This window comes from Salmo salar, chromosome ssa18, assembly GCF_905237065.1.
Source record: "Salmo salar chromosome ssa18, Ssal_v3.1, whole genome shotgun sequence".
NCBI classification, from domain to species: domain Eukaryota; kingdom Metazoa; phylum Chordata; class Actinopteri; order Salmoniformes; family Salmonidae; genus Salmo; species Salmo salar.
Window position 1 is genome coordinate 65,169,264 of NC_059459.1, and position 72,089 is coordinate 65,241,352.

At 41.0% G+C, this 72,089-nt stretch overlaps 3 protein-coding genes, 1 long non-coding RNA gene, 1 other non-coding gene and 3 pseudogenes across 7 annotated transcripts; 5 read left to right on the forward strand and 3 right to left on the reverse strand.

Moving 5' to 3' along the window:
* The first annotated feature begins 3,855 nt into the window (after nt 1–3,855).
* On the forward strand, nt 3,856–5,593 carry LOC106577748 (uncharacterized; annotated as a pseudogene).
* Nucleotides 5,594–8,408: 2,815 nt separating this feature from the next.
* On the forward strand, nt 8,409–10,545 carry LOC106577749 (uncharacterized). Its single transcript, XM_014156067.2, has 6 exons — nt 8,409–8,488; nt 8,637–9,002; nt 9,094–9,438; nt 9,538–9,669; nt 9,808–9,857; nt 9,979–10,545. The coding sequence occupies exons 1-6, from the start codon at nt 8,443–8,445 to the stop codon at nt 10,090–10,092; spliced, it is 1,053 nt and encodes a 350-aa protein (XP_014011542.1). The 5' UTR covers nt 8,409–8,442; the 3' UTR covers nt 10,093–10,545.
* Nucleotides 10,546–18,714: 8,169 nt separating this feature from the next.
* Nucleotides 18,715–20,203, reverse strand: LOC106577726 (uncharacterized; annotated as a pseudogene).
* Nucleotides 20,204–38,545: 18,342 nt separating this feature from the next.
* On the forward strand, nt 38,546–43,718 carry LOC106577751 (uncharacterized). Its single transcript, XR_006760490.1, has 5 exons — nt 38,546–38,663; nt 38,785–39,132; nt 39,734–40,150; nt 42,415–42,470; nt 42,723–43,718. It is a non-coding gene; the product is annotated as an uncharacterized protein (transcript).
* Nucleotides 43,719–49,011: 5,293 nt separating this feature from the next.
* LOC106577685 (RNA-binding protein 4B) lies at nt 49,012–53,634 on the reverse strand. Of its 3 annotated transcripts, none has more exons than XM_014156009.2 (4): nt 53,559–53,634; nt 50,937–51,369; nt 50,791–50,830; nt 49,012–49,707 (listed from the first exon to the last, which is right to left on the reverse strand). In XM_014156009.2, exons 2-4 carry the CDS (start codon nt 51,343–51,345, stop codon nt 49,656–49,658), a joined length of 501 nt encoding a protein of 166 aa, XP_014011484.1. In that variant the 5' UTR covers nt 51,346–51,369; nt 53,559–53,634; the 3' UTR covers nt 49,012–49,655. The 3 variants fall into 3 exon arrangements, with proteins under 3 accessions (XP_014011484.1, XP_014011483.1, XP_014011482.1); XM_014156008.2 differs by having other exon boundaries at nt 50,684–50,830; XM_014156007.2 differs by having other exon boundaries at nt 49,405–49,707; nt 50,169–50,830.
* A 358-nt stretch (nt 53,635–53,992) lies between these two features.
* Nucleotides 53,993–56,240, forward strand: LOC123728741 (uncharacterized). Its single transcript, XR_006760492.1, has 2 exons — nt 53,993–54,248; nt 54,892–56,240. It is a non-coding gene; the product is annotated as an uncharacterized lncRNA (long non-coding RNA).
* Nucleotides 56,241–63,125: 6,885 nt separating this feature from the next.
* LOC106577686 (RNA-binding protein 4B-like) lies at nt 63,126–68,022 on the reverse strand (annotated as a pseudogene).
* On the forward strand, nt 67,979–71,374 carry LOC106577687 (TRAF-interacting protein with FHA domain-containing protein A-like). The gene is made up of 3 exons (XM_014156010.2): nt 67,979–68,087; nt 68,575–68,753; nt 69,344–71,374. The coding sequence occupies exon 3, from the start codon at nt 69,409–69,411 to the stop codon at nt 70,009–70,011; it is 603 nt and encodes a 200-aa protein (XP_014011485.1). The 5' UTR covers nt 67,979–68,087; nt 68,575–68,753; nt 69,344–69,408; the 3' UTR covers nt 70,012–71,374.
* The last annotated feature ends 715 nt before the right edge of the window (nt 71,375–72,089 follow it).

Below are 72,089 nucleotides of genomic sequence, written 5' to 3' on the forward strand. Positions count from 1 at the left end.
GATGTTGCTTCAATATATACACATAATTTTCCTTCCTCATGACCTCATCTATTTTGTGAAGTGCACCAGTCCCTCCTGCAGCAAAGCACCCCCACAACATGATGCTGCCACCCCTGTGCTTCACGGTTGGGATGGTGTTCTTCAGCTTGCAAGCATCCCCCTTTTTCCTCCAAACATAACAATGGTCATTATGGCCAAACAGTTCTATATTTGTTTTATCAAACTAGAGGACATTTCACCAAAAAGTACGATCTTTGTCCCCATGTGCAGTTACAAACCATAGTCTGGCTTTTTTAATGGTGGTTTTGGAGCATTCGCTTCTTCCTTGCTGAGTGGTCTTTCAGGTTATGTTGATATAGGACTCGTTTTAGTGTTGATATAGATACTTTTGTACCTGTTTCCTCCAGCAACTTCATAAGGTCCTTTGCTGTTGTTCTGGGATTGATTTGAACTTCTTGAACTTGTAAGTGATAGGAAGGAGCAGCCCAGTGTTGAGTAAGACCTGCTGAGGTGAACATCACTGGGCCTTTCATGACATTTGTCTCAGAGAGAGTGGATTTTTTATTACATTTTTTAGAATAACTACAGAATAGATTCCCATTACTTTACCATCCTTTTAAATTAAAGATGACATAGTCCTGGGGTAATATATCTAATTATGTGTAAATAAGATTCAAATAAGATTTAGAAAACAAACTGTAACAAAACTACCACAAACTGGGGCCCTTTTAACCAAACTCATAATACTTGTGGTAATGTACTGTACTGTATATTTAAGGGGAAATAACCAATAAATATTTATTTTACTAATTACTTTTTTGTTTGTTTGTGTGTATAATGTTGACTCTCTCTCTCTCTCTCTCTCTCTCTCTGCACATCTAAACCACACTCTAATCTAATCACCAATCAGGCCTCACATCTCTTTCCATCCATACCGCCAGACTATAAATACCTAACCAAAACCAAACCACACTCTCTCTTTCTCTATCTCTCTCTCTGCCGCATCTAAACCATAATACAGACAAATTTAATTGAATGCATGATGTACAATGATGTTGGACACCTGGGGTTTGGGACACCTGCACAATGCCAACTGCTGTTTAGTACAATAACTGTACTTTAGTGGGCTATCTTTCAAAATACCATAAATGTGTTGTATTCAACATATTGAACACTTTGGAGCTCTTGTACGCCTACTTCAGTCATAGTGCATCCATGATGTATTTGAATGCAGAGTGAATTCATCCATAAACAATAGACCTACTGCTCTAATGTTGAGTGTACAAAGGCAGGTGTCAGACTCTCATCTGATGCATTTGCTGCAGATGTTACATCCTCAGCCTGTGGTCAGTTTCACCTCGCTGGTATGAACAGGGATGGAAAACAACACACACCTCATACAAAGATCTCTGTCATCAGAAGTTCCACTCAACAACTAAACAAATAGACATTATGCCTTCACACATTTGGTATAAACTTATATTTCTTAGGTACTTTGAGTTCACACCTCATTTATTTGTGTGACATTAACTTCTTTTGGGATGGGGGGCGGTATTTTGACGTCCGGATGAAAAGCGTGCCCAAAGTAAACTGCCTGCTACTCAAGCCCAGAAGTTGGGATATGCATATTATTGGATATAAAACACTCTAAAGTTTCTAAAACTGTTAAAATAATGTCTGTGAGTATAACAGAACTGAAATGGCAGGCAAAACCCCGAGGTTAAACCATAAAAATAAAAATCAGCATACCATTGCCTGGCACTTTTATAATAGGGCAAAATCGTCCCAGATTGCAGTTCCTAGGTCTTCCACTAGGTGTCAACAGTCTTTAGAAAGAGTTTCAGTTGTAGTTTTTCTAGGTGGCTCCCATTTTGGCTGTAGTGTTTCCAAGCTCGTGACTGAGAGTGCGTTCTTTGGTATTTTTCTCCGGTAAAGACAATAATGATTCTCCGTCTTAAATTTTATTTGCATAATAGGGTACCTAAGGATTGATTATAAACGTTGATTAACTTGTTTGGATAAGTTTATTTGTAACATTTGGGATTGATTTTGTATGCATTTTGAAGGAGGGAAACTGAGTGGATTATTGACTGAAGCGCGCCAGCTAAACTGAGTTTTTATGGATATAAAGAAGGACATTATCGAACAAAAGGACCATTTGTAATGTAACTGAGACCTTTTGGAGTGCCAACAAAAGAAGATCTTCAAAGGGAAGGCCTTTTGTATATCGCTATTTCTGACTTTCGTGTCACAACTCCCTGGTTGAAAATGATTTGTTATGCATTTGTGTGCTGGGCGCTGTCCTCAGATAATCGCATGGATTGCTTTTGTCGTAAAGCCTTTTTGAAATGTGACAACTTGGCTGTATTTACAACAAGTTAAGCTTTATTTTGATGTATTGCACTTGTTATTTCATGTTTCAAGTTTAATATTTATAGTAATTTAATTTGAATTTGGCGCTCTGCCATTTCACCGGAAATTGTCGAAATGGGACGGTAGAGTCCCACTAATCCGCAAGAAGTTAACACAGATTACCGACCATTTTGAATCACACTGTACCTTCTCCGCTATGCAGTCTGGTTTCAGAGCTGCTCATGGGTGCACCTCAGTCACGCTCAAGATCCTAAACGATATCATAACCGCCATCGATAAGAGACATTACTGTGCAGCCGTATTCCGTCAATCACAGCATTCTTATTGGCAGACTTAACAGCCTTGGTTTCTCAAATGACTGCCTCGCCTGGTTCACCAACTACTTCTCTGATAGAGTTCAGTATGTCAAATCGGAGGGCCTGTTGTCCGGACCTCTGGCAGTCTCAATGGGGGTGCCACAGGGTTCAATTCTCGGGCCGACTCTCTTCTCTGTATACATCAATAATGTCGCTCTTGCTGCTGGTGATTCTTTGATCCACCTCTACGCAGACGACACCATTCTGTGACTATCAGGATCTCCAAGTGGTTAAACGATGTCAGTTCCACTTTAAGTTGTGGGGTTGAACAGTTTTTTCTCTTCTCATGCCACTAACACCCCTTCACACACACAGCAACCTATTTACAGGTACTCTATGGTGTGTATTTAAGCTTTGTTAAGGCCTGCTGGCCTATTGCACACAGGACCCTTGTCTCTCTCGCTTAGATTTTTTTCTCCCTCTCTCCCCATCTCTTTATCACTCTCTACCTCTCTCTCTGTCTCTCTCTCTCTCTCTCTGTTTCTCTCTTTCTGTGGTTTTCAGCTGGCTGTCTCAGAGCTGTTACCTCTCTCATACTGAACATAGTCTATACTCCACTTGCTCTTCAAGTTGACCGTTTTAGTAGCCAAAAGTAAACCAACTCTTGACCGTAAACTTAACTTTCGATGAGGCAGCTTTATCTATTCATAGTCAACTGAAATCTGTGAAAATACACAATGAGATATTTATTAGTTAATTTGACCTAGTGATCAGTAGTTCTTAGTCAAATACAAGCACTGATTTTTAGTGTGATGTTAGGCCATGGACCTCCTCAATAATAATATCATAGGAAGGCATTCTATCCATCTATTCTACTGAGTGTAAATCCTGAATGAGAGATCACTAAAAGAAGACTACTGTATTGTGTTTACTGTGTTTTTTCCATAGATGTTTTTAGTGACGTGAAGTGACTTTGTGGTGATAGAAGCCCTCGTGGATGACAGTGTCATTGCATGCATGTTCCAAAAAGGTCACAACTATGACTCTCTTTTACAACAGTAGCTGCAGTGATAAAGAATAAGGGACGCCACAATTCAATAAGAAGTACTTCATTTGTAATAAATCTATAATGATCAGAATCTACCTATAAGACAACTATTCTGAGTCAGAACAAGTTGTGAAGTGGATGACAACTTTAAAGATGATCGAACTGTATCTGATATTTCCACTTCTCGTAGAGATGGGTAAGTCAATCTTTAATATTTCTCTGCTTGCAGTATGTGATGTCCAATTATTGTTGTACATACACTTTGACAATCCAGAGTTGTATTTGGGTAACCTATAACATAGTTACTACATTTTCATGTTCTCTAGTTGATGTGCTAGCTGGAACTGAGTCTTCATCCATACATCAAGAGAGTGAGCTCATGTTAGCCAACGTTGGAGACACAGTGATTTTGCACTGCTTTCATGAAAGTGACATGGCAGTATTGTTCTCTTGGTACAAGCAAACCTCATGAGATAAACTTCAGTTCTTCTCAACTCTCAATAAGTTTGAAAGGAACATAACATTCTACCATGAGTTTCCTACTGGAAAATGGACAACAAAATAATCACCTATGAATCTCAGACATACAGCTGATAGACTCTGGCACATATTACTGTGGGAGCTCTTATAGCAACAATATAGAGTTTGGAGAAGGAGCCATTATCATTGTAAAAGATAAATATAAAGATTGTTTTTTAAATCTGAATATAGAGATTTATGGTGTAAATATGAGGTATTTTCTTAATCAGATGAGATTTTAATTTAACAAACGATCAGTTAGAACACTTGCTGCCGTGATATTCTAGAAATTCTATGGGTTAATTGACCTTTTTGTCCATTTCAGAAACATGACTGTGCTCCAGAAATCTGTGTCTGAGACGGTCTAGCCAGGAGACTCTGTGCCTCTGAAGTATACAATACACACTAAGACCTGTGCAGGAGATCACAGTGTCTATTGGTTGAGACATGGCTCAGGAGAATCCCATCCAGGAATCATTTACACCCATGGAGACAGGAGTGATCAGTGTGAGAAGAGTCCAGAGGCTTGTCCTCCTACAGAGAGTTGTGTCTACAACCTCCCCAAGAGGAACCTCAGCCTCTCTGATGCTGGGACTCACTACTGTGCTGTGGCCTCATGTGGGGAGATACTGCTGGGGAAAGGTACCAAGCTTGACATTGAGGGAAGGTTAAATAGCTTACATTTTTTTGTTTAATCAAAGTTATTTAGGTTGCAGGTGAAGTCTGATTCCAAAGTCTCTTTCAAAAATACTTTCAAATTAGACAATCTATACTTAGTTCCCATTATCACTGTTTTAATCATCACAGGCCATAGAGCAGACCCTCTTCTCTTGGTGTACTGCCAGGGTGTAGCATTGGCTCTTTCGTTCATCCTGATCATTGTCCTTGCTTGCATCATGTACAAGATGAACAAGAGAAAGTACAGAGGTAAATGATTAAAAGTTGCTTTTCTTTGACATCACCATCTCTAAATGTAGCAAATGTGTGTCTTTGTTCTCAGAACTGGTCTCTCAGACAAGAGGTCCTACAGTTTCCCAGTCAGACGCAGGGGTAAGCAGGAATCGTTCTGTGTTGTAATGGAAATAGGACCTCAGTCAGCTCGCAAAAAAACGATTACATTTAATGTTCAAAATGTTGTTCTGTTTCTCACAGGCCCAAGATGGAGACAGTCTCCATTATGTGGCTCTGAATCTGAGCAACAAGAAGAACAGGTGTAGAAGACAGAGAAGCAACATGGAGGAAGAGACAGTGTACTCTGGGATCAGACAGTAGAACTGGATGAATGACACAGTTGTCATTGTATGCAAGATACCTCTTTAAAAACTTGCTCTATATGAATGCTTCAATAAAATGTGATAAACTCTTTCAAGTGTAATATAAAGTACAAATAATTGAATTTATTGCTTCTCTGTCCAACTCATTTTACATCTGATTTGCATGTGTAAAGAAAAATAAAGCATTTCCAACTGTTAAACCAAATTAATGTCAACAAGTTGAGCTCAATGCATTCTGTTCACACACCTCTGTGGTCATATTGGAGGGCATTACAGTGACTTTCCACTATTGGAAACTAACCTTCATAGACTTTTAACACAGGAAGACTGACCTGCACCAACACTCTGCACTACTTTCCCTCTCAAGGCCACCGTACTGTTCACACCCCTTACTGCAACAATGGTCTCTAAACACAGTGCTAACAATGTAAAGGTCAATGTCTTCATTTATTTTGAGTCAGGAAGTCCCTTGCATCATGTTACAGAAAATATCATGCAGTTGTAGTGTAGAAGGTTTTGTTCTTTGTTTTCTCTTTAAGACATAGGCCTACTGATTGCATGCCACACACCCCCTCACATACACAGCAACATATGTACATGTATTCTGCGGTCTGCTGTGAACAATACACAAGGCTGTAGCTATCTACACAGGACCCTTCTGCACAGGACCCTCTCTGTCTTTCTCTCTCTCTGTCTCTCTTTATGTGGTTTCAGCAGGATGTCTCAGTGGTGTCAGTCAGTTGTATGACATAATTTTTTGCTCTTCATGTTGTCCTTTTTAGCAACAATATAACTATATTTTAATGAGGCAGCAAGTTATCTATATATAGTCTACTGAAATCTGTGAAAAACCACAATGAACTATTTATTAGTTAATTGACATAGAGATCTGAAGTCCGTAGCTAAACATACATGCTTTGTTTGTACATTATGTCTCAGTGTTGGAGTGTGCCCATGGCTTCCCGTAAATAAATAAAAAACAAGAAAATGGCACCATCTGGTTTGCTTAATATGGAGAATTTGAAATCATTTGTACTTTTACTTTTTATAGTTAAGTATATTTCAAACTAAATATTTTTTTACTTTTACTCAAGTAGTATTTTACAGGGTGACTTTCACTTTAATCATAATGTATTTATTTTTTTACCCAATTGCTAGTTAGAGTCTTGTCTCATCACTGCAACTCCCGTACGGACTCAGGATATGTAAGGGTCAAGAGCCGTGCATCCTCTGAAACACAACCCAACCAAGCTGCACTGCTTCTTGAAACAATGGCCACTTAACCCAGAAGCCAGCTGCACCAATGTGTCAGAGGAAACCCCTACACCTGGCGACCGTGTCAGTGTGTACTGTGCCCAGCCCGTGATGGGACAAGGACATCCCTACCGGCCAAACACTTCCCTAACAATGCTGGTCCAAATGTGCACTGCCCCATGGGTTACTCAGTTGCGGCCAGCTGCGACAGAGCCTGGACTCGAACTCAGAATCTCTAGTGGCACTGCAATGCAGTGCCTTAGACCACATCGCCACTCGGGAGGCCCTACTTGAGTCATTTTTATTAAGGTATCTTTACTTTTACTCAAGTATGACAATTGGGTAGTTTTTCCACCACTGTCCACAGTGACGATGATGCCTTGAACTACACTGCCCTGAAGTTAGCTGACAAGAAGAGTACCAAGCCCAGGAGACAGAGGATAGAACAGAGAGAGGAAGAAATCATCTACTCTGGTGTGTCATCAAGACAGGATGTGACATGTGAGGGTCATCCAATCAGCATAATTCTAAATTAAGCCCCACCCTTCCTCTGAACTCCACTTTAATCTTGACAGTGTCCGTGTGAACTGGCGATTATATACATTTCTCATTTGCTGTAGGATGCTATTGAAAGGGCCTTGCTTCACCTAATATAAATGTAAAATAACTCAGATGCAGAGCATAAACTACAAATCTACCATTCCAGTGTTTTACTTGCTATACTTTATTTACTTTGCCACCATGGCCTTTTTTGCCTTTACCTCCCTTATCTCACATCATTTGCTCACATTGTATATAGTCTTATTTTTTTCTACTGCATCATTGATTGTACGTTGTTTTACTCCATGTGTAACTCTGTGTTTTTGTAAGTTGTCGAACTGCTTTGCTTTATCTTGGCCAGGTCGCAATTGTAAATGAGAACTTGTTCTCAACTTGCCTACCTGGTTAAATAAAGGTGAAATAAATAAAAAATAACAAATAATTGTCCAGCAACTGTGAAAGCTGATGCTAGGATTGGGTCATGAGTCGCAAATCCTCAGCAATAGTGGCTGAGATTGACTGACTGGATACATCTGTTTTTTTAGAAGTGTACAACAAAATATAATAATTTCGCAAATGTCTGAACTCTTACTTTTTATGATAATGGTTTTAACATGGAAGCTAACTTTGTAACCTAACTTTACGTTGGTGCGATATTTCAATAAGCATATTTTTATTTCCTAGTTTAATGACTTCTTACTTCTTACCACTTATTTGCACCAGGTATCAAAATCACATCTTTATTTTGTCAAAAAGGTGCCAAACTCACCAAGAGTTCACTTCCTCCTGAAAGCTTGAACTGCCTTCTGCAGACATGAAGTGAGAAATACAATGTAAACCCCCTGTGCATGTCAAAGAGGACATATGTACCAGTAGTCTCAGCCACCGACCCAAATTATGAAAAAATATAAACCAGTAACTCTGACTTTACATCATTTGAAGGGCTGCTCTAACTATGGTATGCCATAGGACACATGTTAGATTGTAGTTTTTAATCACGTTTTATGCCTGTTCAGACAGCCAATAATATCCCTCAGTTCAGAGTTTCCACCTACTTCATAATGATTACCCAATGAGTGGCATCATATAAAAGGTGCCCTGTTGTCAGACCCCACACACTATACAGTTCAGAAAGGAAATGATGATTATATATTGGACAATATTTTTGATTAACACCAATTTGGGTAAGTAAGAAATATAAACGTGGATCCTTTTAATTATGTCATAGTCTTTTTTAATCAATTTGAATGACTATGTAGTCTGAATAATGATAATAATGTATAAATCTGTACTATACCTTTGTCTGATTTATTTAGTTTGTTTGCTTCACAGGTTGTGCACTTAACAAGGATGTAATCCAACCAGACCCTGTGATAGTTACACAACTGGGACAAAGTGTATCTCTCACTTGCTTTTGTCAATCTAATTTGATGGTCAGAGTCGCTTGGTTCAAGCAAACTGTTGGACAGAAGCCTCTTCTCATGGCATCATCATATTATCGCACTCAAAAGACTTTTTATTTCAACAATTTTACCAAGGACTTCAATGAGACTAAACGCTTGAGTGTGGAGAGAGGTGTTGGCAGCTCTAACCTGACCATCTCCAAGACAGAGTCAAGGGACACAGCTACATACTACTGTGGTGCTATGGAAGTGGGCACAGTCATATTTGGAGAAGGAACTTCTTTAATTGTCAAAGGTAACTTAATTCTGTACCTAAGTGCATTCATATAATGCTAAATAGCAGGAAAAGAAAATGTACACACCATGATCTTACTCACTCTCTTTAGATTCAGGGTCCAACCACATGTCTGTACTCCAGCAGCCTGTGTCTGAGTCAGTCCAGCCAGGAGACTCTGTGACTCTGAACTGTACAATACACTACAAGACCTGTGCAGGAGAACACAGTGTCTATTGGTTCAGACATGGCTCAGGAGAATCCCATCCAGGAATCATTTACACCCATGGAGACAGGAGTGATCAGTGTGAGAAGAGCCCTGAGGCTGGGTCTCCTACACAGAGCTGTGTCTACAACCTCCCCAAGAGGAACCTCAGCCTCTCTGATGCTGGGACTTACTACTGTGCTGTAGCCTCCTGTGGGGAGATACAGTTTGGGAAAGGGACCAAGCTGGACTGTTAGTGATATTTCTGACATTTCTAAATTGTTCTAACATTTTATGCCTTCTTAAACAAAATGTCCTGAATTTCCTCTTCCACTGTCTGTATTTCCACAGATGGTTGTAAGGAGGACCATGTTCTCTTGGTGTACTGTCTGGGTGTAGCGTTGGCTCTTTGTGTCATCCTCATCATTGTCCTTGGTTGTGTTATGTATAAGATGACCAAGAAAACATCTCTGCTGTGCGGAGGTAAGCGTTATCATTGCCCACAATATATGCTTAAACTGTTGCTGCAGTATATGTTACATGTTATAGTCATGAAACTGGGTTAATTCATTGTATGATGATGATTTTGATGACGATGATTCCTTCATGTTTGTCTAAAAGCAACGCATCCTCAGCCAAGTGGTCCTGCAGTCCCCAGTTCTCCTAACCAGGTATGCAGACCTTATAGTGAACTATTCTGAGTATGCCTTTGACTACCTGTAAACAAATCCTTCTATCAAATTTCAGATCATTTCCTGATGTTGTGGGAATTTGTTTTGCTATTCCTCTTAGGATAAGGAACATGATGACTCACTCACGTCGGTCCATTACGCTGCTCTGAATATCATCCACAAGAAGCCAAAGACCCAGAGACAGAGTATCGCCATGGAGAGAGACACTGTGTAGTCTGGGGTGAGGTTCCAAAACATGGACTGAAACATAGATTTACCTCCTTTAAGACTAGCATTGCTTTTCTGTTACACACTGTGTTTTTATTATTATTATAATTGGGCTACAATTGCTTGTATTCTGTCAAACTCCTTTTAACATTACTGTTGCGATACTGTGATACATTTTAGATCAAATAAAACATTAATTCACTGTAATGTTGATGTTATTGTTTGATTTGCACTCATATTCTTCAAGTTAAACTGGTAAGTTTGCAGGGACATTGCATCCTGATTATTGACTAACACTTTCAGTTGTCTCAAACTCTCTTTTAAAGCTGTATTCTGCATCACATCTCTGTGGTATTCTGACGGCCCTAAATAGATTTTCCACTCAGCTTAACTCATCTCTAACCCCCAGCAATGACCATCAGTCCTCACCACACACTGTCTTCACACACCTCAGTGCATCAAAACCACAAACATCCATGTCACTAAGAGCACAACTCACTCTCTTCATGAGAAAAGCCTGAGTATGTTTTGAAGAGAGTTGATATTGTTGAAATATGAATATGAATATGACAATGTACGCATTGTAATTAAGAAGTTTTCACAAACAATACAAAATGTGAATATGCATATGTAAAGGTTGAAGTACTGCACTTCATTTCTCTTTCAATAAGGTACATGGAAGTCCCCATAACTGCCTGAACATTCGAGTTGGCAGGAACTTTTATAATTGTCAAAATGTTAAAATTGTTCACTAAGAATCATTGAAAATGTATTTTCCTGTGATAGATCATGTGTGTAGTCATAATATCTGTCAAATAATGCCAAACAAAGACAATGTTTGGTTAAGAATCTTTAACGAGGTAATTTATTACATACATATTACACATCTGTATCATGTTATAAATCCTTTTCAGAATCATAGCGTCTCATGCATCAAACAGTCTAGGTAGTCATCATCACTGGATCATTACTACTAACATCAAAAAAGTTATTTTAAAGTGTAGCTTAGTTACCAGGAGGAGCCACACAATCATTCAAAATAAAATGGGTAGCAGAGTGATCTCTATATGATGAAGACAATGACTCGTGTTTGTGTGTAGTTTTGTATTGAGTTCCAGGGAGTAGATGAACAAGAATGGGAGACAACCTATTTATTCAAGTCCTCTCTCCTCTGTAATGTGTTGTCCTCTTTTAGTTGTGTTGATAGCATGTCACTCACACCCACCCCCAAACAGTGAACAAGCTCACAGGTACTCTGCAGTCTGCTGTAAGCCCAAGACGAGGCTGTATCTATGCTTTGGTCATGTGGGTCTGCTGGCTTTGTGCACACAGGACCCTCCTACCTGCTCTCTGTGTCTCTATGTGGTTTTCAGCAGGATGTCTATGTGGTGTCACTGTTGTTCTCACTGTCTTTACTTGCTGTTCATGTTGCCCCTGACAGCTTCCAACCAAAGCAAAACAGTTATTAATAAAACTGACTCTAATATATATTTCAAATCAAATCAAATCAAATGTATTTATATAGCCCTTCGTACATCAGCTGATATCTCAAAGTGCTGTACAGAAACCCAGCCTAAAACCCCAAACAGCAAGCAATGCATGTGAAAGAAGCACAGTGGCTAGGAAAAACTCCCTAGGAAAAACTCCCTAGAAAGGCCAAAAACCTAGGAAGAAACCTAGAGAGGAACCAGGCTATGAGGGGTGGCCAGTCCTCTTCTGGCTGTGCAGGGTGGATATTATAACAGAACAAGGTCAAGATGTTAAAATGTTCATAAATGACCAGCATGGTCAAATAATAATAATCATATTTGTGACCTGTTTCAGGAAACAGGAAGCATTTAAACGTTTATTTATAATTTTATCAAAGTGTGGTTTTAGGCAGAAATGCATTTCCGTTTTGCCACGGAAAAAGACTGGAACCTTCCCGGTAGCCATGAATGGCTGAGATAATGGATGGGCTGGACATGCCGAGAGATGAGTTCAGATTGGTCTGTCATGTAGCATGCTTCTGTCTATAACCTAATCAGGTCCTAATCCAGGCACTTGTCATCTCCCGTCTGGATTACTGCAACTCGCTGTTGGCTGGGCTCCCTGCCTGTGCCATTAAACCCCTACAACTCATCCAGAACGCCGCAGCCCGTCTGGTGTTCAACCTTCCCAAGTTCTCTCACGTCACCCCGCTCCTCCGCTCTCTCCACTGGCTTCCAGTCGAAGCTCGCATCCGCTACAAGACCATGGTGCTTGCCTACGGAGCTGTGAGGGGAACGGCACCTCCGTACCTTCAGGCTCTGATCAGGCCCTACACCCAAACAAGGGCACTCCGTTCATCCACCTCTGGCCTGCTCGCCTCCCTACCTCTGAGGAAGCACAGTTCCCGCTCAGCCCAGTCAAAACTGTTCGCTGCTCTGGCACCCCAATGGTGGAACAAGCTCCCTCACGACGCCAGGACAGCGGAGTCAATCACCACCTTCCGGAGACACCTGAAACCCCACCTCTTCAAGGAATACCTGGGATAGGATAAAGTAATCCTTCTAACCCCCCCCTTAAAAGATTTAGATGCACTATTGTAAAGTGGTTGTTCCACTGGATATTATAAGGTGAATGCACCAATTTGTAAGTCGCTCTGGATAAGAGCGTCTGCTAAATGACTAAAATGTAAATGTAAAAATGTAACCTGAGCTGCTCAGTATGTGTACATAATCCTTGCTACCGCAGATTTTTTGAAAGATATAATGTTAGCCATGGAGAACAGCAAAAGAGTTGCTACTGCTCTCAATAACATTGCTGACGTGAATTTAGCAGGCGCTATCAACAAAGATCAGCGGGGAAAAGTTCTGATGGACTACTTTGTGGACTAGTTCAATGTGGTCAGAGTGACTTGACACAACACGGGCCAAGCACACTGTACAAACAAAATGGAGTTAAAGGGGTTCCAGTCTGCCTTGAAGGGTTCATCCAGTCTAGCTACAATTTCAGATATTATACATTTCTAATTTTATCATAATAGCCGTTTTCACTGCAAATTAAAGCTAGTGAACGTTAGCTTGCTGGATCGCTAGCTAACGTTATGTGTAGTAATATTATTTGATTTTCAGAAATCTATTTGCATTTCTTGTTATAGCCTAATGTTAGCTAGCTAGCTAACTAGCTAGCTAGCTAACATTGAACCTAGTTGGTTAGCTTTAACTACCTGCAGATTCATGCTATAGCATTTCATGCATGGTGGCTAGCAATGACAATGTGTTTGTATTGCCACGGTATGGGTTCGGATTATGGCTAATTGTTAAGCTAGCTAACTATTTACATGTCTAATCAAAAGACTCTACTTCGTAAGATGATTACATGACCCATTAAGTTAGTGAGTTGTGCCTGAGGGTGATTACTACCATTTAATGTATGTCATGAATTTTTTTTAACCGTCATTTAACTAGGCAAGTCAGTTAAGAACAAATTCTTATTTACAATGACGGTGTCACGGGCGTCGTAAGGATTGGACCAAGGTGCAGCAGGAATGTGAATGCTCATCTTCTTTATTAAATTAGAAGAAAACAAAACAAAACACTTAATACAAAAAAAAATACGACGAGAAACAGTCCTGTAAGGAACACACTACACAAGGAACAACTACCCACAAAAACCCATGAAAAAACACCCCTATTAACCTGTTGGGGATAGGGGGCAGTATTGACACGGCTGGAAAAAAACGTACCCGATTTAATCTGGTTACTACTCCTGCCCAGTAACTAGAATATGCATATAATTATTGGCTTTGGATAGAAAACACCCTAAAGTTTCTAGAACTGTTTGAATGGTGTCTGTGAGTATAACAGAACTCATATGGCAGGCAAAAACCTGAGAAGATTTCATGCAGGAAGTGGCCTGTCTGACAAGGTGTCGTTCTTCTTGTCTCTGTTTATTGAAGAGTGAGGATCTTAGCTGTCCCGTGACACTTCCTACGGCTGCCATAGGGTCTCAGAAGGCGGCAAAAAGTTGAATCGTGGCTTTGCAGGCTCTGGCTGAAACAAAGTAGCGCGTTTGGGTAGTGGCTGGTTACAGTACTGTGAGACTCAGGCTCGTGCCCGCGTCGACCGAAAGCTTTGTTTACTTTCCTCTGTTTAGCTAAATGGACATTCCCGGTCGGAATATTATCGCTTTTTACGAGAAAAATGGCATAAAAATGGATTTTAAACAGCGGTTGACATGCTTCGAAGTACGGTAATGGAATATTTAGATTTTTTTTGTCACGAATTGCGCCATGCGCGCGACCCTTATTTACCCTTTCAGATAGTGTCTTGAACGCACGAACAAAACGCCGCTATTCGGATATAACGATGGATTATTTTGGACCAAACCAACATTTGTTATTGAAGTAGCAGTCCTGGGAGTGCATTCTGACGAAGAACAGGAAAGGTAAGACCATTTTTGTTACAGTAAATGGGATTTTGGTGAAGGCTAAACTTGCCGGGTGTCTAAATAGCTAGCCCTGTGATGCCGGGCTATCTACTCAGAATATTGCAAAATGTGCTTCATCCGAAAAGCTATTTTAAAATCGGACATATCGAGTGCATAGAGGAGTTCTGTATCTATAATTCGTAAAATAATTGTTATGCTTTTTGTGAACGTTTATCGTGAATAATTTTGTAAATTGTTAGTAAATTCCCCGGAAGTTTGCGGGGGGTATGCTTTTTCTGAACGTCACATGCTAATGTAAAAAGCTGGTTTTTGATATAAATATGAACTTGATTGAACAAAAAATGCATGTTTTGTATAACATAATGTCCTAGGTGTGTCATCTGATGAAGATCATCAAAGGTTAGTGCTGCATTTAGCTGTCTTCTGGGTTTTTGTGACATTATATGCTAGCTTGAAAAATGGGTGTCTGATTATTTCTGGCTGTGTACTCTGCTGACATAATCTAATGTTTTGCTTTCGTTGTAAAGCCTTTTTGAAATCGGACAGTGTGGTTAGATTAACGAGAGTCTTGTCTTTAAATAGCTGTAAAATAGTCATATGTTTGAGAAATTGAAGTAATAGCATTTCAAAGGTTTTGAAAATCGCACCACAGGATTCAACTGGCTGTTACGTAGGTGGGACGAATTCGTCCCGCCGGTCCCATAGAGGTTAAATAGGACCTTCAATTAGAGGCAACGAGTAACAGCTGCCTCCAATTGAAGGTCAACCCAATAAACTACACATAGAAATATACTAACATAGAACATAAACCACAAACCCCGAAACACATAAAACAAGCACCCCCTGCCACGTCCTGACCAAACTACAATAACAAAATACCCCTTTACTGGTCAGAACGTGACAGATGGCCTAGGAACAGTGGGTTAACTGCCTTGTTCAGGGGCAAAATGACAGATTTATACCTTGTCAGTTCGGGGATTCGATCCACCAACCTTTCGGTTACTGGCCCAATGCTCTAACCACTAGGTTACCTGCCACACCTGCTGACATGTGTACATGTTTAAACAACAGTGACTCAACCACTTAGCTAGATGTGGCTGGGGGGTGGTTATAGCATTTATTTCACATGACCCATCAATTTAGACATCTGTCGTTCTAAGTATCATCTAATAATTATAAACTATTTATAAACTATTTTTATCTGGACACTTTCTATTTTTGATATTGCTACAAATATGCAAGTAACTATTTCATTGTACGTGTACAACATCTGTATCCTGTGCAGGTTACAAATAAACTTAGATTTTCTTTGATATAGAGTGTGTTTACCAGAGACGGTAATGTGAAGAACAACATGGCTTTAATAAAGAATGTCAACAATACTGAATAGATGTAGACAAATGAGAGCTCTCCAGTAGGTGTACCAAAACATTAATTTATCAACTTTCAAAGAACATTTACTTTCCCATTGTTCCCCAACTGCAGTGTATGATATACAATTTTGTAGCTGTGAGTCTTTTATACTTTTATCCAATGTAAAAAACACAATTTCAAATTTTGCAACATAAGACCAAATTGAGGTGGTTGGTTACATTTAGGGACAGATCTAAATTTCCAAATATTTCCCATGACGCTCCTCTGTACTGTAAAATACATTGAAAGCCCACCCCATCACAGAATTAACTCAAAATAATGTTTACGACCACAAATAACAATAGCTGTAGAGACACTGCGTTTAAAAATGTAGATATCAACTTTGCCACTTCAGCATGCTTTTAGGGCACAGTTGATGCCACGCAGGGCTACGGGCCAGAAGGTTGAGGGTTCACCCACCACCATAGACGATCTCACTCTCCCTGCCTGTTTCATTATACTATGCACCTTTTGGGGGGGGGGTACTGTCATGTCCTGACCAGTAAAAGGGGTTATTTGTTATTGTAGTTTGGTCAGGGCGTGGCAGGGGGTGTTTGTTTTGTGTGTTTCGGGGGTTTTGGTTTATGTTCTATGTTATCTATTTCTATGTGTTTATCTAGTTTTCTATTTCTATGTTGGGTTTTTTGGCAATGACCTCCAATTAGAGGCAGCTGGTTGTCGTTGTCTCTAATTGGAGGCCATATTTAGTTGGGTTTGTTTTCTCTTGTGTTTGTGGGTGGTTGTTTCTAGTACAGTCTGTGCACCTTACTGGACTGTTTTTGTCATTTGTTTATTTTGATTAAGTGTTATCTTTAATAAAATAAGAAGATGAGCACTTTACCCGCTGCGTTTTGGTCCCCCTTCAACGACGCTTATGACATCTCCACAGTGGACTTAGTGTTATCCTGGATATGGCTGAAACACACTCCAGGACATGGGCTTGTAACAACCTACTATGAAAAAGTGCAATTTCAAGTTGCAAAAGGATGGAATTAGTTTTAATCTGACTCTTTGGAAAGTTGCCCTCACTGATGTCAGATCGTATCATTGTGGAATATTCTGGTATAATGAATGCTATTTTGGAAATGGTGCATATCTCATGATTCAAGGTCAGTGGAGAAATGGGAAGAGATTGGAAGACAGAAAATTATGTTTCCAATTTCAGATAATTTTTCTACTCAGAATGTCTAAATGTTGTGTGGTTCTCTTTAGCCAATGAATCTACTCAAGTGAAAGGAACCAAGCCTGACATTGAAGGTCAGACATTTGAACAGCTGATCTCTAAAAAAGGCTGCATGAAATGTAAAAATATTCTAAATATTTTATCTCATCCTCACACGGGGCACCAGATGTACATACAGTATTATACATTTTTTGTTTGTGTTTTTCTGGTCAACAATATTAACAATTCCCTCATATGTATGGAATTTTCTCCTATCCAGTGGCGACTTTAGCATACATTTATTTTATGCCAACAAAGCCGCTACACAACACTAAACAATACATAAATTGCAATGTAGCAGTGACAAACTGTGCCCACAAACTGTTAGGGCCTACATGAAGTTGTTCCAACATCAGAGTCCCAACACCTTCCCACTGCTACACCTGGCTATCAGCGGAGCCTTGTCTGGCAGCAAAACAGTTCATTCAGACTAATCTATTGCCTTTTAAAAAGCATAGCTGATATGGCTGATTTGCTTAAACAAATGCTGTTTCTACTGACAATTAAGATGTACAAACTATGGCATTAGGGGATGACGAGTGGATAAGAGGCAATCCGTAATTTCGGTTAAGATATTAATGAGCGAGCTACGATGGACGTAGTCAATATAACTATTTGTTCAGCACTTTTGAAATGTACAGTGACAGAATTCAGAACATGAGCCGTTCTTACAGTATTCTCCCTGTACACCAAGTCAGAACCATAGGATAAATAAAGGGGGCATATAAGCTGCCAATGAAAGCTCTTACAATATTAGATGAGGACATTTCTCTAAAACAGGCAATAGGCTAAATGTGCACAACCAAGTCAGAACAGTAGGGAGAGGCACATGGGCTACTAACAGCTTACTACACAACATACACTTAGTATTACTTTCTTAGCTACACTACACATATCTCCCTGGCATAATACATCATTTATGCAGCAGTATACAATACATTTTTGGACTCACCTTGTTGTGCTGTGTTCACTTGAACAGGAAGGTTGCGCAGCGGTCCTTCGTGGCTAATTTTGTCATCAAACTTTGTCATCAAAGTCTGGCATTCTCTTGATTTATGGTGCTTTCAAGACAACTGGGGACTCTGAAAAAAACAAGGTTGAATCATGCTGTCAGTGATCTTCAGGTCGGAGCTCTAGAAAGAGGCCAGAGTTCCCGACTTGGAATTCCGAGTTGGATGACGTATTTTCAAAACATATTTTCCCAGTCGGAGCTCGTTTTTTTTCAGAATTCCCAGTTGTCTTGAACTCACTGAAGTCTGAGATTTCCCAGTTCCAAGTTTCTAGTTGTTTCGAACGGAGAAGTCATGCTGGATTGACAGCAATATTTGAATCCTCAGCATGTCAAAAGGCTGAAATATGGACATTTTACTTTACATTATGTTACCAAAGCTGACGAGCACTGAAACATTTGAAAAGACAGTAAACCACATTTGTATTTGTAACAGCTGAAGGATTGAGAAACTGAATCATTGAATTTATCTATTTCCTGATGAAGTAAATGATGAAGAAGATGTTCGGACAGCAGAGGAGAAATCCAGTTCTTATGAAGGAGAAGAGGACAAGGATCCTCATATACGCTTCAGTCGCCACTTGAATATCACCCCCTGAAACAATTACATGTTTTCCATTATACAGTAGGGGTTATTACAGTGTAATAGCATGTATTTTATTTTGCTATTATTTGATCAGGTAAGTCAGCACGTAGGGAGGATGGTAGCCTAGTGGTTAAGAGCACTGGGCCAGTATTTGAAAGGTTACTGGTTCGAATCCCCGAACTGTCAATGTGCCCTTTAGCAAAACACTTAACCCTAATTGAGCTGGACAGTTCTGGCAAATTACTAACATGTTAATGAAGTCATTGAGAACACATTTTCTTTTATAATAACCAACTGTGTATGTAAATGTAATGTTTATGTAATTTGAACAAAAGAGCATAAGAAGTTTATCTTGAATGTCCAGCTTGGTCCCGTTCCCAAACAGTATCTCACCACATGAGGCCACAGCAGAGTAGTAAGTCCCAGCATCAGAGAGGCTGAGGTTCCTCATGGGGAGGTTGTAGACACAGCTCTGTGTAGGAGACCCAGCCTCAGGGCTCTTCTCACACTGATCACTCCTGTCTCCATTGGTGTAAATGATTCCTGGATGGGATTCTCCTGAGCCATGTCTGAACCAATAGACAATGTGTTCTCCTGCACAGGTCTCCATGTGTATTGTACAGTTCAGAGTCACAGACTCTCCTGGCTGGACTGACTCAGACACAGACTGAATCTGAAAAGAGGGTTTAAAAATGTCATTAAATCTGTCTTAACTATCTACAACTTTCCTGTTTCAAGTGTTCTTACTCAATAAGAGAATCTTCACAATGTGATAATACCTGATATAAAAAAATTCCTAAAATGGTGTTTGCTTAGGTTAACCCATCACTACTCTTTGTCTACCAATTCAGACTTTCTCTAAAAATATTTTACAGAATATTAAAATAATTTTCTCAGGACTGTACCTTTTACATAGACAATTGTCCAAATTCCAACTCATTTGAGTGAGTGCTCCCAAAGTAGTACGTGACTGAATCCGAGCTGAGATACTGAGTCTGAGATACTGAGGTGATTTATTCCTTGGCCGCTTTGCATTGAAAATTGAGGGTTACCCTTGAACTCACGGTACAATGTAGGACTCTTGTCACATGGTTGAGATAAGCTGAGGTTTTTCTCCAAAGGGTTGCTTGAACCAGGAGAAATGCATGGCCACGTCGCCTTCATAGAAGTGCTGCAAAGTCACTGTGTCCCCAACATTGGTTGATATGAGACCACTCTCCTGTTGTATGGCTGAGGGCTCAGTCCCAGCTCATGCATGAACTACAACAAAAGAAAAGACAACATCTTACACAAATATATTAACTGTTATATATACATAACAATGCAAGATTGGAATGCCTCAAAGTGTCTGTGAGTTTTAATAAAAATGTATTGTACCATTATAGTCCCTGATGAAGGCTATTGCTAAAAGTGACTGAGTAAAAAAATGTATACCTAACATGCCATCATAATAAAATGAAATTAAACATACCCATCTCTCCAAGAAGACAAAACGTGCACAATGGTGCGAACATCCTAACAGCTATCATCTTCTTCAAAACCTGTGTCTTGAGTGGAACAGAACAGTCTACCTCTGTAGAACAACACTTCTCAAATGAAGTTTTTTTGTTCCTGAGATAGATTCTGCGGTATCTCATTCAGCATTTCAGTACATTTTAGGGTTTTCGCAGTGAACAGCGAAGATATGCTGAGGGTAGGCTAAGTGCCCCTGTTGTGACTTGACCTAACCCAGATTCCAAGAGACCGAAAGCCAGAGCTGAACTTCCTGTTGGGCTGACGTTATTGTGTTTATCTTACATGATCTATGCTTTCAAATGTAATGCAGCAAAGGTGAGAATTACACTTTTCGAATCAAATCAAATCAAAATCAAATCAAACTTTATTTGTCACATGCGCCGAATACAACAAGTGTAGACTTTACCGTGAAATGCTTACTTAACCAACAGTGCAGTTCAAGAAGAAGAAAATATTTACCATGTAGACTAAAATAAAAAGTAATAATAAAAAGTAACACAATAAGAATAACAATAATGAGGCTATATACAGGGGGCACCGGTACCAAGTCTGTGGGCAGGGGTACAAGCTAGTTGAGGTAAACTGTACATGTAGCTGGGGGTGAAGTGACTATGCATAGGTAACAAACAAACAGCGAGTAGCAGCAGTGTACAAAAGGGGGGTCAATGTAAATTGTCCGGTGGCGATTTTATGAATTGTTCAGCAGTCTTGTGGCTTGGTGGTAGAAGCTGTTGAGGTACCGCTTGCCATGCAGTAGCAGAGAAAACAGTCTATAACTTGGGTGACTGGAGTCTCTGACAATTTTATGGGCTTTTCTCTGACACCGCCTATTATATAGGTCCTGGATGACAGGAAGCTTGGCCCCAGTGATGTACTGGGCCGTTCGCACTACCCTCTGTAGCGCCTTACGGTCAGATGCCGAGCAGTTGCCATACCAGGCGGTGATGCAACCGGTCAGGATGCTCTCGATGGTGCAGCTGTAGAACCTTTTAAGGATCTAGGGACCCATGCCAAATCTTTTCAGTCTCCTGAGGGGGAAAAGGTTTTGTCGTGCCCTCTTCACCACTGTCTTGGTATGTTTGGACCATTATAGTTCGTTGATGATGTGGACACCAAGGAACTTGAAACTATCGACTACAACCCCCGTCGATGTTAATGGGGGCCTTTTCCTGTAGTACACGATCAGCTCCTTAGGCTTGCTCACATTGAGGGAGATGTTGTTGTCCTGGCACCACACTGCCAGTTCCCTGACCTCCTCCCTACAGGCCGTCTCATCATTGTAGGTGATCAGGCCTACCACTGTTGTGTCGTCAGCAAACTTAATGATGGTGTTGGAGTCATGTTTTTCTACGCAGTCGTGGGTGAACAGGGAATACAGGAGGGGACTAAGTACACACCCCTGGGGGGCTCCCGTATTGAGGATCAGCGTGGCAGATGTGTTGTTGCCTACTCTTACCATCTGGGGGTGGCCCGTCAGGAAGTCTAGGATCCAGTTGCAGAAGGAGGTGTTTAGTCCCAGAGTCCTTTGTTTAGTGATGAGTTTTGAGGGCACTATGGTGTTGAACGCTGAGCTGTAGTCAATGAACAGCATTATCACATAGGTGTTCCTTTTGTCCAGGTGAGAAAGGGCAGTGTGGAGTGCGATTGAGATTGCGTCATCTGTGGATCTTGGAGCGGTATGTGAATTGGAGTGGGTCTAGGGTGTCCAGGAGGATGCTGTTGATGTGAGCCATGACCAGCCTTTCAAAGCACTTCATGGCTACTGACGTGAGTGCCATGGGGTGGTAATCATTCAGGCAGGTTACCTTCGCTTCCTTGGGCACAGGGACTATGGTGGTCTGCTTGAAACATGTAGGTATTACAGACTCTGTCAGGGAGAGGTTGAAAATATCAGTGAAGACACTTGACAGTTGGTCAGCGCATGCTTGAGTACACGTCCTGGTAATCCGTCTGGCCCATCGGCTTTGTGAATGTTGACCTGTTTAAAGGTTTTGTTCACATCGGCTACCGAGAGTGTTATCACACAGTCATCCAGAACAGCTGGTGCTCTCGTGCATGCTTCAGTGTTGCTTGCCTCGAAGCGAGCATAAAAGGCATTTAACATGTCTGATAGGCTCACGTCACTGGGCAGCTCGCGCCTGGGTTTCCCTTTGAAGTCTGTAATAGTATTCAAGCCCTGCCACATGCGATGAGCGTCAGAGCTGGTGTGGTAGGATTCAATCTTAATCCTGTATTGATGCTTTGCTTGTTGGATGGTCCGTCTGAGGGCATAGCGGGATTTCTTATAAGCGTCCAGCTCCTTGAAAGTGGCAGCTCTAGCCTTTAGCTCGATGTGGATGTTGCTTGTATTCCATGGCTTCAAGTTGGGATATGTACGTGCAGTCACTGTGGAGATGACGACATCGATGCACGTATTGATGAAGCCGATGACTGAGGTGGTGGAATCTTCTCAGGTTTTGGCCTGCCATATGAGTTATGTTATACTCACAGACACCATTCAAACAGTTTTAGAAACTTTAGGGTGTTGTCTATCCAAAGCCAATAATTATATGCATATTCTAGTTTCTGGGCAGTAGTAATAACCAGATTAAATCGGGTACGTTTTTTATCCGGCCGTGTAAATACTGCCCCCAAGCCCTAACAGGTTAATTCCATGATGTAAGGCAACAAAATAGGAAAAATGCTTATGGGGTGTATACTTTCGCAAGCCACAGTAATCCAGAGAGAGGTGTTTTATACAACAGCCTTTGTGTGTTCTCTTTTCGACTCCCTCCGCATAATCAAACGTCTGAATTTTCTCCATCTCCTTAGCTATCATACTCTGCTTCCACCAGGCATTCCATTGATTTCACAACTTGTTCCTCCGGAAAGTGGAGAGTGGAGAGCATTAGCAACATTGTCACAGTTCTTCATGATACTTTGTTTACTTTTACGTGTTAGAAAGGATTACCTACACATACTGAGAAGCTCATGTTATATACAGAAGCGTGCAACATGGCAGACCAATCCAAACTCATCTCTCGGCAGGTTCAACGCATCCATTATCTCAGCGAACCATGGCTAGCGGGAAGATTCCTGTCGTTTTCCGTGTCAAAACAAACTAGCCTCGTAATTAAAAAAATTTATCCATATTTACAGATGGCATTCAAGTTTGTTATTAAGGAACATGAAAGTTCACATGTTCCAGAAGACCTATCTGCCCAAAAAAAGCATTTACTTTCAAATGCCTCTCCTGTGAAGTAGTGACGTGCGACATATGCCTAGATTCCTGAAACGGAATAGCGAGCAGTAGTTTTCCAACAGTTTAAGCTAGCCCGTTTTTGTTGTAAGCTATAGTGCGGCGGCTGCTTTCGCAGGTGTTATTGAAGAGGATGTTGATGCTAATTAGATTTTCAAGATTAACTTTAAACAAGAAGTTGTTTCGAATGATCATCATCTGCTGAGTGGTACTGTTTTTTTATTGCAGCATGCTTGCTGTTGCTAGCTATCTCTTTGAAAATAATGTGTTATGGGTGTGAAACATTATTAAATTTAACCACTAGATCAATGGTTAGTGTGTGTGCTTAATATGATAACGATGTTTGCAATGGGAAGTAATAGTTGTACATTTCGATTGGGAAATGCTTAGCCTAATGGTTGTGTTTTTGTGATATTATGATTGGGACCTACTGGCTTATTATGTCCTAATGAATGGGCTGATTATTCTTTAACATCATGCTGTGTGTGACTGCTGTCTTTCTATCAGTCTATGTGTTTTACAAAAAGTGTGCTCTCCTACATGGAGTGAGCTGGTATTACAGTCGCTGTCCTTTCAGCATCACAAGCCAGTCAAACTCACATCCTTTGATGTGTCATTGTGTGATAGTGTTAGGCTACCAAAGGTTGTGTAAGCAATGTGGTTGTTGTTGTTATTAACGTTAGTCTGAGTGCTGTCTCAGTTTCTCTATTTTTTTGAGTTTGGTACACTGTTTTGGAACATGTTTTCCCCCCTTTGAAGACCTACAGTAGGTCCAATAGCCATGGTTCACCACTGCCTTTAAGGTATACTATGGGTGAACTACAAGCCACGGCTCCTGCCAATCGCAAGATTTCCTAAATTCAGTGATCTATGGTGCAGTCAAAAGAGTGCCCCTTATTGGCAAACCACCACCAATTCCAGCCAATAGTTAGCCACTCCAGGAGGTCCTTCCGCCCACTACAATAAATTAAACCAACCGTGATGGGAATCTCACCGTGAGAACAGATTTAGATTTGTAATATTTACTGTCAGACACTTTCAAAGGTTCTTGGTATTCTTGGCATTCTCTCAACCAGCTTCACGAGGAATGCTTTTCCCACAGTCTTGAAGGAGTTCCCACATATGCTGAGCACTTGTTGTCTGCGTTTCCTTCACTCTGCGGTCCGACATCCTTAACCATCTCAATTTGGTTGAGGTCGGGGGATTGGGGAGGCCAGGTCATCTGATGCAGCACTCCATCACACTCCCTCTTGGTAAAATAGCCCTTACACAGCCTAGAGGTGTGTTGGGTCATTGTCCTGTTGAAAAACAAATGATAGTCCTACTAAGCCCAAACCAGATAGGATGGTGGATTGCTGCAAAATGCTGCGGTAGCCATGCTGGTTAACTGTGCCTTGAATTCTAAATAAATCACCAGCAAAACAACACCACACCATAACACCTCCTCCTCCATGGTTTACGGTGGGAAATACACATGCGGAGATCATCCGTTCACCCACACCGCATCTCACAAAGACACGGCTATTGGAACCAAAAATCTCCAATTTGGACTCCAGACCAAAGGACAAGTTTATTTGCAGCAATTGAACCATGAATGATTGATTCACATTGTCTCCTCTGAATAGTTGATGTTGAGGTGTGTGTGTTACTTGAACTCTGTGAAGCATTTATTTGGGCTGCAATTTATGGCTGGTAACTCTAATGAACTTATCCTCTGCAGCAGAGGTAACTCTGGGTCTTCTTTCCTGTGGCGGTCCTCAGGAGAGCCAGTTTCATCATAGCGCTTTATGGTTTTTGCGACTGCATTGTAGAAAATTCAAAGTTCTTGAAAGTTTCCAATATGACTGACCTTCATGTCTTAAAATAATGGACTGTCGTTTCTCTTTGCTTATTTGAGCTGTTCTTGCCATAATATGGACTTGGTCTTTTACCAAATAGGGCTATCTTCTGTATACCACCCCTACCTTGTCACAAAATAAATAATTGGCTCAAACGCATTAACCTGTTGGGGGTAGGGGGCCGTATTGACACGGCCGGATAAAAAACGTACCCAATTTAATCTGGTTACTACTCCTGCCCAGTAACTAGAATATGCATATAATTATTGGCTTTGGATAGAAAACACCCTAAAGTTTCTAAAACAGTTTGAATGGTGTCTGTGAGTATAACAGAACTCATATGGCAGGCAAAAACCTGAGAGGATTCTATATGGGAAGTGGCCTGTCTGCCAAGTTGTTGTTCATCTGGGCTCTTTTTATTGAAGACTGAGGATCTTTGCTCTAACGTGACACTTCCTACGGCTCCCATAGGCTCTCAGAGCCCGGAAAAGCTGAACGATATCGAGGCAGCCTCTGGCTGGAACACATTATCGCTTTTGGCAAGTGGCCGATCAGAGTACTATGGGCTTAGGCGCGTGCCCGAGTCGACCCCATTCTTTATTTTCTTTCGTCTGTTTACCTAAATGCAGATTACCGGTCGGAATATTATCGTTTTTTTACGAGAAAAATGGCATAAAAATTGATTTTAAACAGCGGTTGACATGCTTCGAAGTACGGTAATGGAATATTTAGAATTTTTTTGTCACGAAATGCGCCATGCTCGTAACCCTTATTTACCCTTTCGGATAGTGTCTTGAACGCACGAACAAAACGCCGCTATTTGGATATAACTATGGATTATTTGGGACCAAACCAACATTTGTTATTGAAGTAGAAGTCCTGGGAGTGCATTCTGACGAAGAACACCAAAGGTAATAACATTTTTCTTATAGTAAATCTGACTTTGGTGAGTGATAAACTTGCTGGGTGTCTAAATAGCTAGCCCTGTGATGCCGGGCTATCTACTGAGAATATTGCAAAATGTGCTTTCACCGAAAAGCTATTTTAAAATCGGACATATCGAGTGCATAGAGGAGTTCTGTATCTATAATTCTTTAAATAATTGTTATGCTTTTTGTGAACGTTTATCGTGAGTAATTTAGTAAATTCACCGGAAGTTTGCGGGGGGTATGCTAGTTCTGAACGTCACATGCTAATGTAAAAAGCTGGTTTTTGATATAAATATGAACTTGATTGAACAAAACATGCATGTATTGTATAACATAATGTCCTAGGTGTGTCATCTGATGAAGATCATCAAAGGTTAGTGCTGCATTTAGCTGTCTTCTGGGTTTTTGTGACATTATATGCTAGCTTGAAAAATGGGTGTCTGATAATTTCTGGCTGGGTACTCTGCTGACATAATCTAATGTTTTGCTTTCGTTGTAAAGCCTTTTTGAAATCGGACAGTGTGGTTAGATTAACGAGAGTCTTGTCTTTAAAATGGTGTAAAATAGTCATGTTTGAGAAATTGAAGTAATAGCATTTCTAAGGTATTTGAATAACGCGCCACAGGACTCTCAGACTAACACTGGGGAATATATATATATCCAATCTGCACACCCACCCAACACATTTCTTTGAAAAGGTTCTACCGGGAACCAAAAAGGGTTTTTCAAACGGTGCCCCCTATGGGACAGCCGAATAACCCTTTTAGGTTCTAGATATCACTATGTTCTGTGAGTGTACCTGCTCAAAATAACCTGGTCACTTTTCCACCACGTAACATGTGTAAGTAGAAACGCGTGGGTGATTTGAGGGGCGGTTGACAATGATGTGAGATGGAGACAGTAGACATTTTATGCGTCACCCTCTCTCTGCTGAAGACAAACAACCTGCACAACAGGAAGACTGGCCTTCAGGTCTCACCACACCTCTCAGTGCATCAAAACCACACACGCTCTTTTCACACCTCATCTGGATGATAAACACCAGACACCTGCTGCTCAGTTAGATGTGCAAATTATGTGAAGAATACAAACAAGCTAAAAGCCTTCCCCATAACCTAAAGTATTGCGTGTCATCTCAATAGTTTGATCAACTATTTTCCTTCATGAAAACCTCTCACCCATTCCCTCAAAAAGAACGACTTAATGTTCACAGTGCTATTTATTCATGCTTATACAATAAGTGCATACACAGGGATTTTGTGAAAGCAAGTAACATACTACATACAGTCTTGATATTGGCCTTAGCTTTATCTATTTCCTGGTGGTGTAGATGATGAAGATGGTAGGACAGCAGAGGAGAACTCCAGTTCTTATGATGGAGAGAAGGACCAAGATTGTCATCTATGGATCAACATCTGAATGAAATTAAATCTACTGTATCACTCCACTGTAGTGTGTTGGGCAGCAGCCGAAAACGTGTTATCAATCATTAACTGTAATGTTAATGTCTTTCTAATAACATATGGGTTAAGAAATGTAAGCTACCTTCAACATCCAGCTTGGTCCCTTTCCCAAACAGTATCTCCCCACATGAGGCCACAGCACAGTAGTAAGTCCCAGCATCAGAGAGGCTGAGGTTCCTCTTGGGGAGGTTGTAGACACAACTCTGTGTAGGAGACCCAGCCTCAGGGCTCTTCTCACACTGATCACTCCTGTCTCCATGGGTGTAAATTATTCCAGGATGGGATTCTTCTGAGCCATGTCTGAACCAATAGACACTGTGTTCTCCTGCACAGGTCTCAGTGTGTATTGCACAGTTAAAAGTCACAGAGTCTCCTGGCTGGACTGACTGACTACTGTACAACATGCTGGGTCCTGGAATCTGCACCTTTTCCAGGACTATAAAATCACATTACCATCAATGATTTGCACAATTTCCAAATACAACATGTCTTTGCTAAAAGAGAAGATAAAACACCTGTATGCATACCCTGATGTATCAGAAAAACAGTACTCCCGAAGATCATGCTTTCATAATCAATTGCAGCACAGTAATACATCCCCATGTTGGATGCTGTGGAATCTGCAATGGTCAGCACAAATCTGGTGCCACTCTTCCTTGTAGCAAAGCAAAGCTTTTTGTCAAACTCTCCAAAGACAATTGCAGTGGGAATACAGAGATACCATCTGGGGCTTGTCCTGGCATCGTCATACACAGTGATGAAGCATTCCAAATCAACTGTGTCTTCAAGAGTGAAGGTGCTCCAAACATCAGACTGAGTGACAACAACAGAAAGAGACAAAGCTGAAAGATAAATATTTATATTAATAAAGAATCCACATATCATAGTTCATGCATGTCCTGTAAGAACTCAAAATATCTGTTTTCTGCAATACGTAAGCATGATTGTCCCCTTTAAATAGTAAGTTTGCACTCTTATTACCCCTAGCTTTACCTATTAGGATTGACAGATAGATTTTCTTCATATAACAGACAGTTTCATCATTGTCCTTCTAATGTGTATACTGGTCATATTGTCTGTCAGATAAGAGTGAGAGACAAGGGGTTAGCTGTCGTACACATCAGAGGTGAACATTCTTATCTGTTTCTGATTTTTTAAACTGTACCTAAATGATACTTTGTGCATGACAAGTCATTTTTCCAACAATTGTTTACAGACAGATTATTTCACTTATAATTCACTGTATCACAATTCCAGTGGGTCAGAAGTTTACATACACTAAGTTGACTGTGCCTTTAAACAGCTTGGAAATATCCAGAAAATGATGTCATGGCTTTAGAAGCTTCTGATAGGCTAATTGACATAATTTGAGTCAATTGGAGGTGTACCTGTGGATTTATTTCAAGGCCTACCTTCAAACTGAATGCCTCTTTGCTTGACATCATTGGAAAATCAAAAGAAATCAGCCAAGACCTCAGAAAAGAAATTGTAGACCTCCACAACTCTGGTTCATCCTTGGAGCAATTTCCAAATGCCTGAAGGTACCACGTTCATCTGTACAAACAATAGTATGCAAGTATAAACACCAGGGGCCCACGCAGCCATCATAACGCTCAGGAGGAGATGCATTCTGTCTCCTAGAGAGGAATGTACTTTGGTGCGAAAAGTGCAAATTAATCCCAGAATAACAGCAATTGACCTTGTGAAGATGCTGGAGGAAACAGGTACAAAAGTATCTATATCCACAGTAAACGAGTCCTATATCAACATAACCTGAAAGGCCGCTCAGCAAGGAAGAAGCCACTGTTCCAAAACCACCATTAAAAAAGCCAGACTATGGTTTGTAACTGCACATGGGGACAAAGATCGTACTTTTTGGTGAAATGTCCTCTAGTCTGATAAAACAAATATAGAACTGTTTGGCCATAATGACCATTGTTATGTTTGGAGGAAAAAGGGAGACGCTTGCAAGCTGAAGAACACCATCCCAACCGTGAAGCACAGGGGTGGCAGCATCATGTTGTGGGGGTGCTTTGCTGCAGGAGGGACTGGTACACTTCACAAAATAGATGAGGTCATGAGGAAGGAAAATAATGTGGATATATTGAAGCAACATCTCAAGACATCAGTCAGGAAGTTAAAGCTTGGTCACAAATGGGTCTTCCAAATGGACAATGACCCCAAGCATACTTCCAAAGTTGTGGCAAAATGGCTTAAGGACAACAAGGTCATGGTATTGGAGTGGCCATCACAAAGCCCTGAGCTCAATCCCATAGAAAATGTGTGGGCAGAACTGAAAAAGCATGTGTGAGCAAGGAGGCCTACAAACCTGACTCAGTTACACCAGCTCTGTCATGAGGAATGAGCTCTGGAAGGCTACCCAAAACGTTTGACCCAAGTTAAACAATTTAAGGAAATGCTACCAAATACTAATTGAGTGTATGTAAACTTCTGACCCACTGGGAATGTGATGAAAGACATTTCACATTGTTAAAATAAAGTGGTGATCCTAACTGACCAAAGACTGGGAATTTTTATTAGGATTAAATGTCAGGATTTGTGAAAAACTGAGTTTAAAGGTATTTGGCAAAGGTGTATGTAAACTTCTGACTTCAACTGTATGTGTACATATAATTAGGAATAAAACAACAGATTAACAGTAGCAGCAGCGTATGTGATGAGTCGAAAAAGTTACTGCAATGCAGATAGTCTGAGTAGCTATTTCTTTAATTAGGTACTGTATTTAATTAACTATTTAGGAGTCTTATGGCTTGGGGTAGAAGCTGTTCAGGGTTCGATTGGTTCGATTGGTTCCAGACTTGGTGCATCGGGACCGTTTGCCGTGGGAACAGTCTATGACTTGGGTGGCTGGAGTCTTTGACCATTTTTAGGTCCTTCCTCTTTCACAGCCTGGTATAGAGTTCCTGGATGGCAGGGAGCTCGACCCCAGTGATGTACTGGGCCATACACACTACCCTCTGTAGCGCCTTGCAGTCTGGTCCTTAGTGATACGCTTGGAGGGCACTATGGTGTTGAACTCTGAGCTATATTCAATAAATAGCAGTCTCACATAGGTGTTCCTTTTATCCAGGTGAGAAAGTGCAATAGAGATTGCGTCATCTGTGGATCTGTTGGGGCAGTATGCAAATTGGTGTGGGTCCAGGATGATGGTGTTGATGTGAGCCATGACCAGCTTTTCAAAGCATTTCATAGCTACAGATGTGAGTGCTACGGGACGATAGTCATTTAGACAGGTTACCTTTGCGTTCTTGGGCACAGGGACTATGGTTGTCTGCTTGAAACATGTACAGTACATTGTGCATGTTCATTCATACTGTAATTATTATTCATGTCCTCACCTGGGATTTGAACTCACAACCTCTTACACCAATCTTCCTGCTACACCACCATGTTTGTGCCAATGATCAGTTAATCTGACTATTCTCCATCATTGATTAGATTTTCTTATTTCAGCGATTTTCAATTTTTTCATTTTTTTCTATATAGTTGTCTAATGTTGGTGTGGCATATTACTTACTTTGTTTTAATGTTACACCTTAATCACTATGATAAATAAAATAGTTTTTCTTGAGTGTACTTTTAACAGAGCTGATGTATTTCACAAACACATACTCACATCCATCGACATTCTCGCACAACAAGGGTTTTAAAAGTAATCATTTGGAAATATATAGCAACAACACCACCATCTTCCTCAAAATCACAAATGTGGATTCATCGGACTCTGGCCTGTATTTCTGTGGAATGTTTCCACAAAGCTACATGGTCTTTGTCAATGCAACGTTTCTAAAGGTTCAAGGTAAGTTTTCAACTATTTATCTGGATTTTGATATACACTGAGTGTACAAAACATTAACAATACCTTCCTAATACTGAGTTGCACCACCCCCCTTTTGCCTTATGAATAGCCTCAATTCTTCGTGGCATGAACTCTACAAGGTGTCGAAAACATTCCACAGGGATTCTGGCCCATGCTGACTCCAATGCTTTCCATAGTTGTATCAAGTTGGCTGGATGTCCTTTGGGTGGTGGACCATTCTTGATACACACGGGAACTGTGGAGCATGAAAAACCCAGCAGCGGTGCAGTTCCTGACACAAACCGGTGCACCTGGCACCTACTACCATACCCCGTTCAAAGACACTTACATTTTTTGTCTTGACCATTCAACCTATGAATGGCACACATACACAATCCATGTCTCAATTGTCTAAAGGCTTTAAAATCCTTCTTTAACCTGTCTCCTCCACTTCATCTACACTGAAGGGGACTTAACAGGTGACATCAATAAGGAATCATAGCTTTCAAATGGATTCACCTTGTCAGTCTATGTCTTGGAAAGAGCAGGTGTTGATAACATTTTGGACACAGTGTATGTTAGGTATTTTGATGTAACACTGAAAAATATGTATTAATCTAATCAGGAGTTAATGAAAGTGTAATCAGTGTCTGACTATTAAGAGGCCTGGGTTTTTGTGGCACAGCCGTTAGACACTTTTCCTTTTAACTGTCGTCCCCGTCCACGTTGCAGCCCTTACTCTTTCCTGTTAAGGACAAACCACTACTGACCATAGTATTTCCTCTCTCAGAAATTCCAATTGCATTTACCAATCTTGATGTTACAGGGTACAACGGAGGTGAGGAAATACCAGAGTCATCTAAAGAAAGTGAGTTCCTTATAATGTTTTTTGTTTTACTGTTAAAAAATGCAGCAAATTTAGCTCTGTCTTTAGATTATCACAAACTGATTTAAAGCTAGAAACCTAAATTGAAACAATAACAAGCCTCTGTTTTAGTACAAAGCTGAGGGATGGGCCTGGAGAAATGTAACCACTCAAATTCATAGATAGAGCTATGGATGCAAGGACTGACCATCCATAATATAAAAATTATAGTTGTAACCATCTTTTGAAGATATAGAGTGTTTGCTTACATTCACATTGTTTACAAACATTGGAGTAAAACAAGCTTATATTTTGGGTACTGATTGGCTACGACACTTGAACTAAGCTCATGAGGCATTTATAAGTTATATTCTTCAAGACTCAATGGGTATCCAGAATTAATTTAAAAGTGTGTCAAATTAATTTTCCCCCGGGGGCCACGTACTGTTTTCACTGAGGTCCGGAGGGCAGCACTGAAAATGTGTTATATTTCCTCGCTGTCAAAATGTGCCCTCTATCCATCATTTTAAACATTTCCAACGCTCCCTGACTGTCTAGCTTTCATTTCGATGATAGTTAGTGAGATGAACAGAGTGAAGAGACTGTATATATGTACAGCCATTATCATTCCTACACAGCTTCAATTTAGTTTAAGAAATTTACCACTGGCACAGACATCAGTTCAGTCTAGTTTTGATTTTCACTTGGTTGAATTGTCAACTAATGTGAATTCAACATGAAATCAACAAAACATTTCACCATGTCATTCCCTTAAGTTTGACTTTTTTCAAATCCAATAAGTTTTCCACGTCGATTCAACGTCATCACTTTGAATTTTTGGGTTGAAATGACGTGGAAACAACGTTGATTCAACCAGTTTGCCCAGTAGGCTAAGTGTTTTCTTTTCTTTCTTTTTTTTCTTCTTAAATAACTCAAACCATCCACGGGCCGGATCCGGCCATATGTTTGACAACCCTGATCTAATAGGACATTGTAATGAAACCTTAGGAAAGGTTGATGGAACCATGAAGCTCTTCCTACTGGTTGTGATCCTGGGTGTTATAACTGCTGTTCTACTGATAATCATCCTCATCCTGGTCCTCGAGTTCAGAAGAGATGCAAACAGACTAAACACAGGTGCAGTGGAGGACCACAATCCGTATACAGTCACCTCCAAAATTATTGTCACCCTTGATAACGATGAGCAAAGAAGATTGTATAAAACAAATCATTCAAATACTGTGAAAATTACATTATTTTATACAAACACAATTGATCAGAGAAATAGATTTTGTGTAACAAGTCATAATTATTGGCACCCCTGTTTTCAATACTCCAGCATCCTCCTCTTGCGAGGATAATGACACTGAGCCTTTTTCTAAAATGTTTTATGAGATTAGAGGACATATAAGGAGGGATCTTAGAACATTCCTCCAGACAGAATATTTCCAGATCCTTGATTTCTTTCATCTGTGCTCATGGACTGCCTTCTTCGATTCAAACTGCAGGTTTTCAATGGTGTTCAAGTCCGGAGACAATTATTTATTTATTTTTTGTGGTGAATTAACCATTTCTTTGTGAATTATGATGTGTGTTTGGGATTATTCTCTTGCTGGAAGATCCACTTCCTGCCAAGCTTCAGCCTCCTGGCAGAGGCAACCAGGTTTTTGGCTAAAAATCGACCTGGTACTTGATAAAGTTCATAATGTTGTTGACCTTAACACGGATCTGAGGACCAGTGGAGGCAAAATAGCCCCATAACGTCAACGATACACAACGTAACATGAATGTTTGAATAACTGTTTGTGTACTGACCGAAATTACTCTTTCCTTATTCAGATATCGTGTCTCAACTGCAACCACAAAATAGCCAGGTAATAGAAACTGTTAAATTTACTTGATTTGTGTACATGACCTAAAGATAACAGTACTTGGATTAAGCTATCTTTTAGAAGTGTTTGTTTTTTTATACAGTATTTGCATGTTTTGTGTAATGTTATTATTTGTTTTCTACAGGATCCGGGTCAGGACCCAGACTCTCTAAACTACGTAGCGTTGAGATTCAGTCAGAAGAGGACAAGGAATAAGAAAACAGCTAAAGGTCTAATAATGGAGATGGAGCATGTTGTGTACGCTGCCACAAAATGTCTAAATGTTTTAATGTTGATATCAGTGTAGCACTGATGAAGAACTAATGCAGCTGCTTTTTCCATGACATAGACTGACCAGGTGAATCCAGGTGAAAGCTATGATCCCTTATTGATGTCACTTGTTTAATCCCCTTCAATCTGTGTAGCTAAAGGGGAGGAGAAAGGTTAACCCTTAGCCTACAATTTCCGGCCACTGCGGAAATCTAGTTCACATAATACAAAAATCCCCATCAAAATCTGTCTGTTTAAGATAGAAATATCTGGGGGGGTGCATGGGCTGCGATACCTAAAAGGGCTCTTAAAATTCTAAATCAAATAGCTAAATTATCTTTGGTAAGACCATCTTAAAACTCTAGACTCTAGAGGATTGAAGAAGGATTTTAAAGCCTTGAGATAATTGAGACATGGATTGTGTATGTGTGCCATTCAGATGGTGAATGGGCAAGAAAAAATATTTCAGTGCCTTGGAACGGGATACGGTAGTAGGTGCCAGGCGGTTTGTGTCAAGAACTGCAACGCTGCTGGGTTTTTCATGCTCAACAGTTTCCTGTGTGCATCAAGAATGTCCCACCACCCAAATGACATCCAGCCAACTCGATACAACTGTGGAAAGCATTGGAGTCAACTTAGGCCAGCGTCCCTGTGGAACATTCCCCGACTAATAAATATAAACTGAGTGTACAAAACATTAGGAACATCAGGATGTTCTGAGGGCAAAAGGGGTTCAACTAAATATTAGGAAGGTGTTCTTAATTTTTTTATCACTTAGTGTATATTGAATAGTTATTTTAGAGTTGACTGTTGTTGTTGTGCTCTCCCCCCGCTATTCCAAGTTGTCAAAAATCCTCGTGACGGGCATCATGGTTGGGGCCCGAGGTAGAGTAGGAGGGAGCAGTGAGCAACGCATCACTTCCTGTAGTGTGGGAGACAGGAAGGAGCAGATCAGTGTTGAGGGAGACCTGGGGAGAATCTCAATAGCATATTCCTCGCGTCCTCTCTCCTTCTCAAAACCCATTGGAGGACAAAGTCAGAGGGGAGGGCTTTCTAATCCGAATGGTTTTGAGAAGGAGTTGAGGAGAGAGAACTTGAGGAGTATGCAATTGAGATTCTCTTATGCTGAGGTGAACAACACTGGACCTCTCATGATAACATTTGTCTGAGAGACAGTGGAATCCATTTTTTTTAAAGAACAACTATAGAATTGATTCCCAGTATATCACCATCTCTTAAAATTAAAGATGACACAGGTCTGGACATGAATATCAAATTCTGTGTAAATAAGATTAAAATAAGTTTTAGGACACAAAGTGCAACAAAACTACCACAAACTGGGCCCTTTAACCAAACTCATAATAATTGTGGTAATGTACTGTACTGCATATTTAAGGGGAAATAACCAATACATTTCAAAAAAGACTTTGTACAAAACACTTTTTTTTAAGAGTTTGTGTGTATAATGTTGTCACTGATAGGCCTAGTTATATTCCAGTCTCTCTCTCTGCTGAAGACAAGCAACCTGAAGACTGACAGGTTGACTGACCTGGAGCTCTCATCTCTCACCGCACTGATCTGTTGTTCTAACTAACTAACTAACTAACTAACTAACTAACTAACTAACTCACTCACTCACTCACTCACTCACTCACTCTCTCTCTCTCTCTCTCTCTCTCTCTCTCTCTCTCTCTCTCTCTCTCTCTCTCTCTCTCTCTCTCTCTCTCTCTCTCTCTCTCTCTCTCTCTCTCTCTCTCTCTCTCTCTCTCTCTCAACCGCACAATCTCTCTCTCTCTCTCTCTCTCAACCGCACAATCTCTTCTCACCAATCAGGCCCCACATCTCTTTCCATCCGTACTACCAGACTATAAATACCTGACCAAAACCAAAAAACTCCAGGCTCTAGACTAGATTTGTGCACAATGTATCATAATACAGTTGAATTGAATTTAATGCACTATGTACAGCGATACTGTATGTTGCACACCTGGGGTTTGGGACACCTGCACACCGCCATCTTCTGTTTAGTACCATAACCATACTTTAGTGGGCTATGTTCAAAAAAGCCCATAAAATATGTTATATTCAACATCTTGAACACTTTGGAGCACTTGTAGGTCTACTTCAGTCATAGTGCATCCATGATGTATTTGCATTCACAGTAAATGCATCCATAAACAATACAGAGGCAGGTGTCAATCCTCTCTGCAGACTTTCATCTGATGCATTCGCTGCAGACGTTACATACTCGGCCTGTGGTCAGTTTCACCTCGTTGGTATGAACAGGGATGGAAAACAACTCGGCCTGTGGTCAGTGTCACCTCGCTGGTATGAACAGGGATGGAAAACAACACACACCTCATACAAAGATCTCTGTGTTCAGAAGTTTCCACTCAACAACTAAACAAACAGACATCAAGCCTTTGCACAAGTGCTATAAATGTTTCTTTCTTAGGTACTTTTGAGTTCACACCTCATATTTCCTGTGACATCATGTGTTTTATGTGTTATAGTTTGCTACCAATGCAATTTGATTTGCATGCATATTATTTGTCTCATTGTGTTTCTAAGGCCTGTGATGAGTCTTGTGATGTCTTTGGTCATCATGCACTTTTTCAATTTCTGTATTTGTTCTGAACAGAGGGATTCAGAAGAAGTTGATAACCAAATGTCACAGGTGTAATTTGACCTCTTACACTTCTAGCTTACTGTTTTCATGTCCTCATTGTTTAGTAGGACAGGAGGGTGCAGTAAGGCACTTATCAAGGCTTAGTTTACTTTTACCAAAACCGTTATCTACCTACAGCATCAACCAAATGACAAATGTGCTTCCAAAATGGCACCCTATGTGCCCTGGTCAAAAGAACTGCACTATGTACTGTAGGGCAGGGCAGGGATCATCAGCTAGATTCAGCAGCGGGACTGCAAGTTAACCGAAAGAAACCCAAACAGATATGTTTGACTAAAACATAATAATTTCAAACCTTGCTCACATTTTTATACGATCATGTCGTGTCCCTTTATTGTGCATGGGAATATTTGGGAACAGGTTTCATAAATGAAAATCAGTTGGAGCTGATTTCCTGGCGTTTTTTTTTTTACTGGTTTTTTTTGTCCAACAATGAAAATTCCACACAGTTATAATTTTATTTTTTATTGCTCAGAAAACTTGGGGGGCCAAATAAAGCCAGATGGGGAACCCTGCTGTAGGGAACATGGTGCCCTTTCAGATGGAACCAAGGTCTCCACCCCCCAGTTTCACCAAACCCTCTGTCTGAACAACACTCATCCCACATGTTTACAGAACACAACCTGTTGTTGTCATGACTTTCATCTTCAAGATGAAATAATATGTTACAAATGGCATAACTGGAAAAAGTATTGGGAGTATAGAAATATGAAGGAGTACCCTTATAGGTGTAATCTATAGAATAGATTTGAGGGAGCATAGAGCAAGATTCCCCCTGTTGGTGAGGGCCTATATTGGTCACTTTGAGATCAATAGAATGATAAATCATGTAAGGAAAAGTGGAAACACTCCTCAATGTATGCATTCAATCATATAATATCACAAAAAAAGTGCATGAATAGTATTGTTTCTGTCTGATAGAAAATAATTTGCCGCAATGTCCAAGATTCTTGAATTGAAGTACTGGAGAAGGCATTCATAAGCAGTTGTCATTCTGATGAATAATGTTAATGCTGCTGATACATCTATGAGTGAGTAGATAGGAGCTTGCCAATCATAATCATGTCGTATTACTGTAAAAAAGTGAAATTAAAGAACTGAAATGAGGACCAGGATGTTTCATATGGTCCATATGGTGTGTATATCTCGATAGCTTTTCTGAAGAGAATGGAAACTGTTGTTGTGTAACATCAGGACAGAAAAAAGTCAGAGGGGAGGGCAAAGTTATCCTGTTCCGTGTCTTTACAGTTCACAGAGCAGCCAATCAGGCCTGTGGACCATCACCCAAGCCAAGTATAAAAAGACACCCATAACCCTCTGATTCTCACTCTCATCTGACACACAGGATGACTAGTCTACACATGAGATGCTATCATCAGAGAAGGAATTATACAATAACCCAACTATTTCTCATATTTTTACTGATGTTTAAAACAGGTAAGGCTGATCTAACTTAGTGCTTAAGGTTAGGGTTCAAGTTCGATTAGAAACAGCTGAGACAAAACCTGTAAAAAGTTAGTAAGAAAAAGTAAGTCATGAATGTTTTATTATTTTTAAGGGTCTCTTGATAAAATCAGCCAGAGTGATGTCTTAAAGACTTTCCTGTCTGGAGACAGAGTTCATTTGGAATGCCTCACGTCAGAAGAAGATGGCAACTACTACAACTGGATCAAGATAATAATAGGACAAGCCCCAGTATTGATGCTGTCTCTTTACACTCACTCCAACACCGCAACGTTCTTTGGAGAGTTTAACAACAACACCCGGTTTACGGCAATGAAGAGTGGAACCAGTTTTGTGCTGACTATTTCAGATGCTAGACCATCAGATATGGGGATGTATTACTGTGCTGCACGTGATTACGATGCCATGATCTTCGGGAAGGGTGTGTTTCTGATGCATGGGGGTAAGTAACATATGTGTACAAAACATTAGGAACTTTAGGATCTTCCTAATATTGAGTTGCACCCCCTTTTGCCCTCAGAAGAACCTCAATTTGTAGGACATGGACTACAAGGTGTCGAAAGCATTCCACAGGGATGCTGGCCCATGTTGACTCTAATGATTCCCACAGTTGTGTCAAGTTGGCTGGATGTCCTTTGGGTGGTGGACCATTCTTGATACACACAAGAAACTGTTGAGCATGAAAACCCCATCAGTGTTGCAGTTCTTGACACATTCAAACCAATGCGCCTGGCACCTGCTATCACCTACTGCCCATTTTGTCTTACCCCATAATCCATGTCTCAAAGCTTAAAAATCCTTCTTTAACCTGTCTCCTCCCCTTTATCTACACTGATTGAAGTGGATTTAACAGGTGAAATCAATAAGGGATTATAGCTTTCACCTGGATTCACCTGGTCAGTCTATGTCATGGAAAAAGCAAGTGTTGATAATGTTTTGTACACTCAGTGTAAATGTATTAACATGTGACTATCAGGCTCTCCAAGTGGTTGTATTGTAATATAACAAACATTTACTAGAACCTTGGTTTTATTGTGTAAAAGATTCCAGGAACCAGCATCTTACTCAGCAGTCTGTGTCTGAGTCAGTCCAGCCAGGAGACTCTGTGACTCTGAACTGTACAATACACACTAAGACCTGTTCAGGAGATCACAGTGTCTATTGGTTCAGACATAGTTCAGGAGAATCCCATCCAGGAATCATTTACACCCATGGAGACAGGAGTGATCAGTGTGAGAAGAGCCCTGAGGCTGGGTCTCCTACACAGAGCTGTGTCTACAACCTCCCCAAGAGGAACCTCAGCCTTTCTGATGCTGGGACTTACTACTGTGCTGTGGCCTCATGTGGGGAGATACTATTTGGGAATGGAACAAAGCTAGATGTTGGAGGTATTTTGATTTTAAACTCTGAATTTAGATTTGTACCTGTCATAATTCAAGAGCAATCAAACTAAAATAAATGTGCTGATGCAACTCTAAATTGTAAAAGGGTGTAAGGCTAAGCTTACAAAATGTAACATGTACAGCACCAGTCAAAAGTTTGGACACACCTACTCAGTCAAGGGTTTATCTTTATTTTACTATTTTCTGCATTGTAGAATAATAATGAAGACATCAAAACTATGAAATAACACATGGAATCATAGAGTAAGAAAAAAAGTGGTAAACAAAGTAGCCACCCGTTGCCTTGATGACAGCTTTGCACACTCTTGGCATTCTCTCAACCAGCTTCACGAGGAATGCTTTTCCAACAGTCTTGAAGGAGTTCCCACGTATGCTGAGCACTTGTTGGCTGCTTTTCCGTCATGCTGCAGTCCAACTCATCCCAAAACATCTCAATTGGGTTGAGATTGGGTGATTGTGGAGGCCAGGTCATCTGATGCAGCACCATCTCTCCTTCTTGGTCAATAGCCCTTACACAGCTTGGAGGTGTGTTTTAGGTCATTGTCCTGTTGGAAAAACAAATGATAGTCCCACTAAGCCCAAACCAGATGGGATGATGTATCGTTGCAGAATGCTGTGGTATCCATGCTAGTTAAGTGTGCCTTGAATTCTAAATAAATCACTGACAGTGTCACCAGCAAAGCACACCCAAACCATCACACGTCCTCCTCCATGCTACACGGTGGGAACCACACATGCAGAGATCATCCGTTCACCCACTCTCTCACAAAGACATGGCAGTTGGAACCAAAAATATAAAATTTGGACTCATCAGAACAAAGGACAGATATCCACCGGTCTAATGTCCATTGCTTGTGTTTCTTGGCCCAAACAAGTTTCTTCTTCATAATGGTGTCCTTTAGTAGTGATTCTTTGCAGCAATTCGACCATGAAGGCCTGATTCACGCAGTCTCTTCTGAACAGTTGATGTTGAGATGTGTCTGTTACTTGAACTCTATGAAGCATTTATTTGGGCTGCAATCTGATGTGCAGTTAACTCTAATGAATTTATCCTCTGCAGCAGAGGTAACTCTGGGTCTTCCTTTCCTGTGGCGGTCCTCATGAGAGCCAGTTTCATTATAGCGCTTGATGGTTTTTGCGACTGCACTTGAATAAACTTTCAAAGTCCTTGAAACTTTCCGCATTGACTAACCTTCACATCTTAAATTAATGATGGACGGTCATTTCCCTTTGCTTATTTGAGTTGTTCTTGCCATAATATGGACTTGGCCATAATATGGACTTCTTGCCATAATATGGACCCTATTTACCAAATAGGGATATCTTCCCTATATCACCCCTACCTTGTCACAACACAACTGATTGAAGGAAAGAAATTCCACAAATTAACTTTTAACAAGGAACTCCTGTTAATTGAAATGCATTCCAGGTGACTACCTCATAAAGCTGCTTGAGAGAATACCAACAGTATGCAAAGCTGTCATCAAGGCAAAGGGTGGCTACTTTGAAGAATCTCAAATATAAAATATATATTTCGACACCCCTCAATCACCGTCATGGCAATAATAACCATGACGGTGATTGAGGGGTGTTTTAAGAAAGAGTGTGAATGAATTAGTGGTTTTTATCTCAATATTCCTAATATTGATTTACACCCCCTTTTGCCCTCAGAACATCCTCAATTAATCGAGGCATGGACTATACAAGGTGTCGAAAGCGTTCCACAGGGATGCTGGCCCATGTTGACTCCAAAGATTCCCACAGTTGTGTCAAGTTGGCTGGATGTCCTTTGGGTGGTGGACTATTCTTGATGCACACAGGAAACTGTTGAGTGTGAAAAACCCAGCAGTTTTGCAGTTCTTGACACACTCAAACCAGCGCACCTGGCACCTACTACCATGTCCTGTTCAAAGGCACTTAAATATTTTGTCTTGACCATTCACCATCTGAATGGCACACATACGCAATCCATGTCTCAATTGTCTCAAAGGCTTAAAAATCCTTCTTTAACCTTTCTCCTCCCCTTCATCTACACTGATTGAAGTGGATTTAAGAACTGACATCAATAGCGGATCATAGCTTTCACCTGGATTCACATGGTCAGTCTGTGTCATGGAAAGAGCATGTGTTCCTAATGTTTTGTACACTCGGTCTATATAAAACAGAGGAAAACCTTATTCTTGACTGCACTAGGCCTTTAATAAATCCACCGGGTATAGCTTCTAGGCTATAATTAAATTTTTATAGAGAAGGCAGTGGCACTAGCACATCCTGTCCCCAAAATGCACACTGTCCTAATAATTCTCCTTTTTGTCAAGCAGATTTGCCTCAACAGCCTCAAAGTGGTGTTACAGCCCCTTCCTGTCCTGACAAGGAGGTAGACTATGTTACCTGTTTACCTAAACTTTTATGAACAATTTATCACGCTAAAAATAACATTACATCTGAAAAGGATGTGACAACTTGTGTAAAGAACAAAATAATATATTTCCACAATAAAATTGCATTGTATCGTTTAAATGAAAATGGCTAGCAGCCCAGTATTGTAATTCACTTTCACACATCTTTTTCAACTGTACACAGCACTCTACCTTGTGAGGTAGACTATCTGACTAATTCTCATCTACAGAGAGATGAGGGAGAGGAGCTGAACTATGCTGCCATGAGTTTCTCCTCAAGGAAGACCAAGAGGAGAGCAGAACCAGAGAGAGAGACCAGAGAGACGGACATGAATGTGGTTTACTCTGGGGTGAGAGGTCATCATGAGTGGAACTGGGATTCATGATTTATAGTGCAATAGTTTTATAATGCAATTTTATAATGCCATTTAGAGTGCATTGTAAAAGTAATATGCTGTGAACATAATTAACAGAAATTCTGCTAAATGTTTTAATAAACTTTCAAATATATCTATATTTAAGATTACTATTAGAGGGAGCATGTGATGTGTGTGTGTAAGGGGACTTTGATAAGGACGTACCATCCTGTGCCAGAGCTGTCTCGACTTCTTTGATCTGTATGTACACCAACTATCCAGCAGAGGGCAGTAGCCTTCCACAAAGTGAACAGACCACAGGCACACCAAAAGGAACTCGTCACCAGTCAGTCATATGATGATGGCTAGCTATATCTTAGTAATTTAGCAGATACTCTTATCCAGAGCAACTTACAGTAGCGAGTGCATACATTTATCATACTATTTCATTCTGGTCCCCCTTGGGAATCAAACCCACAACCAACCCTGACATTGCAAGCACCATGCTCTATCAACTGAGCCACATGGGACCTGCAACAATATAGTTGGATGGTATTTGCCATCTATATGGGTTTCTAGAAAAGGAGACTATCTTTGGGATACTCACAAAAGGAAATGATAAATTCTCAACCCTTGTTTGGAAAGGACACTCAAACCAGCGTGAACAATCAAGATCGTGGTTTAAAATGTTATTATAGTCTCACTTTTAAAACCAAGTTTTCAAAAGTACAGCCACAACTATTTACCATATAGGTTTTAATACATATGAATGCTCAATTAATTATATACTGAACGAAAATATAAACGCAACATGTAAAGTGTTGGGGCCACATATCATGAGCTGAAATAAAAGATCCCTGAATATTCCATAAGCACAAAAAGCTTATTTCTCTCAGATTTTTTGCACATATTTGTTTACATCCCTTTTAATGAACATTTCTCCGTTGCTAAAATAATCCATCCACAGAATGATCATTACATAGGTGCACCTTGTGTTGCTACAATAAAAGGAATAAAAAGTTTTGTCACACAACAAAATGCCACAGATGTCTCAAGTGTTGAGGGAGCATGCAATTGGCATGCTGACTGTAGGATTTGACCACCAGAGCTGTTTCCAGAGAATTTAATGTTAATATCTATACCATCAGTCGCCTCCAACGTCGTTTTAGAGAATTTGGCAGTACTTCCAACCAGCCTCACAACCGCAGACCACGTGTAACCACACCAGCCCAGGACCTCCACATCCAGCTTCTGGGATCATGAGACCAGCCATCCGGGCAGCTGATGAAACTGAGGAGTATTTCTGTCTGTAATAAAGCCCTTTTATGGAGCAACACTCATTCTGATTGGCTGGGCCTGGCTCCCCAGTGTGTGGGCTTGGCTCCGCCCCTGCCCAGTCATGTGAAATCCATAAATTAGGGCCTAATTTATTTTAAATGGACTGATTTCTTTATTTCATTTGTAATTCAGTAAAATAGTTGAAATTGTTGCATTTATATTTTTGTTCAGTATACTTTTGTAACTTACCAGGGACCTATAAAATCGAACCAGGGGTGCATTCACTAGGAACCAAACGTGCAGAAACACGAACCTGAACTTTGTCTAATGACAAATGCTTGTTTTCGTTGCAAAATGTTTTGCTTCTGTGTACACTAATGAATATACCCCCACATCAATATGAACCTGCTGACCTGAAAAGACTTGGTCCCTGCTTACTTATGGATGGAATTATATCTAAAACACCTCTCACAATCACACCACACATAATTTCAACCAAAATCATGTTTATTTAAAGGGCAATCTGGGATTCAAACAATAAAGAACTCACCACTTTTTTTGGATAACAGCTGAGGGATGGGGCTGGAGAAATGTAACCACTGAAATCCAAAGACAAGGGTTTTGACTGACCATCTGAGATCAACATTATAGTTTTAACCATATTTTGAAGCTATAGTTCACAATTACATCGTTTTTAAACAATGGGGTAAATATATTTGGCTCTGATTGACTTATATTTTCGGTAGGACAGTAGAACTAAGGTCATGAAGTATTTCAGTTCTATTCTTCAAGAATCAATGGCTATATACAGCGCATATTCAGACCCCTTGACTTTTTCCCACATTACAGCTTTATTCTAAAATTGATTCAATAGAAAAAAATCCTCCTCAATCTACACACAATACCCCATAATGACAAGCAAAAACAGATTATTAAGTAACTTTTGCAATTTTATTTTAGCATAAAAAACAGAGATACCTTATTTACATAAGTATTCAGACCCTTTGCTATGAGACTGTTTCCATTGATCATCCTTGAGATGTTTCTACTACTTGATTGGTGTCAAGTCTCCTTAGAGCTCCGAGACAGGATTGTGTCAAGGCACAGATCTGGGGAAGCGTACCAAAAAATGTCTGCAGCATTAAAGGTCCCCAAGAACACAGCCCAGCCAACCTGAGCAATCGGGGGAGGGCCTTGGTCAGGGAGGTGACCAAGAACCCGATGGTCACTCTGACAGAGCTCCAGAGGTCCTCTGTGGAGATGGGAGAACCTTCCAGAAGGACAACCATCTCTGCAGCCCTCCACCAATCAGGCCTTCACGGTAGAGTCGCCAGACAGAAGCCACTCCTCAGTAAAAGGCACATGACAGTCTGCTTGGAGTTTGCAAAAAGGCTCCAAACGACTCTCAGACCATGAGAAACAAGATTCTCTGGTCTGATGAAAACAAGATTGAAGTCTTTGGCCTGAAAGCCAAGTGTCATGTCTGGAGGAAACCTGGCACCACCCCTATGGTGAAGTATGGTGGTGGTAGCATCATGCTGTGGGGATGGTTCTCAATAGAACTAATAGGAGCTGGCAGGGTGAAAAATGCCCTAATAAGGCCAGTTTTTTCGTGATTACTTCAAAACTATGGCAAGCAGCTGGGACATATGGTAATATTATGAAACTGGGCTCCAAGGCAGATGCAATGAACTAGTTATCAGAAAAAAAGCATTGATAAAATTTACACGTTTATAAAGTGTCCAGCCTATTAGCAGTCACTTCATCTTAACCTGAAAAGGGACAACTTCTACATGTTATGCCCCGAAAACAGACAAATAACTCAAAATCAGACTTAAGTACAGACATTGTGGGCCGTTAGTAAATAAATGACGAATATCCAGTTAGTTAGATCAGATTTGTTGAACGTGCGCCAATCTGGTTGATGTTTGCGTTCCATTGAGTCCTTCACCACATTTATGGCGACTTTGTATAGCAAAACTAATGTGTAAATACACGTCACCAGGTCGAGCGGGTCTTCTCGCCCGAATTGAGCAAGCCGTCAAATCAAAGGCACTACTTTGATGTAAAGTTATTTTTAAAGAAAGTGAAAACGTGTCAGTTCGTCACTTTCACGAGGTTGGAGTAATTTGATGTTGAACTAGTTAAGATATGGACCGAATCTAGGTTGTGCCTTTAGATTGAGAAATTTAAAGTAAGTAATCATTTTTCACTTCTCTCATTGACCTCTCAAACCCCAGGCTGTTCTGTTTCTGTTTCGCAAGCGTTCCTTAAATCTTGCGATGTCACGCCTCTGGGTTTAAATTATGTGAACATAATATAAGCGAAAGGACAATGAATGTGGTTTACTCTGGGGTGAGACGTCATGAGTGGGACTGAGATAATTTTAGTTTTATAAAGCAAATTATGTGAGTGCATTATAAAATATGCACGTCTGTAAATATTGTTTGAATATACAGCATGCTCTGCGTATGCGATAAAATAAATAAAAAATCCGCTAACATTTTTACTAACCTTTCGAAACATATACGTTTTAGATTGCTTTTTATTGGGTAAGAGTGGGAGCATGTATTGTGGTGTAAGTATGGGTATTTTGAGAAACATACCATCCAGTGCCACAGCTGTCTTCACTTCTTTGAACTTTATGTACACCAACTACCCAGCAGAGGGCAGGCAGTAGGCTTCAAAGGGAACAAAGACCACAGGCACACAAAAAGGATCTCATCACCAGTCATATGATGAGTAAATATGCGTTTATAAAAATGATCTATAGGCTAACCACCAACAGAAATGCCACCAACATACATGACCTGTAACCACATCTGTGGTCTCGTGTGGCCAGCCCTCCCAAAATTGTGTGTACAGTACCCCAGTACCCAGAGTGAACAAACAAGATCATGGTTTTAAGTATTTTATTTGGAGATGAAACAATCGGGAAGGGGGATTAAGGTCAGGTGTCCTTTCCTTAAAAACACAAAAATATAGATCTTGAAAGGGAATGTTACGCATTTTGAACACTTTTTTTCGGAGGATGTAGGCGTTTTTGCCACCCCAGGTGTTATTCAACTTCTATGAGAAATATAAACTATTGAATTTAAAATGTGTTCCCCGATATCACTTCTCACCCTTAGTATGTAGTAAGTCTCCTTTAAGAAAACACGCCCTTCCCACAATCACGTTCAGGACATCCCGTTTTTTGTGGGAAAATTGTGCCAAATGTAAATAAATATAAACACTCGGTTTTATGCATTTTTTATTATGCTAGTCATACATTTCCTTTGTTAGGCTAAATGAGAGAACTAATCAAATTGCAAAATCTTAAACATTTCATAAAGAAGTTAAAATCCTTTAAACGTTCACGATTATGCTACCTCAAATCACCCAGAGCTATGGCTAATTTATGCTCCAAATTGCCACCCTGTTACGATTATGCAATAGCCTGTATGGGATCATACACACAACAGGGATTTTAGTGCCCGAGTTTGACCAATATTTTATGAAAGTCAAACGTGTTTTCTGATAAAATACATACGTTTGTTTATTTTATTTTTGATGACCAAAAGGCACCGGATAGTAGGAATGACAGGCTGTACAAACCCATATAACTATTTCCAGTATAGGTTTCACTACATACGAATGCTCAATTAATTATACATTTGTAATTTAACAGGAGCCTAGAACATCGAACGCAGGTGCATTCACTAGGAACCAATATGGCCAAAACGGGGAGACTCACTAACGTGCAGTTGTCCAATAAACGCTCGTTTTCGTTGCAAAAACTTTCTTATATGCACACATAATTATTTTTATATTTTTTAACACACCCCCACATGACTAGGAACCTGCTGACCTGAACATACTTGGTCCCTGCTTGCTTATGGAAGGGCAATCTTGGATTCAATCAACAAAGTCCCGACAATTGTTTGGTTAACAGCTGAGGGATGGGCTGGAGAAAAGTAACCACTGAAAATCATAGTCAGTCTATGTATGAGCTCAAAATAATAGCTGACCAGGCTTTGAAGCCAGTTTGTTTACAATTAAAAACATTGTTTACAATGACGTAACAAGCTTACGTTTTGGGCTTTGAAACATTTTTTGGGGGTAGGACAGCTCAACTATGCTCATGAGGCATTAAAGCTATATTCTTTATGAATCAATTGCTAGGAAAATATAATTAATTTAAGTCCCAAAATGTTGACGAATCCCAGATTGCCCCTTTAAAAAGACATTTGATTGACATACTGCTTTTTAGTTTGGAAAGGAATAACAAAACGATATTACCTGTCCACACCCGGCATAAATCAAGCGCACACATCAAAAGGTTCTTTGCCATTTCCCTGTACTAAATTCAGAAAACACCTCTTGGCCAAAATACCTCTTACTCCTGTGTACCTAAATTCATCACATCTTTAAGCCTTAGTTTCATACAACCCACAACTGATCCCAATTCCCATCTTACCTGGTTAGGTTACTGCAGGCTGTGCCAAGAACATCTCTCCAAAGAGTCTTCCAGAGCAAGGGTGCTCAGAACACAGTCATGCCAAGTGTAATATGGTGAGAACTGTGGACATGACAATAAAGCCCTATCAATCCAACCCATGAAACCTAAATAAATTGATGGGCAGGGAAGGGGCTGATTTAGATAGTTCAATTGTGATTGAGCGCTTGAAGTCGAGGGGAGACATAAGCGATAACGTTATTTCACATTGGTAGAGGACGATTCTTAATTTATCATAATCAGGCATATATCCCCCGTTCACACGATCACGATTCAATGGTTTAAGTATATTGTGAAGCAACTGATCATCCGCCATTGAATCACTGATAGTGATACAAGAATCTGTGACACGACTATGATTTAACAAGAGAAAAAAATATATCCAAATGACTATACAACTCAGTTTATTTACTAAAATCATGTCCTCTGATGACAAACAAGAACGTTACCCACCTTGGTAAAACTTGCTACCATCAGCAAATATTTGTCCAATTAAATTAACCAACTAGTCCATTGTTGTAGTCCGTCGTAGTGGTTTTATTACGCCGTTGTACATTGTCGCAGAGCGCAACCTATTCATAATCCATAACTTTTCATAATTTCAGACGTAGATTGAACAAACGTGGTGGTTTAATTTCAAAGGAAACACATGATTCGTATTCAAGTCGATATACAGTCACGATTATTTGATATTAATAACATCCTTTTCATAATTACGTGCTGCAGCTTCCATTCATCAAATTTCAGAAATTTGATTTAACAGCAAAAGTTTGTATCATGACACGTTACAGTATATCAAGGACGTAAAATAAAAAATAAAAAAAACGACTGACTAAAAGGCTTCTGAGAGCCAGAGACTATAAATGTAGCTAAAGCACAATACTAAAATACAAAACAAAAAAGGGCAAAACAATACGAGTGTAATAAAAGTGTTTTAGATGACGAGGGGTCATGCATTACAATTCCTCCTGAGAGCGTTGCAGGAGAACGAAACGCGCTCAACCAGACGGGGGGGTAAATCGCTGCGTGCATCAGGAGACGACGGCGGTGACGAGGACGCAGATCTTGTTGAAATATTTAAACCTGGAAAGAGAGCAAACCACACACACACACATACGTCAAGCGCCTGTTACAGCACTAGCGAACATGTTTCCATTTATAAGCGATCTACATTCATTGTTCAATTATCATCAGCAACTTGAAATATTTCCATTTAAATGGTGAAATTATTACTCTGTTCCTCACTTTTACCAATACATGATTTATGTTTAGCTCAATCATTGCCTACACACCAGCAGTGCCAACGAGAGGATTAAGAATTACGATTTGTCGCAGAGCTCTCTTAAACATGCTTTTTCTCTCAGTTCAAGCATTTCACAGTTAATCTGGAGGTTTAGCCAAGAGCGACTGTCAGACCATTCCTCTCAGAACTGAGGCATGAAGCTCGTCTAAAGAGCGCATCAAGTGACCTTGGACCCTCCATATAGAGGACAGGTACTACTTCACCTCCCATTAGAATGTTTGTAGCGCAGGCCTATTCTCACCTTGAGTCAAACGCCGGTGTACGCTGCTTAGTAATAGCGGGCCGGTGGCGGCGGCGGCAACCTGTCGGCGTAGGGGTCTCTGGTACGTGGTAGGTTGTACATCGCGGGGCGAGAGACGGGTGAGAGTCGGGAACGCTCATAGGAGTAACCGTTACCGGCGGGTGGCATGGGGGGAGGAGGGGCCCTCCGAATGGGACTGCGGTCCCTGGCGTAGTACGCAGACGGGGGAGGAGGGAGAGGGCGACGCTCATATGGATCGAGGCCAGAGGCCATGAAACGCTCCCTGACCATGGAAGAGGGGGGCGGGGGAGGAGGGGGTAAGGAGCCTACACGCCTCTCATCATAGGACATTATGCCGTAAGCGGCAGGGCGAGCCCTGTATTTCTCATAGTAATCCACCACGGCATAGCTCTCCCTCTCGCGCTCATAAGCACGCTCTGGGTAAGGGGCTCGTCTAGGGGGAGGGGGTGGTGGAGGGGGGGCAGGGTACCCATGATGAGGGGGTGGGTGACGACCTCTTAGATAGCTAGGGGGTGGAGGATCATGCCTCTCCCCGGGGTAGCCACGGGGGGGCCAGTATCCCCCCCTTTGAGGTGGGGGGTAGTCTTCTTCCTCCTCGTACCTGGGACGGCTCTTTGATATCTGGACATGGATACGTTTCCCTATTAGGGAGAGAAATACCAAAAAACATGATTAGGTAGAAGAGAAGTAGCCAAATGTTTTAATGTGTAACCTTTTAAACAGCATAAGACTTCAAAAAAATCTTACCCTGGAATTCGACATTGTCTAATCCCTTGATGGCATCCAAAGCCTCGTCGGAGTTGTCCATGTGCACAAACGCGAAGTTTTTGACAATAGCACATTCAGAGACTGTGCCGTACTCCTCGAACAAAGTGCGGAGCTCATCATCGTTGCCTTTCTCCACGTTTGTCACGTGGAGTTTGACGGCTCCCTGGTTTTTACCGCGACTAGCCTCAACGTTTATCGCCGTGCCATGCAACTTGTAGAGGTGCAGGCTGCGGATGGCTTTGGTGGCAGACTTACGGTCATCCATGTGGACGAAGGCAAAATTCTTGACGATGGCGCATTCTGTGACAGCACCATACTGTGAGAAGAGTGCCTGGATTTCATCCTTGTCTGCCTCCCGAGGGACATTCCCAATGAAGATCTTGACCATCCTTGAAGCAGTGTTGTAGAAAGCCTGAGGTGAGAGGGGGAAAATATCAATGATGAGACAAGCCCCCCCCCCCAGGCCACTTATCCAGGCAATGTTGTTGGTCCATTTACTAAAAATCTTTGGAATTACTTAATGACTGGATATGCATCTCAAATATGACTATATAGCTAACCACATTATCATCACAAGTTTTCAATGGGAATCTAGAATTCTAAGGCAGTTGCTTGCAGTTCCTATCACTTTCACTGGATGTCAACAGTCCTTAGAAATCGGTTGATGTTTTTCCCTTTGTGTAATGAAGTAGCCCTGTTCAGAACCAGGGTCGAGTGAAGTGTACTGTTGTGGTTGAGGCGCGTGACTTGAAAGCACGCTCCACTTTGTTTTCCTCCGGTATCTAACACAGTTTATCCAGTCTTAAATGTTATCGATTATTTACGTTAAAAAAAACACCTAAAGTTGTATTAGGAAAGTTGATTGAAATGTTTGGACAAAGATTACAGGTAACTTGAGATATTTTGTAGTCATGTTGCGCGAGTTGGAACCGGTGTTTTTCTGGATCAAACGTGCCAAATAAATTGACATTTTGGATATATAAACGACAGAATTAAATCGAACAAAAAGGACCATTTGTGATGTTTATGGGACATATTGGAGTGCCAACAGAAGAAGCGCGTCAAAGGTAAGGCATGAATTATATCTTTATTTCTGAGTTTTGTGTCGCGCCTGCCGGGGTGAATTATGATTGTCTGTGTTTGTTTGGTGGGGTGCTATCCTCAGATAGTCGCATGGTTTGCTTTCGTCGTAAAGCCTTTTTGAAATATGACAAATTAAAGCTACAAGTGTAGCTTTAATTTGGTGTATTGCATGTGTGATTTCATGAAAAAGTTTAATGTCATGTTAACGGGATTTGAGCCATAAGAAGTTAACAGACAGAGCGATCTATTTCCTTCAGACTCTTCGTGTCAAATAAGTCATTCCTGGATTACTCATTAATAAAGTCTGATTTAATCAACAAATACCATAGTTAGTTGAAAAAAGGTTATGGGTACAAGACTGTACTTATGTGTCTATTGGCAAAAATCACTATATAGTTATATATAGTTGAGTCAAGCAAGGAGAGGCTGCCCGTTGCCACAGTTCCAAGACCAGTCAGAAAAGTCCAGTCCAGCTAACCCTATGCCAATGGAGCTCAAAACGTAACTTGGATCCGCATTAAGTAGCAATGTCAATAATATCCTTCACCACTATCATCATACAACATCTCAAACCAGTCATGACTATTTAACAAATACACAATTTAAGTTTCTTTCCATAGAATATCTTAGTTATGACTGTATAACTAGTAAAGCCGTTTTAAAAAGTTGAGGGTGCAATATTTATGAAGTTTGACCATGTGGACGAAAACAAGCATAGTTCAGCTAGCTTAGACTGTAAAGGGTTAAACGAGCTCGGGCCTAGTGCGCATGTGCGCCAATTCAGGCGACCCTAAATCTAGTTGTAATGCCCTGATAGGGAAAGGGGAATACCTAGTCAGTTGTCCAACAATGTATTCAACTGAAATGTGTCTTCCGCATTTAACCCTAACCATCTGAATAAGGAACTGGCGGCAAAATAACAAACTAATATTTCAGATGGTATACTTAAGGAGAGAAAATCGATATACAACCTCAATCAACTAACTGTTAATAGTAAAACAAAGCTTAGTTTTGAGTGGACCCGGAATATAGAAAATGTATGATGAATTCGCTTCCGGACACGGTAGACTCCTCCTCACCACTATGTGGCTAGCTGTCTAGCATGGTAGCTAACCACTTTGTCCAGAAACCGGTCTTTTTTTCAAACTTCGAAAACGCAGATAAGCCGCGTTCTATTTACTCAAAATGATAATGCCATGGCAAAACAACTTTCATGCGACCGAAATCAGACATGCCTAGAAAACGGCAAAAAATGGTTGTACATCTTGTCTAGCTAGATAGCAGCTACGTAGCTTAGCAATTGCTCTAACGTTAGCTTGCAACTCAGCTCACACGTCGTCGTGTCCGTCCGAGAAGACGGGCGCTCTAAAAACACATTTTGCTAATGCAAAACACTGAGAATATTATTTAGTACTGGTAGGCATTACATTAATATACACTTTGTATCAATTTCAAATGTTTTAGTATAGTTATTTACATTTTTTTTATCGACCAAGAAAGATTGAATGGGACTCTTACCTCAATCAGCTATCTGCCTTACAGTCACACAAGAAAAATGGCTACACCAGCGTTCTAAGAAGCGGATAAATCCCGCCTACTGAGATGCTTTGTCAAAGCTGATTGGTTAGACAAGCAGTGTTGGGCGGTAGGCATGAGTTTCGGTCGTCACTAGTTAACACAGCCACAAAGTCATATTTGTGTCTAAACACCGTACATTTCTACAATTTATGTGGGTGCATTGTAAAAATGTGTTTATATATCTGTGATAACCATAATTTACTAATACATTCTGCTACACAATAGAGGGCTACATTTGATCTACAGAGCCTGTACAAGAATTTCTGTCATGAAAAAGGCCTAGACGTGGATGTCGATTATGGCAGCCCCGCCTCTCTCTGATTCAGAGGGGTTGGGTTAAATGCGGAAAACACATTTCAGTTGAATGCATTCAGTTGTACAACTGACAAGGTATCGCCCTTTCCCTTAGATGCACTGGGATATTACCAACAGGAACGTAAATTGTCTTCTCAAGTTCTCAAGCTCAACTACTTTGCCTTTGTAAAATACATTTTCCTTCAAGTTAGTGGAGTTGCGATGGCCTCCACCTTTGCCCCTAATTATTACAAATTATGTGGGCTATTTTGAGCCAAAGTTTATCGAGGATGAGACCAGGAACCCTTCCTTTTCCAAGGTCCTCAAATGGTTCAGGTATGTTGATGATATTCTCTATGTGTGGATTGGCATTGAGCAAAAACTCCATAAATTCACTTCCTTTTTAAATATTATGAACACTGACCCGAAGTTCTTTATTGAATACGACCATAAGCGTGTCCATTCTTGGGCATGTGAATGGGGAACTTATCACCACTCTGTATCAGAAAGAGACTGACAAACGCTTTTCTCCTAGCAAGTAGCACTCATCCTAGTGCCCTTAAAAAAGGTTTACCCAAGAGTCAGTTCTATTGGCTCAGACGTGTGTCATTCGCCAGAGGACTTTATTGATAAAGCTGTCAATATGAAACAATGTTTTCTGGACAGGGGTTACTCCACCCTGTGTGTGGAAGAGGCATACCAAATTGAGCTCTCTAAACCTCGCCAGGATATACAAAAAAAAAAGTGTTAACTTCAAAAGGAGTTCTCTGTTACTTGCATTACAACATTCACCCCAAAAGCTTTATCGCCCCTAGTGGCATCGGAGACGTGTTGATGGATGTTGAGCATCATGTGTCTTAGTGACGCGTAATTAAAGTTGACAGAAACCAGAAAAGCAGCCTCTGGGTGTAGGTTTTCTTGCTTGTTTATAGCCTTGTACAGTTCGTTAAGTGCCAGCTTGTTATTTTCTTATCCTGAGGTGGAATGTATACAACATTCACGGCAACAGCTGAAATCTCCCTCGGGAGGTAGAAAGATCTGCATTTGACCACCAAGAGGAGTGAACAGTAGGTCGACACTACATCAACTCCAAAGCGGTGGAAGAGGCAAACCACTACTTTGACCCCATCTGCTCCTGCCCATACATACCAACAGCCTGGGAGGATGGGACACCACAACTCAACAAACCCTGTAACTCTTCTGAAGACAAATCTCATATACCCAAATACTTCTCAGCAGCTGCCACCACAACATATATTTTCTGCGATTTACTTTCCATTTCTGCGGTACAGTTGATAACCATTGCTATGAGCGCTAAGAAGCCAACCTTACTGAAACATAACTCAATCGTTACCCTATCCCTCTATACCAGCACAAATCTACTACTCACTGTGATCCTCTCAGGATCCCTCACCCTTAACCCATCCTTCTCCACTTTTTTTCACTGCCCAAGACACTTTAACCAAAAATGTCACTCGTACTTGTCCAGATTATTCCTCAACACACACTCAGCTCTTCTTCCTTGCTGTCCATAACCATGTCTATCCGTTCACCACTCTATTGCCCAGCTGCATGGCTTGCAAAGCACACACTGAAGGCGTTTCTCCAAAACCCAACTTCTGTTCCTTAGCCGACTTTACAAGTCTGTCTATCTCTGACTTCACCATACAGGTGCCGTCTCTTTCCAAACCAAAGTTCCTATGACATGCACTGTCAATTGTGGGACCTTATATAGACAGGTGTGTTTCTTTCTAAATCATGTCCAAACAATTGAGTTGGCCACAAGTTTACTCCAATCAAGCTATAGAGAAGTCTCAGGGCGAATCAAAGGAAATTGGATGCACCGGAGCTCAATTTGGAGTATCATAGCAAAGGGGTGTGAATAAAACATTTTAATCCAACTGCCACATGTGCCGAATACAAGTCTAGGACCAAAAGGCTGCCTAACAGCTTCTACCCCCAAGCCATAAGACTGCTGAACAATTAGTCAAATGGCCACGGACTCTTTACATTGCGCCCCCCCCCCCCCCCATTTGTTTTGTACACTGCTGCTACTCGCTGTTTACTTTCTATGCATAGTCACTTCACCCCTCCTACATGTACAAATTACTTCAACTAACCTGTACCCCCACACACTGACTCGGTACTGGTACACCCTGTATATAGCCTCGTTATTGTGTTAGTTAAAATATTTTCCCAAAACATGATAACTCTTCTTGAACGGCACTGTTGGTTAAGGGCTTGTAAGTAAGCATTTCACTGTAAGGTTTACACTTGTTGTATTTGGCGCATGTGAAAAATAAAGTTTGATTTGAATACTTATGTAAATTACTAGACATTTTTGCATTTCATTTTCAATACATTTGCTAACATTTCTAAAACAACATGTTTTTGCTTTGACATTATAGTGTGTAGATGGGTGAGAAAAAAATTCCAGGTAATCCATTTTGAATTCAGGCTGTAACACAACAAAATGCGGAATTGCCAAGGTGTGTGAATACTTCCTGAAGGCACTGTGTATAGTGTTGTATATCTGTTTTCCTTTGCTTTCTTTTTTGGGCGCTTTTCAACTGTAATGCTCCCTTTTTGAGAGTATGGGTTCCTTATACTGACATTTAATTGTTCCATCTTATATGACATCTAGTGACCCTTTGGGATACTATAGATTACCACAGGTGTTGCGGTCATTATCTCTGGCTCACTGTGTGGCCTTACAGTGGCTTCGGAAAGTATTCAGACCACTTGACCTTTTCCACATTTGTTAGGTTACAGCCTTATTCTAAAATGGATTAAATTGGGGTTTTTTCTCATCAATCTACACAACAATACCCCATAATGACAAAGAAAAAACAGGTTTGTAGAAAGTTTTGCTAATTTATTAAAAATAAAATAGATATCACATTTACATAAGTATTCAAAGCCTTTACTCAGTACTTTGTTGAAGCACCTCTGGCAGCAATTACAGCCTCGAGTCGTCTTTGGTATGACGCTACAAGCTTGGCACACCTGTATTTGGGGAGTTTCTCCCATTCTTCTCTGCAGATCCTCTCAAGCTCTGTAAGGTTGGATGGGGAGCGTTGCTGTACAGCTATTTTCAGGTCTCTCCAGAGATGATCGATTGGGTTCAAGTCCAGGCTCTGGCTGGGCCACTCAAGGATATTCAGAGACTTGTCCCGAAGCCACTCCTGCGTTGTCTTGGCTGTGTGCTTAGAGTCGTTGTTCTGTTGGAAGGTGAACCTTCGCCCCAGTCTGAGGTCCTGAGCGCTCTGGAGCATCACCTACAGTGAAGCATCACCATGTTTCACTGTTAAGATGGTGGCAGGTTTCCTCCAGACATGACGCTTGGCATTCAGGTCAAAGAGTTAACAGACTAGAGAATCTTCTTTCTCATGGTCAAGAGCCTTTAGGTGCCTTTTGGCAAACTCCAAGCGGGCGGTCATGGCCTTTTACTGAGGAGTGGCTTCCGTCTGGCCACTCTACCATAACGGCCTGATTGGTGGAGTGCTGCAGAGATGGTTGCCCTTCTTGAAGGTTCTCCCATCTCCACAGATGATCCCTCCTGTCTCAGCCTCCAGTATTTATGCTGCAGTAGTTTATGTGTCGGGGGGCTAGGGTCAGTCTGTTACATCTGGAGTATTTCTCTTGTCTTATCCGGTGTCCTGTGTGAATTTAAATATGCTCTCTCTAATTCTCTCTTTCTTTCTCTCGGAGGACCTGAGCCCTAGGACCATGCCTCAGGACTACCTGGCATGATGACTCCTTGCTGTCCCCAGTCCACCTGGCCGTGCTGCTGCTCCAGTTTCAACTGTTCTGCCTGCCGCTATGGAACCCTGACCTGTTCACCGGACGTGCTTGTTGCACCCTCGACAACTACTATGATTATTATTATTTGACTATGCTGGTCATTTATGAACATTTTAACATCTTGACCATGTTCTGTTATAATATCCACCCGGCACAGCCAGAAGAGGACTGGCCACCCCTCATAGCCTGGTTCCTCTCTAGGTTTCTTCCTAGGTTTTTGGCCTTTCTAGGGAGTTTTTCCTAGGGAGTTTTTCCTAGCCACCGTGCTTCTTTCACATGCATTGCTTGCTGTTTGGGGTTTTAGGCTGGGTTTCTGTACAGCACTTTGAGATATCAGCTGATGTACGAAGGGCTATATAAATAAATTTGATTTGAAGAACCCTAGAGCTCTGTCAGAGTGACCATCAGGTTCTTGGTCACATCCCTGACCAAGGCCCTTCTCCCCCGATTGCTGTTTGGCCGGACGGTCAGCTCTAGGAAGTCTTGGTGGCTCCAGACTTATTCCAATTAAGAATGATGGAGGGCCACTGTGTTCTTGGGGACCTTCAATGCTGCATACATGTTTTGGTACCCTTCCCTAGATCTGTGGCTCGACACAATCCTATCTCGGAGCTCTACGGACAATTCCTTCGACCTCATGGCTTGGTTTTTGCTCTGACATGCACTGTCAACTGTGGGACCTTATATCGACAGTTGTTTACCATTCCAAATCATGTCCAATCAAATGAATTTACCACAAGTGGACTCCAATCAAGTTGTAGAAACATCTGAAGGATGATCAACGGAAACGGATGCACCTGAGCTCAATTTTGAGTCTCATAGCAAAGGGTCTGAATACTTGTGTAAATAAGGTATTTTTATTTTAATACATTTGAAGAAAAATCTAAAACTGTTTTCGCTTAGTCATTTGGTATTGTGTGCAGATTGCTGAGGATTTGTATTTTATTTAACCCATTTTAGAATAAGGCTGTAATGTAACAAAATGTGGAAAAAGATAAGTGGTCTGAATACCTTATATGTCCCACTATTGTTTGTGGAGACATGCTCTGATGAAGGTCGACTGACCGAAAGCTCAGCGACAATTAAAGACATTTGCATCTGACTGGAAGTATGCTGAGACTTTTTCCCTTTGGTCTCCAGCACCTTCACTAATAGATTCTGTCTTTTATCTAATACATTCTGCTAACACTTGTAACAATCTTTTTAAATACATAGATGTTTTAGATTACTTTTTATTGGGTAAGAGTGGGAGCATTGTGGTGCAAGAAGATTTTGAGAAGCACATACAGCTATGTTTTGACTTCTTTGATCGGCGTGTACATCACCTATCCAGCAGAGGGCAGTAGGCTTCCATAAAGGGAACACACCACACCAAACCAAAAGGATCTTAGATGGATATATATGGGTCAATAGAAAACGATAGATTATCTGTAGGCTACCCCCAATGGAAATTATACATGATCTGTAAACACATCTGTAGTATCGTGTGGCCAGCCTTCCAACATTATGTACAGTACCCTCATTTGGAAAGGGCACTAGTAACCTTGAGTGAACAAACAAGATCATGGTTTGAAAAAATATATTTTATTAGGGGGGAGTGTACAGCTGTATAGACCAATTCAACTATTTTACAGTATAGGTTACAAAACATATGAATGCTTAATGAATTCTACTTTTCTAATTTACCAGGGGCCTAGAACTTCAAACATAGGGGTGCATTCACTAGGAACCCAACGGGCCGAAACAGAGGGGGACTCCGTAGCATTAACTTGTACAATAAGAAACAATTGTTTTCGTTGCTAAATGTTTCACTTTGGTGTACACTAATGAATACATCCCCCAAATCAATATGTACCTGCTGACTAAGACTTTGTCCATGCTTGCTTATGGATGGAATTACACTGAACAAAAATATAAACAACATGTGAAGTGTTGGTCCCACGTTTCATGAGCTGAAACAAAAATACCAAGACAGTTCCCATACACACACAAAAAAAAGGCTTATTTCTCAAAGTTTGGGCACAAATTTGATTACATCCCTGTTAGTGATAATTTCTCCTTTGCCAATATAATCCATGCACCTGACAGGTGTGGCATATCAAGGAGCTGATTAAACAGCATGATCATTACACAGGTACACCTTGTGCTGGGGAAAATAAAAGACCACTCTTAAAATGTGCAGATTTGTTACACAACACAATGCCACAGACGTCTCAAGTTGAGGGAGTGCGCAACTGGCATGCTGACTGCAGAAACGTCAACTAGAACTGTGGCCAGAGAACTGAATTTTAATTTCTCTACAATAAGCCGCCTCCAACATCGTTTAGAGAATTTGGCAGTATATCCAACCGGCCTCACAACCGCAGACCTTGTGTATGGCATCTTGTGGGTGAGCTGTTTGCTGATGTCAACGTTGTGAACAGTGTGCCCCATGGTTGCGGTGGGGTTATGGTATGGGCAGGCATAAGTCAGCGACAACGACCACAACTGCCTTTTATCTATGGCAATTTGAATGCAGAGAGAAACCGTGCCGAGCCCCTGAAGCCCATTGTCGTGCCATTCATCCAGTCATCACCTCATGTTTCAGCATGATAATTCACGGCTCCATGTCGCAAAGATCTGTACACAATTCCTGGATGCTGAAAATTTCCCAGTTCTTTCATGGCCTACATACTCAGACATGTCAACGATTGAGCATGTTTGGGATGCTCTGAAATCACGTGTACGACAGCGTGTTCCAGTTCCCGCCAATATCCAGCAACTTCGCACAGCCATTAAAGAGGAGTGGGACAACATTTCACAGGCCACTGCATGAGGCAAATGGTGGTCACACCACATACAGACTGGTTTTCTGATCCACGCCCCTACCTTTTTTTTAAGGTATCAGTAAACAACAGATGCATATCTGTTATTCCCAGTTATGTTAAATTCATAGATTAGGGCCTAATTAATTTAATTTGAGTGATTCCCTTATATGAACTGTTAAAAACTCAGTCAAATTGACGAAATTGTAGCATGTTACTTTATATTTTTGTTCAGTATATATTTAAAACAAATCTGAATCCTTCACAATGACGTAAAACATTTCCACAACCAACATCATGTTTACAGAGCATTCGGAAAGAGTTCAGACCCCTTGACTTTTTCCACATTCTGTTACATTACAGCCTTATTCTAAAATTGATGAAGTTTTCCCCCCTCAATCTACACACAAAACCCCATAAACGACAAAGCAAATACAGGTTTAGACATTTTTGCAAATGTATTACAAATAAAAACCAGAAATATCACAAGTATTTGCTCAGTACTTTGTTGATGCAACTTTGGAAGCGATTACAGCCTCGAGTCTTCTTGGGTATGACGCAACGAACTTGGCACCCCTGTATTTGGGGAGTTTCTCCCATTCTTGTCTGCAGATCCTCTCAAGCTCTGTAAGGTTGGATGGGGAGTGTCGCTGCACAGCTATTTTTAGGTCTCTCCAGAGATGTTCGATCGGGTTAAAAGACATTCAGAGACTTGTCCCAAAGCCACTCCTGCATTGTCTTGGCTGTGCACTTAGGGTTGTTGTCCTGTTGGAATGTGAACCTTCACCCCAGTCTAAGGTCCTGAGCACGTTTTCATCAAGGATCTCTGTACTTTGCTTTGTTTGTTTTTCCTTCGATCCTGACTAGTCTCCCAGTCCCTGCCGCTGAAAAACATTTTCCCCAGATCGGCGCCTCGACACAATCCTTTCTCGGAGCTCTACGGACAATTCCTTCAACCTCATGGCTTGGTTTTTGCTCTGACATGCACTCTCAAATGTGGGACCTTATAGACAGGTGTGTGCCTTTCCAAATCCTGTCCAATCAATTGAATTGACCACAGGTAGACTAATATCAAGTTGTAGGAACATCACGGATGATAAATGGAAACAGGATGCACCTGATCTCAATTGCGAATCTCATAGCAAAGGGTCTGAATACTTATGTAAATAAGGTATTCCTCTTTTTTATACATTTGCAAAACATTCCAAAAACCTGTTTTCGCTTGGTCATTATGGGGTATTGTGTGTAGATTGATAGAAAAAAATATATTTGATCCATTTTAGAATACGGCTACAACGTAACAAAATGTGAAAAAAAGTCAAGGGGTCAGAATACTTTCCGAATGCACTGTATGTTTAATGTGCAATCTGGGATAAAAATATATATTTTTAACTCCCCCCCAGCTGTTAACCAAACAAGTGGTGATGAGGCTTGAGAAATGTAGGCTAACCACTCAAATTCATAGACGGAGCGATTGATACAAGGACCGACCATCTAGGAGCTAAAAATTGCAGTTTTGAAGCTGCAGTTTGTTTACAAAGAATTGAGTAAAACAAGCTTATATTTGGGGCTCTGATGAACATATTTCTGGGTAGGGCAGTTGAAGGTCATGAGGCATTTAAGTTATATTCTTCAAGAATCAATGGCTAGGCCTATACATCATTAACTTAAGTCCCAAAATGTTGATGAATCCCAGATTGCCCCTTTAGATGTTTGGTTGACAATGCACGCAGCCCATATCTGATATTCTTTTCACTAAATTGGTCTTTTGACCAATCAGCTCAGCTCTGAAAATGATCTGATGTGAAAGTAACTGATGTGATTGGTCACAATTCGAATTAGTGTGGAAAATATATAACATTTGGGATGCCCGTCTAAACGCAGCCATATTGCTTTTTAGTTTTGGAAAGGAAGATCAAAAAAACAAAAACAAAAAACCTTACCTGTTCATGCCCGGCCTAAATCAAGCAAACAGAGGTAATTTGCCATTCTCCTGTACTAAATTTGAAAAGACCTTGACTCATGTGTACATAAATTCATCACGTTTAACTCTTAGTTTCATACAACCCACAACTGATCTTGATTCACATCTTACCTGGTTAAGTTACTGCAGGCTGTGCCAAGAACATCTCTCCAGAGATGCTCCAAGAGCAAGGGTGCTCAGAACACCATCATTCCAAGTGTAATATGTTGAGAACTGGGGACATGACAATGACAATCCAACCCATGACAACTAAATAAATTGATGGGCAGTGAAGGGGTTGATTTAGATAGTTCAATTGTGATTGAGCGCTTGAAGTTGAGGGGAGACATAAGTGATAACGTTATTTCACATTGGTAGAGGAAGATTCTTAATTTATCATCATCGGGCACAAAACCCCTTTCACATGATCACGATTCAATGATTAAAATGTAATGAGAAGCAACTGCCATCAAACCACTGATTGTGATAAGAATCTGCGATAAGATGTTAAGAGATCAAAAAAGTAAAAAATGATTATACAATTCAGTTTGTCCTTTGATGACAAAAAAAAAAGAACGTTATCCACTTGGGATAACTAGCTACCATAAGCAAATATTTTATCATTTACAAATTAACCAACTATTCAATTGTAGTGGTTTTATTATGCTGTTGTACATTGTCGTATAACTTCAGATTGAACAAGGAAACACAAGATGGTTCGTATTTAAGTCGATATACAGTCACGATTATTTGCTAATAGTAACATCCTAACGTGTTGATGCTTCCATTCATCAATTTAAGAAATGTGACTTATCAGCGAAAGTTTGTATCATGACACATTACAGGATATCAAGACTAAATATTGGAACGTATAATAAATACGCACGGCTCAAAGGCTTCTGGGAGCCAGAGATTAAAAAGGTAGCTAAAGCACAATACTAAAATAATACAAACCAAACAAGGCCAAAACAATACAAGTGTAATAAAAGTGTTTTCGATGACGAGAAGTCATGCATTACAATTTCTCCTGAGAATGAAATGCGCTCAGCCGCAGATGAACGCTGTGCGCATCAGGATACTGTGACGAGGACGCAAATCTTGTTGAAATAAATAAACCTGGAAAGAGGGCTACCCACACACAAGTCAACCGGCCATTACACCCGCAGCGAACACGTGTTTCATTTATAAACAATCTACATTCATCGTTCTATTCTCATCATCAGCAACTTGTGAGACACTTCAATCTAAATGGTCAAATTATTACTCTACATCAGTTCCTTACTTTTGCTAATACATGATTTATCTCAATCATTGCCTACACACCAGCAGTGCCAACGAGAGGATTAAGAATTACGATTTGTCGCAGAGTTCTCTTACACATGCTTTTTCCCCCAGTTAAAATATTTCACTGTTAATATGGAGGTTGAGCGAAGAGCGACTCTCTGACCATTCCTCTCAGAACTGAGGCATGAAGCCCGTCTAAAGAGCGCATCAAGTGACCTTGGACCCTCCATATAGAGGACAGGTACTACTTCACCTCCAATTTCCCATTAGAATGTTTGTAGCGCAGGCCTACTCTCACCTTGAGTCAAACGCCGGTGTACACGGGGGGCATGGGGGGAGGAGGGGCCCTCCGAATGGGACTGTGGTCCCTGGCGTAGTACGCAGACCGGGGAGGAGGGAGGCGGAGAAGCTCATATGAATCGAGCCCAGAGGTCATGAAACGCTCCCTGACCATGGAAGAGGGGGGCAGGGGTAAGGAGCCTACACGCCTCTCATCATAGGACATTATGCCACAAGGGGCAGGGCGAGCCCTGAATTTCTCATAGTAATCCACCACGGCATAGCTCTCCCTCTCACGCTCATAAGCACGCTCTGGGTAAGGGGATCGTCTAAGGAGAGGGGTGGTGGAGGGGGGGCAGGGTACCCGTGATGAGGGGGTGGGTGACGACCTCTTAGATAGCTAGGGGGTGGAGGATCATGCCTCTCCCTTGGCCAGTATCCCCCCCTTTGAGGTGGGGGGTAGTCTTCTTCCTCCTCGTACGTAAAAAATAATAAAAAATCTTACCCTGGAATTCAACGTTGTCTAATCCCTTGATGGCATCCATAGCCTCGTCGGAGTTGTCCATGTGCACAAACGCAAAGTTTTTAATAATAGCACATTCAGAGACTGTGCCATACTCCTCGAACAATGTGCAGAGTTCATCGCTGTTGCCTTTCTCCACGTTTGTCACGTGGAGTTTGATGGATCCCTGGTTCTTCCCGCGACTAGCCTCGACATTTATCGCCGTGCCATGCATCTTGTAGAGGTGCAGGCTGCTGATGGCTTTGGTGGCAGACTTACGGTCATCCATGTGGACGAAAGCAAAAATCTTGACGATAGCGCATTCTGTGACGGCCCCGTACTGGGAAAACAACGCCTGAATTTCATCCTTGTCTGCCTCCCGAGGGATGTTTCCAATGAAGATCTTGACCATCCTTGAAGCAGTGTTGTAGAAAGCCTGAGGTGAGAGGGGGAAAAGATCAATGATGAGACTGAGGCACAACCCCCCTCCCAGGGCCACTTACCACTTAATCAGACAATGTTGTTGGCCCATTTACTCAAAACCTCTAAAATTACTTAATGACTGACTGGATATGCATGTCAAACTTGACTAGATAGCTAGCTAACCATATTATGAAATAGCTAGCATGTACAAGTAAGTTAAAAAAATCTGACTAGCTAGCGAAGTAGTTTACATGACAAAGTGCAGTGCGCTTATGTCGGGCATCAAGTCAGCTAGCCATCTAGAATGCTAGCTAACCACTTTTGCCAGAAACCAGTTGTTTTCAAACTTCGAAAACACAGATGAGGTTATTTCAGCAACATGACAATGCCAAGGCAAACCAACTTTCATGCAACCAAAAACAAACATTCATAGAAATACAGGCTGACTACACCGCTCGCGTCGCGTGTGCAAGCATTGCAAAATAAATTTAGAAATCTATATTATTCAATTAATTAAGGCACCCACACCGCTCACTCGCACGAGCATCTGTGTTGCCAAGGGCTAAAATATAAGTCAGTTCTATTTGTGAAGCAGATCGAGCTGCATGTCCTACCTCTTCCATCTCCTCATTGGTTTATAGAAGCAGGTACCCACATGCCATCTCCTCATTGGTTATACCCACGTGGGTGACTGAAAGACGAACTGTGTTGTTGGTTGGTCTTCGTGGTGATACTATTAACCTCTCTGGGCCAGTGCGCTTGCGTCCCACCTACTCAACAGCCAGTGGAATCCCGTGGCGCGTTATTCAAATACCTTAGAAATGCTATTACTTCAATTTCTCAAACATATGACTATTTTACACCATTTTAAAGACAAGACTCTCGTTAATCTAACCACACTGTCCGATTTCAAAAAGGCTTTACAACGAAAGCAAAACATTAGATAATGTCAGCAGAGTACCCAGCCAGAAATAATCAGACACCCATTTTTCAAGCTAGCATATAATGTCACATAAACCCAAACCACAGCTAAATGCAGCACTAACCTTTGATGATCTTCATCAGATGACAATCCTAGGACATTATGTTATACAATACATGCATGTTTTGTTCAAACAAGTTCATATTTATATCAAAAACCAGCTTTTTACATTAGCATGTGACTAGCATGTGACTAGCATTCCCACCGAACACTTCCGGTGAATTTACTAAATTACCCACGATAAACGTTCACAAAAAACATAATTATTTTAAGAATTATAGATACAGAACTCCTTTGTGCACTCGCTATGTCCGATTTTAAAATAGATTTTCAGTGAAAGCACATTTTGCAATATTCTGAGTAGATAGCCCAGCCATCACAGGCTAGCTATTTTGACACCCACAAAGTGTGGTACTCACCAAACTCCGATTTACTATTAGAAAAGTTTGATTACCTTTGGTGTTCTTCGTCAGAATGCACTCCCAGGACTTCTACTTCAATAACAAATGTTGGTTTGGTCCCAAATAATCCATAGTTATATCCAAATAGCGGCGTTTTGTTCGTGCGTTCAAGACACTATCCGAAGGGTAAATAAGGGTGACGCGCCCGACGCGTTTTGTGACCAAGAAATTCTAAATATTCCATTACCGTACTTCGAAGCATGTCAACCGCTGTTTAAAATAAATTTTTATGCCATTTTTCTCGTAAAAAAGCGATAATATTCCGACCGGGAGTGGTTGTTTTCGTTCAAAGAGAGAGAAAGTAAACATGGTGTCAGCTCGGGCACGCATCTCCAGTCTCATTGTCCTCAGATCGACCACTTACAAAATGCGCTAAATGTTTTTCAGCCAGGGCCTGCAAAGCCACCATTCAGCTTTCTGGCGCCTTCTGAGAGCCTATGGGAGCGTTAGAAAATGTCACGTCATGCCAGAGATCCCGTTTTGGTTAGAGATGATCAAGAAGGCCATGAAATGGTCAGAGAGAGCGCTTCCTGTTTGGAATCTTCTCAGGTTTTGGCCTGCCAAATGAGTTCTGTTATACTCACAGACACCATTCAAACAGTTTTAGAAACTTTAGGGTGTTTTCTATCCAAATCAAACAATGATATGCATATTCTAGTTACTGGGCAGGAGTAGTAACCAGATTAAATCGGGTACGTTTTTTATCCGGCCGTGCAAATACTGCCCCCTATCCCCAACAGGTTAAAGTTTAGATGCCAATCGCCATATAGTCCAAAGAATAAAAAGCCTGGAAGGAGGAGAGATGACTAGAAACGATTCGGTTGACCGGTTTGTGTGTGGATTAATTGTCTGAGTAGAGGACCTTGTGCATTTCAGGAAAAATAACAACTCAATGTTTATATCCCAGGACAAATTAGCTAGCAACAGCAAGCTAGCTAAATAGGACAAATTGGCTAGCAAGTGCAAGCTAGCTAGCTAAATTGACATAAATGTTTAATGCTTTTCGACCTGTCCCCAAATTAATGTAATTGGTTCAGTTTGTTTTGATATTTTAACCTGCGTGTCGTGATCGCGTTTGGTGTGGGGGGAAAAAATAAATGTATTCACGCAGCCGGTTTGGGTTCCGTGTAAAGTAGCTAGCCAGTTATTCGCCACCTCAACAACACGCGTGTATACGTCCGAAAAGAGGCACTCCAAAAGCTTGTTACTGCAAAAACACTGAGAATATTCTTCAGTACGGGTAGAAATTCCATAAGGATAAACCTCGCGTCAATTTCAAATGTTTTAGTACAGCAGTTATTTAAAGATGTTATCGACCAGAAATATTGAATAGAACACTTACCTCAATCAATTAAAGTTAGCTACTTCACTTTCGTATAAAAAATGTCTACACCGTGTTCTAAAAAACGGAAAAACCCAGCCTGCTGAGATGCGTTATGCTAGCTGATTGGTTAGACAACCATTGTTCTTTGATTAGCCTGTGAATTGACCAATGACATTTTAAGTTGTTACAGCGTTACTAACACCAAGAGTAGGCACGTAATACAGTCATCAGTCACATGAACAAACAGTGAATAGCTTGAAACTGCCTAGGCAAGTTGAGGTTATTTATTAGCCTAGCTAGGTACATAATATTATGATTATGCTACTATTCGTACCAACTACTTCGAATGGTATGACTTATGATATTAGCTTGCCTGGTATACGTATTTTATTGTACACATATAGAGACATTTTTCTTCACTTTATTATCACCATGATCTGTAGAGCCAAGATTCGTTTTACTGCTTCAGGGTTTTGGCATGCTGATTACAGATGGCAATCGATGATTGACAATAGCTCCCCTTTCCCAGAACAGTTAATTTGGCATGCAATTTCATCACAGATAAGAAGCTAGTTGGTTTAATTGATACTGCGCCTTTGTCGACTGTACTCACACGGTCATAAAATAGCCCTATGAGCCTGCCTGTTACTGAAAATCGTAAGGAAGTTGTATAGAGCCTGCCAAGGTGAAAGCATAATCAGACGTTCCTTAAACATCGAACTATAACCGGATCATGACTAGGAGCAGTTCACTGCCACTGGTGGTGCTAATGTATGGTGCGGCTGGTTCTGTCTGACGTAATGATCACCCCCTTCCTGTTTTTTTTGTTCCTGCAGTATCCTCCGATACCCGTTATAGTTGACACAACACTTGGTGCGCCGATAGACAACAGTTGTACCGGTTCTAGTAAACAAAGCAAGTCAACCGTCGGAGACAGCCTACTGTATAATGTAGCCTGATCTTTCGAGACGCTACGAGCAAAATAAATAATCCTACAGTTTACCCAACTTTACAGGTAAGCTATAGCACGTTTGGAAGTGAACATTCAGAATAGTTTTGTTTGAACGAATGTCATGATATGTGATTCTCATTAAAATGTTAGACAAGCCTAGTATTGTTATTAGTGCTTAAGAAAAACATAAGCGTGGAAGATATTTGCAGATTATATATCTAGCATGTTCTTCACCTCTCTCTGATGACAATATAGACTTTGACTTTTGTGAAAAAGCAGTCTATCCAAAGCTGTTTCCCTGTCTATACTTGAAAAAGGCTACATTCATATCACAGTGGAATAACTTTAAACCAGTGAACGTTTTAGAGGAAATGCTGACAGGCTGAGGGTGTGGAATGATGCAATTCTGACACAATTCTAAGAACTAAAAATGTTAGAACAAATATCAAAACCACTTGAGATGTTGTACTGCTTTATGGAAACACCCTGAACATTCTTCCTATGGATTAGAGCAATGGAATTAAGTGTTTTTCATTCCATCACCCTCTGACATCCTCTATCTGAGCTGTTATTCTCTGTCTAGTAATGAGACTTATTTAGTGCCAGAATAACAAAAAGTAATCAATTTGAATATTCTTCTGTTTTTCTCTTAGACCAAGTGAACCTGAAAGTGAAAGACAACATCCCTTCAATTGCATCAGCCATCATAAGATCCATCATGGAAGTGTCTCACACGGTGGAAACAGAGGAGCTGATGACATGCCTCCAGATCCAGCTCTACCACCCCCAGCAGGCTTCCAGGGCTCTGTACCGCATGTTGCCTCTGGACACCAGACACAAGCTCCAGGCCGAGGACCCAGTAAGGCTGGGCCGGGATGCCCAGGCCTGCACCTTCGTGCTGGCCGACCCCCGTGTCTCCCGCAAGCAGCTGTCTTTGCAGGCCTACCGCACCTCCAACAGCTCGGACATGCTATTTTCTGTGCAGAACCTGAGCCAGAAGGGACGTGTGACTGTCAATGGGTTTGAGCTGGGGTTCCTGGAGAGGGCAGAGCTGCCGGGTAAGGCCCTGATCCGGTTCGGGGAATATGAGATGCTGATACGCCGTGAGAATGGAGAGGCGAAGGGGAGCTTTGAGGTGGAGTTTGGGGTGCTGGCAGTACCCCCTTCCAGAGAGATGGGCATGGTCGTGCCAAATATGGTGCCCGTCTTGGACACGGGCTCAGACCTTTCAACCAATGGCATCCCACCACTCATGAGCCAAGGGCCAATGGAGATGGATGAGACAATCATGTACCAATCAGGCAGTGCGCTTCTTTCATAAAATAGTTTTACTGCAATGACAGCCATATTGTTTTGATTATATTGTATTATTTTCTCTTTAACTAGAAGCAGTTTTCTTGAAAAATGCTGATGTTAAACATTCTGAAATCTTAAATCAAAATGTTGACTCTATATGGCGTCAAGCTATCAGTACCTCAAATGTTTTAATATTCTACCTTACAACCCACTCCTCAAGTATTATTCAGACTGTTACGTTATTTTATAAAATGTGAAACTAAAGCTTGTGAATATTACCCTTTTCCATGATACCCAAATAAGAGCAAGTATCAGAATTCAATGAAGGATGGGGTTAGGGTGAGGAAGGATAGTGTTTTGTAAATGTTGATAATAGTAAAACTGTTTTATTTGATTATCGTGTTACACATTGTATTAAAGGCTTTGGCAAGTACAAGTAACTAAAATTTAACCTGCGAGGAACCAAGGCACATTCTGAAAAACTGGCTATAACTGTATATGTTTTAGTCTATCTGCATGTGAGATGACCCCAATTTGCTTACATTGACCCCATCTGCCTCACTATTCTCACCTGTGACGCCTCAGATGGAGCACTAGGAGCTGTCCTCTCACAGCTGCAGAGTGGCATTGAGAGGCCCGTCGCCTTCGCCTCAAGAGCCCTGAGCCCCACTAAACAGTACTCTGTGGGTGAACGAGAAGCACTGGCCTGTGTCTGGGCGTGCGAAATGTGGCACCTCTACTTATATGGCCGGCTGTTCACGTTTCGAACCAACCACCAGTCCCTCACTACGCTACTGTCGGCATTTGGAACTGGCCACAAGCCACTTCAGGTTCAACAGATGGGCCGACTGCCTCAGACAGTATGACTATCAGCTGAAGTTCACTCCGGGGAGGGATAACGTGGTGGCAGACCTCCTCTCACGCTCCTCTGATCGTCTTGCCAGACGACAACGAAACAGAGCTCGTAGAAATACTCTACGCTCCCCTTCAGTCAGCCGTCTCACTGGAGGAGCTGAAGCAAGCATCGTAACAGGATCCCACACTTTAACAGGATCAACCTGTAAGACAGCATGTTTCACTTATCGCCAGTATCCAAAAACTTTGCACAGCCATTGAAGAGGAGTGGGACAACATTCCACAGGCCACAATCAACAGCCTGATCAACTATCTGAATGAGATGTGTAGAGCAAATGATGGTCAAACCAGATACTGACTGGTTTTCTGATTCATGTCCCTACTTTTTTATTATAGGTACAGTATCTTTGACCAACAGATGCATAACTGTATTCCCAGTCATGTGAAATCCATAGATTATGGCTTAATTTATTTATTTCAATTGACTCTTTTCCTTATATGAACTGTAACTCATTAAAATCTTTGAAATTGTTGCATGTTTTTGTTCTCTGTGATTTCACTTCACAGAGACAATGAGTTCTTCAAGTTTAGCACTATATCCACACATATTTGAAGTATCTGAATAATGATGAGTATGATGATGGTGAAGGGGGTGATTGAATTTACAATATACAACTGGGGTTGGCAACTAGGTTTGGATGCCATGAAAAAATAAAATGAAATATAGGCCTTCAGGCTAGCCTACTCCAGTGACATGAAATAGGGTATATACTTTATTTTTTATACAAACCTTAACTCGTGGTTCTCAGTCAAGCGAAATGATACAATGGAAAATGCATCACTTGTGCACCATTGCGCTCTGAAGAGTAAACAAGGATACAACCAGTGGCGACCTGTCATTCAGGTATGAGCCCAACCTGTTTAGCCCCATCATGCTTCACAGTAGGGATGGTGTTAGACAGGTGAGGAGCTGTGCCTGGTTTTCTCCAGACATAGCGCTTTACATTCAGGCCACAGAGTTCAATTTTAGTCAATCAGACCATTATCTGTTGTCTTATGCGCTGTCTTTCATGTGCCTTTTTGCAAACTCCAGGCATGCTGTCATGTGCCTTTTTCTCAAGAGTGGCTTCTGTCTGGCCACTCTCCCATAAAGCCCAGATTGGTTTAGTGCTGTAGAAACTTGTCCTTCTGGCAGGTTCTCCCATCTCAGCCAAGTAACTCTTTAATTTTTTCTGTCAGAGTGGTCAT

What these genes read in the sequence shown, in the direction of transcription:
- LOC106577749 (XM_014156067.2), top strand. Translation starts at nt 8,443, where the DNA reads ATGATGATTATATATTGGACAATATTTTTGATTAACACCAATTTGG. An exon ending in AACTTCTTTAATTGTCAAAG is followed by an intron (nt 9,003 to 9,093) that starts GTAACTTAATTC and finishes CACTCTCTTTAG; the next exon opens with ATTCAGGGTCCAACCACATG. An exon ending in GAAAGGGACCAAGCTGGACT is followed by an intron (nt 9,439 to 9,537) that starts GTTAGTGATATT and finishes GTATTTCCACAG; the next exon opens with ATGGTTGTAAGGAGGACCAT.
- LOC106577687 (XM_014156010.2), top strand. Translation starts at nt 69,409, where the DNA reads ATGGAAGTGTCTCACACGGTGGAAACAGAGGAGCTGATGACATGCCTC.
- LOC106577685 (XM_014156007.2), bottom strand. Translation starts at nt 51,345, where the DNA reads ATGGTCAAGATCTTCATTGGGAATGTCCCTCGGGAGGCAGACAAGGAT. An exon ending in AGACAATGTCGAATTCCAGG is followed by an intron (nt 50,831 to 50,936) that starts GTAAGATTTTTT and finishes TCTCCCTAATAG; the next exon opens with GGAAACGTATCCATGTCCAG.